This window comes from Ascaphus truei, chromosome 1 (genome assembly GCF_040206685.1).
Source record: "Ascaphus truei isolate aAscTru1 chromosome 1, aAscTru1.hap1, whole genome shotgun sequence".
Lineage (NCBI taxonomy): Eukaryota > Metazoa > Chordata > Amphibia > Anura > Ascaphidae > Ascaphus > Ascaphus truei.
In genome coordinates, this window is record NC_134483.1 from 440539532 (window position 1) to 440611620 (window position 72089).

Genomic DNA, 72089 nt, shown 5'->3' on the forward strand with positions numbered 1-72089 from the left:
CGAGGGGGTCGTAGGGGGCAAAGGGTGACCTGGCTACACTCTCCCCCTGGTGAAACACCCAACGCCCTCGCTTGGGGAACGACATAACAGGGCACAATTTCACACCCTGACAAATGGCATGGCATACCCCGTACACTTAACAGATCGGCTTTAACCTCACCAAAACATGTCACATCACACCCCATAATTCCCGAGGCTAGCTGAGACCATTTGTGGGGTGCCCCTAACTGATCATGTGGGGGTACCTCACTTTTGCGTCCATGAACCTCCCTCAGAAAATTCTCTTGAAGAGCACACTCTGGGGTGACAATCACTGGTTCAGTACTACTTCCTCCCCCTGGTGGAAGGAATAGCACAGTGTCTTTCAACCCGGTCTTTACCTGGTCATCCGCGGCAGGGATGCGGTAGACCAGGAGGCCAGGACCTTTCCCGCGGTCCACTACTTGGCGGATGGGCCGCTTCTCTTTCAGCAAAGTCTCTGTTTCACCTGGCAGGGGGTAAAGGGTAGATACCTTACCACTGCGGTGATTCACGGTGGCCAACAGGTCCTCGGGGACACTGTCAGTTCCCACCTCGGCTGTCTTGGGACCTGTCCCCAACTCTTCTGGGACAGCCCACTCACTGACTCGAACTTCGGGAGCGTTGGATCCCAGTCCTGGGACCACTTGTGTCAGAGCACACGGGCTCACACTCCGCTCAGAAGCCGCAACTCTGGCCTTCTTCACGGCCACCTCCATCGGAGCCTGTGGGGGGCAAGGGGGTTCCTTACCACTCGGCTGACTTGCGATGGGTTTCTCTTCTTCTGGCACGATAGGCAGTGGGCACTGGTCCACTCGCACCACTGGACAGCTATCTTCTAATGAGGACACCTCGCCAGGACGCAATGCAGAGGGGAGCCCTTCGCCCGGGCGACCAGAATTAAGGAGCCATCATGCTCCGCGGTCACCTGGAGGCTCACCCCCAACACCCCTGGGGCAGTCGACTCACCCTTGTTGTCTGTAGGTACTGGTCCCAAGCCTAGGACCGATGGTACCTCTGCAGTAGGTCTGACTGACCATCGAAGGGCACACGGGCCCACAGCAGGGTCCGCAACATCGGAATACACCTCTTCAGAAATCAAACAGTCTAGCACGGCGTCAACGTATGGTTGCAGATTACAGTGTTTGCTCCCCCTGGTGGAATCTGTAGGATGGGCACTTTCTACAAGGTAGTGGTTCTGGCTCTGCTCTGAGTCACTCACATCACTGGGGAGGGGCTCTGAGTTTCGCGCCAATCCCGGACAGATTGTTGCAACATCTTTCTGTGCAGGTTGGCAGTCAGCAGCACGTGCGCTCTCCTGATTTGGCGGGAAACGCCATCCTGCTTGGTCTGCGTAGACTAGGGGGTACCCTTCTGAGGGGCCCCCGGGCATGAACAGTGCGGACGGTGCCTCTGCCAGGCATATATTCTCAGTGTGGGTTACTACAAAAATAATGGTTTTCTATGTGGACGTGGGATCTTGTTCCTCATCTAAGACACATGTCCATGGCCACTCAGGAATTTTACACATATACTCCCGAACCTTCATTTTGGGTATAATTACGGGAATGCCTCCTACTGCCACTACCTGTCCAGGGTCTAGGTATTGCCTCAAAGCCCAGGCCAGGACCTCGTCTCCGGACTTCGCAAACATGGCGACAAAAATAGGGACGGGACAATTTAGAAAAATAAACAGGGCACCCCAGGTGGTATCTCAGCAGCGCCTCCAAATGTAACGGGTCTTCCACCCCACCCAATCTCATATATAGTGTGGGTGAGTAGAACATGCGGTGTTACCGGTGTGGTGCGTATACCTGCAGGCTCACAGGAAGTCTGAGCCTCCGCTAATGAGAGCCTGAGGTGAATCCTCTGGAACGAATCTTCTTTCAGCGCCTCCACCTATGTAGGATTCTAGGGAAGTGTAGAATGACCCTACATAGGAACCCAATCAGAAACCACACACACAGTGATTATATAACTAAGGACTTTACTAACGAATAATAATGATAACCTGTGTCTCTCTCACGGTGAGACACTAACAGTGACGTCTCGCAGGACGATTCCCAAACACTAGGTGATCCCACCCAGTGTCCCAAGAACCCCACCCAATGTCCCGTACTCCTACAGAGATAGTCAATGGGTGACTGCGCAGTCACTAAGAACCTCTAGGCCTGTTGGTGCACATGTGATGGTATAATACCTGCCGAGCACTCCGGTGCTCGGGTCAGCAACACTCTTCTCAAAGGGTCAGACGTGTGATGAATCCGTCTGATCCTCCAACCGAACTCCTTGCACGTGCGGACCGCTAGGGCGGTCCCACTCTGGAATCGTCTCTGTGGACCCCAACGTGGGTCCAACCGCTTCCACAGGAACAGCAGCAGCCGCTGTGTCCCTATCTATATAAGTGGTACTAAACGTGACAGGAACCCTAACTTAGGGCCTGTCCCTGTAGTACAGCAACCTGTAGTGGCTTGGGGAACTCCTAGGGCCTGCAGGGGTAATGACCTGTCCCACTCCCCTAACTACCCAAGTCCCTTCGGTAAGTGATCTGGAATGGACTAGAGTACTCTTCCATGCAGTACTTGGGCGTCTACCTACTGTTGGCTAGCCTAGTGCAGATCCTCTCCAGAATTCCTGACCTCGTTAACAGGCTATCCCTTCAGGCATCCTACCCCTAGCGCTACCTCAAGGTGACTCGAACAGCTATAGCCCTTCTCCAGACCCACTACTCTCTAACTAGTCCCCGCGCCTACCGCAGCAAGCTGTAACTCACTGGAGGCTGCAGCCAACGTGCTGCGCAACAAGGTGCCTGCCTATCAGACCTCACAGCACTGCTCGCTGTGACCCTGACAAGGCAGCACTCTAACAACACTAAGGGCAGCGTCCCTATCTTGGGCCTCCCTCAGTACTTAACCCACTACACTAGCGGGGGGTTTGGGGCCTACCTGGGGTGTGGGTACTTATGGGGTGCAGGAGCTGCTCTCGCTCCCAGCACCCTAGCTCCAACTCTCTATCACCTTCCTCAACAGTTACCCACCCAACTAGTGGGGAGTTGGGGTCTACCTGGAGTGTAGGTACCTATATGGGGCAGAAGCTGCACTCGCTCCCTACACCCTACTTCCCTAACAGCTCCCTGACTCCAACTCTCTAACTGCAGACTTCCTTCTCCCAGCTCCCACTAATGTAAGTGGCAGGGTCCCTAACCTGAGGGCTGCCCCTGGCAACACTCACCTTACTGGGGAGCTGAGCTATCCTGGACCAAGGGGGTGCTGGCCTAATACAGGGGAGTCCCTCTCTCCTGTACCCTACCTCCTTCCTTCACAGGGTCCCTCCGCTGACTGACTGGCGTGGTGCAAGCCCGCGAAATGTATCCTTTCCTCCAGCGCAATCCTGCAGCCCTATTGGCTCCTATGAGGCACCTGGTGCCTCCCTCGCTATGCTCCATGGGAGTTGTAGTCCCATAGAGCCTATCCTGGCATTGGGGCAGCGTGCGCGCCTTTCCTGCGCATGCGCGAGCTATCTAGGGCTTCCTCAATCTTTCCCTACTCTGGTCTGGCCCTCGAGCGACTTTCCCTGACTCTGGGGCTCTAACTGCGCATGCGCGATCACTGCGCATGCGCGAGTGGCTAATTAATAGCGGCGCTCTCCTCGCCGGCCGCCGGGACCTTAGAGACGCGACCGTGGCCTTAGCAACGGCCCGATCGCGTCCCCGGCAACCGGCCCGCTCGCGGAGACAGCGCACCGCTCCCTGCAACGGCCCCCACCCTTGGGATGGCCGTCGGGTCTGCCGCTGGCCTCCGGCAGTACCCAGCATTGCTTGTGCCCACGGAGGCTCCCGAGGGGGTCGTAGGGGGCAAAGGGTGACCTGGCTACACATAAGATGAAAAATTAGCAATCTTCACACAGCACACACTAATATGTTGCTGTCATGGTGGCAACAGACTGGTAGGCAAAACAAACAATGACCTAGGAAAAGCCAAGTAAAGATAACAATGGCATTATATTGTCATTGTAGATATGAATAAGCAAGATTATTAAAGTGCAAACAACACAGAAGAGGCTTATCTGGCTTATCCCGCCTTACATCTCACGCCCTAATTTCTCGCTATGCACCATCCCGACTCTTGCGTTCTTCTCAAATGTCTTCTTTCTACCCCCTTTGTATCTAAAGCCCTCTCCCGCCTTAAACCTTTCTCACTGACTGCCCCACACCTCTGGAATGCTCTTCCCCTCAATACCCGACTAGCACCCTTTCTATCCACCTTTAAGAACCACCTTAAGACACACTTGCTTAAAGAAGCATACGAATAGCACTGTGGATATTCTGAACACATGATACATAAAGCTTGGCCCCCTGCAGACGCACTTATCAGAACTCCCTCCTCCTGTCTCTGTACGTTCTCACTACCTACCAATTAGATTGTAAGCTCCTCGGGGCAGGGACTCCTCTTCCTTAATGTTACTTTTATGTCTGAAGCACTTATTCCCATGATCTGTTATTTATATTATCTGTTATTTATTTTATTACCACGTGTATTACTACTGTGAAGCGCTATGTACATTAATGGCGCTATATAAATAAAGACATACAATACAATACATCTTTCACATGACAGCATTGGTCATATCTTCTATTGGTACATTCGTTAATTATACAGCTTATGGTTATACAATACACTGAATATATTTTATACCCATGACTGTTGCACCAAACTCTCTGTCTATGCTTAGCTTCTGATCCTGGAAGTGCTTCATACTTGGTTGTGATCTTTTATTTACTTCCCTTTTGAAGTGAAACTTCTTTAGTGGCACCTATTCTGATGGAGTAAAACGGGAGAGTTGGGGGCGAAATGTGAAACGGAAGTGACGTCACGGCTCCCGCCCCTCCCCCCGCATCTACTGTGACCTGCGGCGGCGGCGGCGGCAATAGCCGCCGGCGCCGCTCCTAACAGCCACCGCTCCCCCCCACACACACCCGCTGACATGCGGCGCCGGCGGCGCTCCTAACGGCCGCCGTTACCCCCACACGTCAGCTGCCATGGGTATAGCAAGATGGCTGCCGCAGAGCTTCCGGTGCTAGAGTGAAAGGTGTAGCAAGCGCGGGGATTTTAAATCAGACTCAGTGAGCCGCAGCTCAGCCTCTCACCTCCCTCCCCTTCCCTGTGTCCCGCTGACTGAGCGCTGCCGGGGCCAGAGGAGAGGAGCCCAGGGATCATGGAGGGTAACCGAGAGGAAGCAGAGCAGTGTGTCGCTGACATGCTGAATTGCCGATGGACAGGAAGGGAGGAGGGAGGAGGGAGGAGGGAGGAGATCGGACCTGGCAACGATGTCCACATTAAAGGATATCAAAAGGAAGAATAGGCTGGGGAGAGGGACATCACATTGAAAACATCACAGTCCTAGTGATTCTGTGTGTGTGCAGTGAGTAGCAAGACAGGGCAGAAGTGGATGTGCATTCCCTGCCCTTGCAGCCAGCCGTTCAGTGCCTGTGTGTGTGTATGAATAAGGTACAGTCAGTGTCAGATGCTGCTTCTGATGGTGAGATATAGCTGCATGCAGCTCCTGGTGTCCTGTGCTCTCTGCTAATATGCACTGAAGGAACCATCCAGACTGGCATGAGCCTTCAGCAAAACAATTAAAGACTGTCAAAACAGGACACACTAAACACTGGAAATCTCAGTGCTAGTAAATACTCAGGGTTAAGGAAATAGCAAGGTATCTGTATGACAAATCTCAACTGTCAACCCAAATGAAATATAACATTCTTCTGTGTACTGGAAATATCTGATCTATACAAAGTCAGCAATATATCAGATTGTAAAATGCAGTGATCACAGTACTAATACAACCTCAGTGGTGTTGTGCTTGACTGCAAGAGAGAGCACAGTTATTTGAGCAAAGGACACTATAATAATGGTACTAATTTTACAAACATGGTGTATTCATGCAGAATATAAAGGGTGAGACTATTTGTAAAACACATCTCAGTCACACGCACACACAGTCACACGCACACAGTCACCCGCACAGTCACACGCACCCGCACACTCACGCAGTCACACTCACAGTCACCCGCACACTCACAGTCACCCGCACACTCACAGTCACCCACACACTCACCCGCACACTCACTCACCTGCACACTCACAGTCACCTGCACACTCACAGTCACCCGCACACTCACGGTCACCCGCACACTCACCCGCACACTCACAGTCACTCGCACACTCACCCGCACACGCAGTCACCCGCACACTCACCCACACACTCACCCGCACATGCAGTCACCTGCACAATCACCCGCAGTCGCAGTCACACGCAGGCGCACGCAGTCGCAGTCACACGCAGTCGCACACAGTCAACCGCACACTCAGTCACCCGCACACACGAGGAATTCACACTTAGTGCAAATAGCTAATTCAGGCGATGTGTGCAGAGCACGCGCATTCTAAGTCAAATTTATTTGCGTTTTGTCAATGAAATTGTATTTTGATTTTTAATTAAAACATCACCAACACAAATACAATTTCTGTGACAAAAGTCAAAGAAGTTTCACTTACTATGCGCGTGCACAGCACACACAGCTTTTTTTTCTTTCAGCCCTATTTCCTCCTTCAGAAGATATAATTGACTCCTGTCCTTAGCATTTTTGCTAAAAAAGGAGATAGGCCAACTCCACATAAAACATAAAAATAAAATAAAACCTATTCTAAACCCTAACTTTAACTAGAACTAACTAACTGTATTGACGCATCTCTATAGTTCCTTTCATTTAAACACTTTATCCGGGTGAATCCTTGATTATTTTATGTATGAGTTTCTAGTATTTCCTCCCAGATTTTCCTATCGATAAATTGGGTGTTTGTCAAAAACTGTTTCCAATGTTCAATCAGCAACAAACAACAGCAAATAGCGCACAGCCAGGGAGCCAGGTGGAATAAAAATTGAATGGCCTTTATTTCAGTGCATGACAGATGACAAAAATACCCCCATGGGGACAAAAACGCACCTCTTACGCGTTTCGGACCGGTAGGTCCTTTATCAAGGAGACTCCTTGATAAAGGACCTGCCGGTCCGAAACGCTTAGGAGGTGCGTTTTTGTCCCCATGGGGGTATTTTTGCCATCAGTCATGCACTGAAATAAAGGATATTCAACTTTTATTCCACCTGGCTCCCTGGCTGTGCGCTATTTGCTGTTGTTTGTTGCTGTTATTGGATTCATCTTCATGGCTGGCACGCCACTACTACCTTCCTTGGAGTATATAGGAGTGGGTAAGAGACATTATTTTTGACTGCAATAGTTGAGTACTTGGATGCTATTATTTGTCATAGTGACTCACAGGTCAATCCTTATATATACCCACTCCTTAGATCCAACATTGGAGTTATTATCTACTTAGAATAGTCCTATTGGATGGAGTGTCACTGGGTGGAGCACCCTATTTGTTTTTCTCTTATTCCAATTTTCAATCATCCTATTTTTTGGTGATAAACCTTCTAACCATGCATCCAACCTGTCCAATTTGAACAGGTCCAGCATCTTGCGCTGTACTATGTCCATAGTTGGCGGTTCTTTCTCTATCCACTTTAGAGCAATGCATCTCCTGGCGATCAACACAATTGTCTGAATAAGTCTGAGATATCTGGTTTTGTCAGCTAACTCCCCCTGTTCTGCTCCCAATAGCAGGCTTATGGGATCTCTGCTATGTTTTATTTGGTATATATGGTTTATAAAGTCAACTCGTAATAAATGCCTGGTGTATCATTTTGACTTGTGTTTCTATCCAATATGGAGACTGGGTGCTTTTAAAGATATTGTTTTAATCCCTTGATTATTATTTCGTGATTTTCTATCTCTGGAACATCTTTTTTCCACTGAGCCCATGTCCCTACCATGATAGGATCCTCTGCCTTGGGAGTTGTTAATATGTAGATCCAGGGTGGGCAACCCTGTCGCCATTCGCCACTTGTGGCGAATTGGCAGTCAAACTGTGGTGAATTGAGTAACTCAGTTTTTTCCCAAGCGCGAGTCTCCCCTCCTCTGGCAAGCGCGAGCACTCCCCCGGCATGCGTGAGTCCCTCCTCCTCTGGCAAGCGCGAGCACTCCCTCGGCATGCGCTTGTCCCCCCTCCTCTGGCAAGCGCGAGCACTCCCCCGGCATGCGCGAGTCCCCCCTCCTCTGGCAAGCGCGAGCACTCCCCCGGCATGCGCGTGTCCCCCCTCCTCTGGCAAGCGCGAGCACTCCCCCGGCATGCGCGAGCACTCCCCCGGCAAGCGCGAGCACTCCCCCGGCATGCGCGAGCACTCCCCCGGCATGCGCGAGCACTCCCCCGGCATGCGCGAGCACTCCTCCGGCATGCGCGAGCACTCCCCCGGCATGCGCGTGTCCCCCCTCCTCTGGCAAGCGCGAGCACTCCCCCGGCATGCGCGAGCACTCCCCCGGCATGCGCGAGCACTCCCCCGGCATGCGCGAGCACTCCCCCGGCATGCGCGAGCACTCCCCCGGCATGCGCGAGCACGCCAGTTTGTGAATGAAGCAGGGGCCAAGCAGCAGTCAGAGGACACCTGTGGTAGAGCATGTAGTGAGCGCGCGCCTGAGTACTCCACGTATCCCCAACCCGGAAGTGTTCCTTGTCTGCACTGATATACTTGATCCTCCACTGCGGCGCCACGCTCCTCTGATTCCTGACTCCTCTCTGGCTGTCCTCCTCCTGCTTCACTAATAGCTGGTTGCCCTGCTTCAAGTTTACAGCAAAGGTGTGCATTTTAAACTGTTCTGTAACAGTGCACTGATTTGTATTTTTGCATTTAGGTGTATTAATTCTCTTTCTAATGAATGAACATATAACCTGCTTGACTCACCGTTGCTGTGTGTGTGTGTGACTGGCTGGGTGTGTGTGTGTGACTGGCTGTGTGTGTGTGTGTGACTGGCTATGTGTGTGTGTGTGTGTGTGTGTATGTGTGTGAGTGTGTGTGTGGTTGGGTGTGTGTGTGACTGGCTGGGTGTGTGTGACTGGCTGGGTGTGTGTGACTAGCTGGGTGTGTGTGACTGGCTGGGTGTGTGTGACTGGCTGGGTGTGGCTGGGTGTGTGTGTGTGTGTGTGTGTGTGACTGGCTGGGTGTGTGTGTGTGTGTTACTGGCTTGGTGTGGCTGGCTTGGTGTGTGTGGCTGGGTGTGTGTGTGGCTGCGTGCGGGCAGCTGGCAATGGCCGCTTGTAGCTTTGTTTTGTACCCAGTCACGTCCTGGCTGTGCAAAATCATGGATTTTGGAGGGAATGAGATGAGGGGTGGTGAAATGAGATGATGGGGGGGGGGGGCACTGAGAATATATAAATAACATAGCACCCCACCGACTGTGTGTGTGTCTGGCTGTGTGTGTGGCAGTGTGTTTTCATCATTTGCGTCTGACGCAGTTGTAACGGAGTAGTCAAAGTGTTCATGTTTTCAATAAACTTGTTCAAACAATGTATGTTTTAAATTTTCGCATGCGCAACATAATACCTCAATTCTTACATGGTTTGGCTATTTTCACTTCTAATTCGCCACACCTGTGGCTAAATTGAAAAATAGGTTGCCCACCCGATGTAAATCTTGTTAATATGACATTTTTAACGTGTGGCTGCTTTTCATGATCTTCACTTAATATCACATGGGTCGGCACTCCAGGTGCCCTTATGACATTGAGGGAACGTCATGTTATTTTTCGTTTGTAGGGTGACATTGTGTTCACCATGGAGCGGTACACGATCGCAACGGACGTGCAGGACACTACTTCCATACTAGTCATCAGCAGAAAGTCCATGGCCACATGATCACTGCCTCAAGCAACTATGTTGTTGTGAGTCCTGAACTCTGGCAACGAGCTTATGGCATTGAATAAGGTTAAAAACGCTACATAGTTTTTTTTTATTTTTTTTTTTTAAACATTGCAAATCACAATATACTTACTTAGTATACTCCTCATCAATGATAAAATGCATTAATTGCAGAATAGTACATTTATTTCACCCAGTTGTTGCAGAAGAGGACATGCAGTGCATAGCAGTCCCATCTCACAGTGGGGAGATTATGTTATGTGTTTACGCTGATGCGTTCAAGGAATACATCTAAAATGTGACTAAATATAATAATTCTAATTAAAATGTCTAAAAATGGCAAAACTATAATGACATAACGGTTCTTACAAGATGCTAAAAAATGCAACCAGTACAGATACAAAGCTGACAATATAGCAAGACATCTGTCTGGAAAAAAAAAACAGTTAGGGATGAAGTTTGCCATCTACTGGTTAAAGACAAAACCTGTCTTTTTATAACACTATAAACAAAAAACTCACACAACTTCCCATTCCACCAGCTGTTTAAAAGGTTGGAAATGCCTATATTTATATTACATTAATAAAAAATGTTACCCGTTACCCTTCATTTGGTGATAATTGTTACAATTTAACTCCCAAAATACTTTGGCTGAGAATTTTGTGCATGTTTTATTTTCCTCTGATAGAACCACCGGTGTTTTCACAAACTAGAAGAGTGTGGAATACTACTTGATAGGACCTTGTGCTACTCTTCCCACAGTTTTGGTACCCCTGGTCCATGATATTGTTTTGTATTATTGTATTATCATACTCTGCATCATGCGTGGTATAGTATCTCTGCCCAGGACATACTTGAAAACGAGAGGTAACTCTCAATGTATTACTTCCTGATAAAACATTTTATAAATAAATAAAATAAATGACATTGCACAGCAGATGTGAATGCCAATTCTAGACTATGGGAATATGGTGTATGCTACAGCCCCCCCAACTCACAGTAACAAATTAGACAGCCTCTACAACTCAATATGCCGCTTTGCCCTACAATGTAATTATGAGAATTGAATGGCTATCCTTTGAGTCGTGGCGCAAAGTTCATTTTCCTGTGTTGCCTTCAAATACTTTTTGAGGAAGCTACCCTGCTATCTGAACACCCCTACCACACGCAGCACTTATCCCCTGAGGTGTAGAAGGAGAAGGAGCACAGCCTCAGCACAGCCTCAGCCCAGCCTCAGCATCCAAAGAGCAAAAAATAGACAGGGCAACTCCAAACGAAGTAAAAATATCTTTTATTGCACAATCAGCTTGGCAATGGAGGGGTAGGAAACGCACCAACGCATTATCCCCTGAGATCTGACTCCAAAATACTGTTCGCAGTCCCAAGGTTCAACAAGGAATCAACGCTCCTTCTCTTACCGTGCATCCCATGGCTGGAACAACCTACCAGAGACTCTCATAGATGCCTCCAGTATAAGTAATTTCAAGGCTTCAGCTGTCTCACATTTTAATCTTGTCTAACTGTTAAATACGCCCATAAGCATATATTATCTCCAACTGTCCATGAAATGTCTTTAAATATAATGTATAACCTCTGTTCACTTAATGTAACCATGTATTGTTATCATAACTCTGTGCCCAGGACATACTTGAAAATGAGAGGTAACTCAATGTATTACTTCGTGGTAAAACATTTTATAAATAAAATGACTTAACAAGACATTATTATGTTCTAACATGGATCTTCGAAGCTAAGTGCTGTTTTCAGCTGTAACAAGCCCTTGGTTTACTATAAAGGACATTAGTGCTAATGATATGAAAAAAAAGATGTGTTCCCTCTAACAACGCATATCCACAAAGGTCCGTTATAATTAACGCAGGGATTTAATGATGCGTTACTCGCATCCAGACCCAGAAATAGGTCGTTTATAGAGTCTGGATAAGTGTAAGACCACAGTTGGTTAAATCATACTTATATTATTTACCAGGTTCTTTGCCTCTCCTGTCTTCTCTTTTTTTTTTTTTACTTTAATTAAACACCTATTCTGGGGCTTGATGGTAGTAACGCTGCCTTTGGGTAAAACAAGATTAATGCCATGTTATTTGGAGCTAATGCAAGACATTGCTAACTTCACATGGCATTAAACCTATGCTAATGAGATCACTAATGGCCTTTGTTTTTGCAGTTTTGTGGATAACCGTCACACTGAGGAACACTAACGGACATTAACCAGATTTAACAGAGCTCGGTGTATTTAGCCCTAAAAGTGATGTGTACACTGGCTGGGGCTATACAAACACAGTATTGAATTATGGAAGTAGTGAAGTAAATTAAATAGATTAAGGAGATAGAAAGTGGTTAATTATATGTGAATTGCAGGCTTTCATGCAGCATTGGATGAAAGAGATAAGTGTTTGTATTTACACAAAACAAGATAATTATATGCAAGGTCTCTTAGTATTTTGTCATGCAACAATCAGCAATAGCAAAAATCTAAGTATTCTGTATAGCTCAAAGCAATGGATGAATTAGCACCAAAAACATCAGTTTTTGGAAGTTATGCATCAGGCTTGAGATCTTATTGCATCAATAAAAAAAAAGCTAAATATAATTACTACATATTTGTAAACACTACCAACTATGTACACTTTTCTACTTCTCTAATGGAGACCTGAAAACATAATTGCGTGACAAGAATCACAACTGCTGACCACAAAATGCAAACCTTGATGCCTTCTCAATATAGTCTATTATTGAGGCCACAAGATATGCTGAAGCAGCAGTCTACAAATAACTTAAACCACCCTCTCCTATGTAAAGACCAGTATCTAGCTAGTATGTAATGTTTAAAGAACAGTTCATGCATTCATGGAAAGGTAATGTACAGGAATTCTATAGTGTGGTGTGATCAACAAAACACACAGAGGCCAATGTTATTATATTCAATTTATTAAAAAAGCTTTTTGTACATGCCAAGTTTAAACAACCAATGTTATATTACAGTTTTCTTGCAGTGGTTTCCGATTTCCCCCTTTTTTGTTCCATAAACTAAAGTTTATACTGACTCTCTGCTGTCTATTGTGCTTCACAATGAGGAATTTTCTCTCCAAATATTTAAATTAGAAATAATCTTGGTATCATCTAACAGAAGATTACAGAGCTGAATGGAAAAATTAACATACAAAAAACCCCTATAAAAGTAAATATTCACCTTTCGCGATGTCTGACTTTAATATCTGCTTTTGTGCTTCCGAGCCTGTAACAATCTCAGCATCTGTCTGAAGCACTAAAAGAACTAAATGTAATGCTCTGCGCCACGCCTCCAGCTTTGGAATTACATTGTCATACACTGGTATAGTCCCGTGTGCTATAGGGAAACTTAAAGCATTGATGAAAATAACTTTTTTAGAGTACTCCTCAAGTATGTATGCTGAGGGAGAGGAGAAATCACTAATGTTTTGGAGTTCGTTCTGTATGAATGTCATGGCATCCAACTCCGAAGAACGTTCATCTATATTACAGAGAAGAACAGAGAGATATTTATACCAGCCCTTAGCAAGACACCTAAAAACAGACGCTTTATAATGGACAGCACTTTTAGCCAGCCACGATGACATGCAGGGAAACGATCCTACATCATTTGATATATCATGCTTTACTGCATCTTCAAGTTTCCGAAGGTGACTAAGGCATAAAAGTTCAACGGCTCCGCCTCCAAGAAACACATTTTGGTCACGTAGAGCATGATGTAGTCTATATACACAAGTCCAAAACTGGTCCTCCATGATCTGCATCTTTGAGGTTACACTACTGGTAAGCATAACAGTTAGCAGATTCATTTTGTTTGCTTTAATAGTAATAGCAATTCTTTGGTCTACTTCTATTACTGAGTTCCCTTTGGTGTACATGTTTACATAGGCGCCAGTTCCTACACAGTCCTGACTGATCTGTGTTAAATATGTCACAGGCTCTGCTCCTGTGGCCTCACTAAAAGCCTGTAGAACGTTCTGCTTTACATGAGTAATAATGAGAATATTTCTGTGAATGCACTGTGTCAGGAGTATTGGACAGACATCACCTCTTACTAAGATCAAGTCAATGTGGGCTTGGATAATTTTCATACATGCACTACTTGCCCAAATATCTTCTGATTTATTTTCCACACTGCTGGCAATATCAGACATGGTTTTAATGTTGGCAGAGTTGTTAAAGCCCAAATGGCGATATCTTTCAGTCAAGTCACCATCCACAAGAATGACCTGTAGAGGTTTGCCCTGTAGGTAGTTGGAGATGGTGGCAATCTCAGGTGATACAAAAATTGTATATCCGAATGAGGCATTAGAATACTCTTCAGACAGACCTGGTAAACAGCAAGTATCAAGTTGAGTAGCATGGAACTTGTTAATGGTAACAGATGTTTCTTCAGCATTTTCACAGAGGTGGTTAACAGCACTTTGCGCCAGATTCATAACTTGCTGATTCCCATGGCTCAAAGCCTTTGCCAAATCTCCCAAGCTGTGACTATAACAACATGTAACTGCTGTGGACCCTTTGGAATGACTCTGAAAACAACTTCTCTCAGCAACGGAAAAGTGCCTACTGTGAGATAGCACATTTCTTCGATGGTTCTGAACCTTGAAGTGTTCACCACCAGCTTGATGAAGAGGAGATTTGTATTCCCTCAGTTTAAGAAAAGACTTGGGGCATTCACAAGCAGTCCTACCAACAGCATCACATTGAGACACACAATCGTTTTCATGTTGTGATGGAATGACGTCACTATTGAGTGGATTTGTAGAGTGTATGAAATTCCTGCCCGCAGTCCTTTTATTTGTACAATCTTTGGCTTCAAATACATCATGGAGAGGTACCTGCAAAGACTGGACTTGCTCAATGCATGAGTTTAGTCCCTCCAACATTATTGAAACTATTAATGAAACAGGGACCCCTTGACGAAGGCATTCTAGTACAGCGTTACTCCATGCCCCAACAAGGAAAAACAGAGTGGTACTTCCAGTTTTATAGCTCTTATGATGTGCTTGAACTGTTTCATTAAGAAGTTGTCCGATTGCGCTAGTTAAATCTAAACTCTCCAGAAGTCGAAACGAAGAGCAAGTCAAAGTACTTTCATTGGTGCTTGGGTCGAAAATAAACTTGCATGATTTCACAGGTCCCAGGAAAGTCTTTACTGATGTCGCCAAGGTGGACAGCTGCTCCAGTCCTGTGTGGCCGCTTCCTTTTATGGCAGTAATGGCATGGTTTGCCAACATTATCTATGTTTAAATAGAAAAGAAATGCATTTAATGGGTCACAATTAATTCAATATGGTTTATAACCCGGTTTAGGAAACTACTTATACAAGATTAAAAAGGAGTTAAATAAACTAATCACTAATGCATAAAAACAATTAAAATGTGTATCAATAAACTACAGAGGATTTTTGAGGAGTGATTGACAATATTCTTTAACTAAAGAAACAAACAGAAAGCAAAATAAATAAAAATATATACATTTCAAGGGCGATTAAGACACCGATTAGTTATTTGTGGTTCTGATGCAAATTATGGACCAAATGATCAGTTTCTGTTAAGTTATGTGGCTATATGGGGCAGAATATACATGCCAAATTATTTTAAAGGAGAAATCCATGCAGTTTCTCCGCTCCCCTCTCCCCCCCATTATTTATACAGGATTGAAGTAGGGGGTCTCTGGAGCTGAACCCCGTTAATTTCAGCTCCGGGTACCCCCTGCTATTGGGGATTCATATGCCCGAAGGGGGTGTTGGCAACTCTACAGTTTAAAGCTTCTGCATCACAGGGGCCAATAAGAAACCGCAGCGGGTGATGTCACGGCTTCCTATTGGCACGCAGACCATGGGAGCTTTGAAAATCAGCCATAATGTGAACCCTAGTAGTTATCGGCACCTACTATGGAGGTACCTCTGGAAGCAGGGGGTCCCCAGAGATTAAATTAATGGGGTTCAGCTCCAGTGACCCCTGATTCAATCCTGTGTAACAAAAATGAAAAGAAATTTAAAAAACGGCTTTGATTGCTCCTTTAAAAATATCTGCTCTAGCAATGTCCATGATTGGTATAGTTGTGAGAGAGGGTTGAAAATTTCTGGATGGCTACCTGTCAAGTTTAATATAATCATGATAGAACTCTTACCGTACCATCTCATGTATTGTATGTCTTTATTTATATAGCGCCATTAATGTACATAGCGCTTCACAGTAGTAATACATGTGGTAATCAAATAAATAACAGATAATATAAATAACAGATCATGGGAATAACTGCTTTAGACATAAAAGTAACATTAAGGAAGAGGAGTCACTGCCCCGAGGAGCTTACAGTCTAATTGGTAGGTAGGGAGAACATACAGAGACAGTAGGAGGGAGTTCTGGTAAGTGCGTCTGCAGGGGGCCAAGCTTTATGTATCATGTGTTCAGAATATCCACAGTGCTATTCATATGCTTCTTAAGCAAGTGTGTCTTAAGGTGGGTCTTACAGGTGGATAGAGAGGGTGCTAGTCGGGTACTGAGGGGAAGGGCATTCCAGAGGTGTGGGGCAGTCAGTGAAAAGGGTTTAAGGCGGGAGAGGGCTCTACCGAAAGAAGACATCCTTGAGAAGAATGCAAGAGTCTGGATGGTGCATAACGAGAAATTAGGGCTGAGATGTAAGGAGGGGCAGAAGAGTGTAAAGCTTTAAAAAGAGAGGAGAAGAATGGAGTGTGAGATGCGGGATTTGATCGGAAGCCAGGAGAGGGATTTCATGAGGGGAGATGCTGAGACAAATCTAGGAAAGAGTAGAGTGATTCTGGCAGCAGTGTTTAGGATAGATTCTAGAGGAGACAGGTGAGAGGCAGGAAGGCCGGATAGCAGGAGGTTACAGTAATCAAGACGGGAGAGAATGAGGGCCTGAGTCAGAGTTTTAGCAGTCGAGCAACAGAGGAAAGGGCGTATCTTTGTAATATTGCGGAGGAAAAAGCGACAGGTTTTAGAAATGTTTTGAATGTGAGGGGCGAATGTGAGAGAGTCGTCGAGTGTGACCCCTAGGCAGCGTGCTTGGGCTACTGGGTGAATGATCGTAGTTCCAACAGTAATGTGGAAGGAAGTAGTAGGGCCAGTTTTTGGAGGAAGTATGAGGAGCTCTGTTTTAGCCATGTTGAGTTTAAGGCGGCGGAGGGCCATCCAGGATGATATAGCAGAGAGACATTCAGAAACTCATGTGCAGGGATGTTCCTGTAAATCCCAGGTTATTAGATGGGACGGTCAATGCATCATGCCGTACTCTTCCAATTTAAATTAGTAATTTAAATTACACATAATAGGCTCGTTATATTATCATTGTCCTGATGAAGACCCCAATTATTGTCCATATGTGGGGGTCAAACATTGGCACTGATCTTGAGAAAGTTGGTGTAACCTCAATATACATTTAAATTGCAAGACATTTGCCTGATGCAGCCACATTCTTGCGGTCTACCGAAGGTGCGCAGTATGTGACTGACATGAACAAGAGAAATATACCGTATATACAGTGTATAGTATTACTTTTCTGTAAGGAACTTGTGCACTTACAATTTTTCTTTCATAATGCTAAGGGAATTTTATTTTACTTTTTTTGCTAGTTTTAATTGTACTGAACAGGTAACAAATGCTTCATTGATTTAATCCTCTAGGCACGGTCACAATGTTTAGTTCACAAATCAATAGGACACATTATGCATTTATTGTAGGTACTGTACATGGCTTAAATGGAGTTTCCCTTAACAGGGTTAGCAGGCTTACATTTTTTGGGGATCAAAAGATGCAACTTTTATTAAGACTTCAATTCAAAATATAACATTTCACAAGCTAATCTGGGATGAGCGCAGCAGTTTTGTATACAGTATTTTGTTTTTATATTGGTGGGGCCCCAAAAATGTAGTTTCCTGCCCACCTAGCTATCTAGGGGACAGCATTTTAGAATGGTTGTTAAGGCGGCATTCAGATAAAGGACACCAAGTCTAAAAGCTTCTTAATAGCCCTAAGAAAAGAAAAAAAAAGGGGACATTTACTATTTAGTTTTTTTCAAGTCCTCTATGGCAGCCCAAACAGCTGGGATAACAGCTTCATAGCTCGGGTAGGACAAGAATCCTTGCCATGTATAAAAGGAGGCGTGGTCTCTATTTCTTGTGAAAGCTACTAAAGAAGAAAAGACAGACAGCACATAAAGGACAAGGGTGGGAAGTATGCTATTATAGAGGAGATGAAGAAACATCGGCAGGTAAAATGCCCCTTTTTTCCTCTTCAGCATACTCTACGGCAGGCAGATCAAACAGTTGGGATGTCCCCGAGTGATCAGTAACAGTGTGGGAGGACCCTTCTGGGCAGCCAGAACCACTGATTGAAACACTTTGCACCGGGCGAAGATTAAAAGCTCTAAGCGGTAATGCTTAACAGGGCTATTGACAAGGGGGTTGGGGGGAGGAGGTAGAGCAGCAGGTCCCTACCTTCACTGCACTGTGGGGCACTGCCTAAAATCTTAAATTCTACCCTTCTCAGGAGCTTTGAAACTTCTATGGGGGTCTGTGCATTCCACGTTCCTCCGTCTCTTGATATAGATCACAGCTGTGATGTTATCCGACAGGATCCTTAAAGGAAATCCTTCTTGCATCTTTTTTGATCCTAGAATCGCAAAGTTTACTGCTCATAATTGTAGGATGTTGATGGGCAAAACATTTTCTTTGCTATACAAATGACCCTGAGCTGCTGTGTGACCGCAACGGGCTCACCATCTGGAGAGCCATGAGCCAGTAGAGAGGATATTCAATGTTGGAGGGATCATCTGCCCTTCTGAAGGTTCTTCTACCTGCCCCACCACAGTAGACTGCTTTCCAGTTTGCAACAGCAGAATCTTGTATTTTGGATTGAGAATCTCGAGCCCTCAGAATGACAGGAAAATTCCACTGTAGCTGGCACAGATAAAAAAAAAACAAGAAAGCAGACCATGGAACAATGTCTGCTACTTTGTTCTGGAGGCCAATCAGATATATAAATTGTTTTCTATGGACTTCTGCAATCCCTATATGCTCAAACTTCCCTTATAATTTTGCCAATCTTGACTTGAGGAAGGGACACTACACTCCCCTTTGGGTGTCCAAAAGAACCCTAAGAACTGAAGTTTTGTGCTGGGGGAGCAAGCTGCTCTCCAGATTGATTATCCAACCATACTCTTCCAATCTCTTGCAGTCGATCTAGAACTGGACTCTGGCCATTTGTTCTTGAGGGGCTTTTATCAGCCAATTGTTCAGGCACAGCATGAAAATTCCTTCTTGCCTCTGAGATGCTGCCAAAATGGACAGGACATTTGTAAACGTTCTGGGTGCTGTGGCAAGTCTAGATGGCAGAGCGGAAAAATTGCAGTCTTGATCTACGAAACCTGTGATGAGTTTCCCTTATGGGGATGTCAAAGTCAGTGTCCCTTAGATCAAGTAAAGCCAAACAATCTCTCTTTTCTATGGCTGCTATAACAGGCCTCAATGATTCTCCATTGAAAAGTTGAATGTTCAAGTAGCAATTTAACCCTTTAAAATTTAGTCCTGCTCGGAGCCATTGGGTATGAATAATAGGATTAAATAGAAGCACTGGAGAGGTACTGGCTGAATGGCAGCATTGGCCATTAAATCATCAAATAGCTTTCATTATGGTAGTTGGCCTCGCTCTGCTTCATGGAAGTCATGATTCCTTGAAGTGATGTTTTGTCATGTTAAGAAATTCCAGTGTATATCTTTGGTCAATTATTTGACGGACCCGGAATCCGTTGTTGTATGGACCCAATAGTCTAGAAAAATTGCCATTATTGTCAAAGAAGACAATAACCTTTCCGTCCCTGAAATCTTGCTTATGGTGTAATCCGGGGCTTCACTAAAAAGGTAAGAGCCGCCACAAGTTAAAGACTTCAGCCTGTTTTTAGAGAAGGTGTCTTTGGCCCATGGCTTCACACACAACACCCTCCTTGCTGCTGCGGAATGAGCCTCTAATCTTGCTAACATCTGGATGATATCTATGTATCGCATCGCAGCAGCTTCTGTTGAGATACCCGACTCAATCCTTTCTTCTAAATTAGAAACCCAGGCCCTTACAGTTTTGGATACACAGTCCATTGCAGTAGCTGGCTTAAAATGGAGCATTGTTTGCGCAGAACCCCTTCCATACGATGGATAATCATTTAAGGACCCAATAGACCATCTTCTAATGCAGGGGTGTGCAAAGTGGGGGGGGGGCGCTCCACAGGGAGGGTGTGAGATTTTTCTGGGGGGGGGGGGTTAGGCGGTTGCAGGGGCCCCGCGCTCTTCCCCAAGGCATTTAAATTAAATGCCGGGGCATCGCGTGAGGCCTCTGCAACCGCAATTTACCTGACTCTGCCGGCTTCAGGACTTGTCTACATGGCAACGAGGCGTCAAATGACGCTGCGGGTCACGTGACATGAGGCCGCATCAAGATGGAGGGGGCGAGCACCAGAGGAGGCAAGACAGGGGGGCGCAGCAGCAGCACAAGTTTGCGCTCCCCTGTTCTAATGTGCCATCACAGCATCCACATTTGGTGGAGACTATCCTCTAAAATCTTCTTCATTAAAAGGGGTACAGCATAAGAAATTTCCTGGTCATTGTCACCCTTCTATCAAGAGACGCCCATTCTACTTTGATGATATTCCTAACCGACTAATGCACAGGAAAAGAGCAGTTCGACTTCCCAAGGCTCAGGAATGCCAGGCCCAATATTTTCAATTCTTCCTTGGTATCTTCGATATGCAAGGTTGCTCTAATATTTGATCAATTTGTCGGGGGAAAAAAAAAATCAAATTGAAAGGACTCAGACTCTTCTTGAACACTCCCTACTTTGGACTAAGAACATTCTCCCAATTCCAGAAAAAAATGCGTGTGTGAGATCAGATATTCCAGGATAGAGAAAGCCAAATACGAACTGCCAGACCAGGACATTTCTTACGATGTATCCCTTTAATAAAGTTCCTACTTGGATTTCTCTTTGCTGCATGTCCTTGCCTGGGAGCCCGTCTAATGGGAGTCGTCACAGCGGACCGTGAGCGGTGTCATTGTGACTTACTTCAACGTTATTGTGCTTATATCCAGGACAGTTGATTCTTACATCATTTATGTGTATATCCTAGGCTGCACAGGGGTGGTTTGACGGCGCAGGTAGTCAGTTCATGCGGGGCGCCTGCGACTGTCTTCCGCCTTCGCGAGCAGGATTCCTACATAACCACAATATATACAGACCTTCACGGTTCCACGTCTAGACGGCAAATCATTCTGGATAAACAAGTGGACTTAAATGAATGACTTCCGCTGACATATTGACAGATATAAAAAGTTTACCGTTCAAATATTTATCACCTAAACCGTATGGTTTTTGGAGCACCGGATTCAGGACTGGCTTCCAAGCCCACTTTACCAATATGACCTCATTTTCTAGATCCATTGGGATCTGAGATCTGACAATTTAAAATTCCCATGGACTCCATATTTTCAAAAGACTGAAGCAGGTCTTTAATTAGTCAATGAAGCTATCCAAGTGCAGGACTCTCTTTGTCCGCCAACTTCTTAATAAAATTGTTCCACCATTCTTTAGGGTAAGTGTCAGACCATATCACATCGCATTCAGCACAATATTTAGATTTTGAAACAGCCTTCTTAAGCTTTGAAGGCTGACATTCCTGTTGGGGGTGTTCAGCCTTCTGTTCCCCTGAAACTGCAGGAGTTGAAATCCTACCTTGAAAAGTGCCCGCAGTACCACAACCACTCCTAAAGGGAACCTGCAGCAGAATGAGGCCTGCAAAAATACTGTGCCGACAGACTGTGTACCCTCAGTGTTCTTGTCCTCACTCCCCCGCAACAGCCATCACAATCACAAACAATACAAATCAGGGGCAAATCACCAACAGCAGGACTGCACCGTTAACATCCCAGACTACACACCAAATCAAGCAGAATCCTCGGTATTATCGAAGGAACTCACATTCTGACCTACCAAACCCATGGACAAGATTGAGCTGTGCAGTGACCTGAAAGAGTTCTTCAGAAGACTGTGTCTTAAGGAGTTGTTCCAAGACAGACACGGCCAAGAGTGTGCCAACATTGCAGAAGGAGGGCTGCTGCACATGAGCAGGAAGAGGCAAAAGTCCAAGTGGATCCCACAGACTGGGCGCAACCCCAAACTGGACCGGTACATCGAAAGTTTTATACACAAAGAGCCAAATCCATCATCCTGGACAAAGAAAGGGAACAAACGTATAATCTGGCACCGATCGAGAGGAGAGCCATAGAATCTCTAAAGGCCAACCACAACATAACAATCAAACCTGCGGACAAGGGAGGAGCAGTGGTCATAATGAACACCACAGACTACCTGCAGGAAGCGCACAGACAACTCTCTGATGCAAAGTATTACACCAAACTGCAGGAGGATCCAACAAAAAAAATACATGAGAGAACTCAATATGATCATTAAAACACTCCCGATTCACACAAGAGAACAAATTCTGGACCTGATACCACGCTAACCCAGGACCTGGTATGTTCTACATGCTCCCTAAAATTCACAAAGAGTGTAACCCTGGGCGCCCTATTATCTCTGGATCTGGCACACTGACTGAGAACATTTCTGGCTGGGTAAAAGGCATTCTAAAACCACTTGTCAGGAACACACCCAGCTGCTATATCCAGGACACCACCGACCTGCTAAACAAACTTAATACCATTGGCCTCCTCCCAACAGGAACACTACTAGCAACCATGGATGTAGAATCACTTTACACAAACATCCCCCACGAAGATGGGATTTCAGCCTGAAGATATTGTCTGGGACAGCAGGATCCACTCACAGAGACAATGACTAAATGCATCGAATTTATTCTGACCCATAACTACTTCACATTTGGAAATGACACATACCTCCAGACAACCGGGACTGCTATGAGCACTCGGATGGCAACACAGTATGTCAATCTGTTCTGCGCAAAACTAGAAAAAGAAAAAAAGTGATAAACCGCTAAAGTTTAGAACACCAATGTGACAAGTTACAAATAAAAATAGGCTGCCTGGTAACACTGCCAGTACTAACAGAAAATACGTGGAAAAAAGGAAAAAAACCTGGCGCCAAAAGTTCAATGGAAAGTCCTGTACTCCTCAGGGGATCCGCACACTTGCTTGACAGGCCATGTATTGGAAAAAACACAAAAACACAAATCATAGTGCAACACTGTAGGGTTAAAACAGTTCTACACTACACACCACATATAACTCCTAGTGACAATTAAAATACTATTTATTAAAAAGAACTATGCCATAAAATGGTAAGGACTAATGTAAAAACCGCTGGTCATCCAGGATGGAAAAATTGGAGCCCTACTTACAAACAGCAGGACATAAACACGGGATGTTATATAGAGTCCTCTTGGCGCAGATGGTTCTTTGCAGAGTTGTTATCCTGCTCCGCCGCGACTCACATGCAAAACCTCCCTTCAGGAATTGCCAGGAACAGTGCCGGTGACGGAGGCCCGCTCGTGGGGCTCACAGCTCTACACCACGTGTGGCCGTTCTCCTCACTCCCTCCTCCGGTTTCACAGACTGTCTCTGCGTGCCCGCGCGCGAGTGTGCCCGTGCCCTTAAAGGGACAGTTCGTGCGTGCTGAATGCCAAAAGCTGATAAATGTAAAAAGGCTCCAAACCAAATGTCACATATAAGTCCAGTACCAAACACAAAGTGACTGTCACCTGCCCTACGTGTTTCGTGGACGTTACTCCACTTCCTCAGGTAGCCATCTGCGCCAAGAGGACTCTATATAACATCGCGTGTTTATGTCCTGCTGTTTGTAAGTAGGGCTCCAATTTTTCCATCCTGGATGACCAGCGGTTTTTACATTAGTCCTTACCATTTTATGGCATAGTTCTTTTTAATAAATAGTATTTTAATTGTCACTAGGAGTCTCACTGTTATATGTGGTGTGTAGTGTAAAACTGTTTTAACCCTACAGTGTTGCACTATGATTTGTGTTTGTTTGTGTTTTTTCCAATACATGGCCTGTCAAGCAAGTGTGCGGATCCCCTGAGGAGTACAGGACTTTCCATTGAACTTTTGGCGCCAGGTTTTTTCCTTTTTTTCGCAAAACTAGAAAGTGACTTTCTTTCCACCTGTCACTTGAAACCCCTAACATACCATTGGTACATCGATGACAGTCACCTGATTTGTACCTCTGGTGAACAGGACCTCATACAGTTCCATGAGAACTTCAATATGTTCCACCCAACCATCAACCTCAAACTCACCCATTCCCCAGACTAAGTACATTTCCTAGACACCACCATTACTATAAAGAACAATCAACTACAGACCTCTATATAAATGCAAATCTACAGACAAGCGCCAGCTATTTGAGGGACAACAGCATCCACCCCACACACACACTAAGCATGCACCCATCTACAGTCAAGCCATACGAAACAACCAGATATGCTCCAACACAGCAGACAGAGGCCAGCGGATTACAACCTTGAGACAGGATTTCATACACCGTGGATACAACCACAGAATTGTATAACAGCAAATCCACAAAGTCACCAGAAAACCAAAAAGTGATCTCCTTGAATATAGAAAGAGACAATTGACAGGGTACCTTTGGTGGTCACATATAACCTAAACCTAGAAGCCCTACGCAAGATCGCCAGGGAACTACAACCCATTCTCCTGGAAGATACAAGACTGCAATAGTTCTTCCCTGAAACACCCTTATTTTCATACAGACAACCTCAATCTCAAAGAAATGCTGGTGAGGAGTAAAGTATTCAAAAATTCAACTGAATGCGGGACAAGACCATGCCAGGACGCAAGATGCAAAACCTGCGCAATGCTCCACACAGCGGGCACAATACAAATACCACACAGGAACCTGGGAGTACAAAATCAGAGGAAGGTTCACCTGTTCCTCCAGCAATGTCGTGTGCATGAAATGCCCAGGGGGATGCTAATACATCGGTGAGACGGGACAGGGGCTAAACAAGAGAATTAACCTGCTTCACCACAGCATCACACGCGGAACAAGAGACAGTCCTGTCGGCGAACATTCAGGGACCATTTAACATCTAAAGTCATAAATCGCATACTGCACAGGGGGGAGGGATAGGTTTCAGCCACAGATAACATTCCAGGCTGTTTTAAAGTAAAACTTTTCTTGTATTATCCATTGTAACATCGCCCGAAGAAGAGATCAGTGTATCTCAAAAGCTCGCACAAATAAAAGCATTTCGTTAGCCACAGAACAGTACTGAGTATTTGTTTTTGATTATTAAGCTCGGCTAACACGGATACCTCTACAACAAAAAATAAAAATTATATATATCCCCATCTCCCTCTATATCATTGTGACCTTCATCCAGGAGTTAATCGACACCTGGATGAAAGCCTCCCCATGAGAGAGAGAGAGAAATAGAGATACTGCAGGTGCTTAGATTGTCAATATACACCAATAACCTAAACAATTTATGAGATTTAAAATATTTACCTATACTAAACGTTCCCTCTCAAATGAAAATAAGGCAGCAGGCAAAGACTAAAATCCCTTATTCTGCGCTACTCCAGAAGTGATGGAGTGATGGAATACTTATAAATAGCAAATAGGATATAATCCCCTAGTATGGCGTCTCCCAGACTTTCCAGGTCTATCTCAGATGAATGTCAGAAGATATATATGTAAAGAAGTGACATAAATATCTAGTTTAATATGTCCAAAATGTGTAATATAAAAAAAGACAAGTGTCAATTGCACTCACAAAATCTCAAAATCTCTTTGCCAGTCTCAAGGGTTGCCACCACTACCTTTGACTAACGGCGACCTCTCCGTCGCGGTCACACTCACTATGGGCACACGCGGACTGCATGTACTTGCTACGGCACTGCGTGACGTCCCAGTCGCCAGCAATATAAGTGCAGCTTTACACTCGCTATTTGTGTTGCTTCTTTACATTTATATCCTTCTGACATTGATCTGATGAGCTAAAGACCTGGAAAATCTGAGTGATGGCATACTACTTGAGGATTACATCCTATTTTTAGGCACTCCATCACTAAGTAGAGCAGGCTTGATGTATAAAATAAAAATACCACGTGAGCCTTTCCCTATTATCTAAAAGGCGGGGATTATTGTCCCTGCGCGGCCGCGTGAGAACGAGCGTGAGGCCGCGTGAGAACGAGCGCACGCCTGCTGCCCAAGTGATTTGTGAACTTGGCTGCAGGAGATCGTAGACGCGTGACGGAGCTGGTTTGCTCTCATTGGCTGAACCAACTCACGTGCGCTGACGTCACGCGGCAACCGCCTGAAAATACAAAAATTTGTTGTATTTTCAAAACGCACCCGCGTCAACGCACCTGTCCGCCTGTAGGCGCACTGGCACAGGGGGTAGGTCCCATAAGATAATAAAGCAGAGTGCTTGCCGGGTGCACGCCGTGACGCCGGCACCATAATCTGGGTTTTAGCATGCAATGCTTCTACTGCAGCCAGGGATTCTGGGTAATGACATGCAAATGAGCACTCAGTGTGTCACCTTTTGCTTCTTGTTCCTTTAATATATATTATATAACATAATTAGTGATGATATAAAATGTCATTAAACAAAGTAGGTAAACCAATTAATCATGGATACACATATACACCCACCAGGGGCGTCTACCTCTGAACAGTAATATGAACCCATGTCTTCAACCTGCCACTGAAACATCCTGTCAGTCACTTACTGACCTCTCCCCCTGCTCCTGGTGCTGCTGGCGGCTTCAGTGTCCTTCCCCGCCAGGCCCCGGCTTCCTCCAAATCTATGAAGTAACTACACAGAGGAAACACGGCGCGAGTCACAGCACGTCAAGCCTGGGGGGCGGGGACTCCAGGAGGGGCGTGGCCGTTGCTAGGGAAACGTCCTTTAATAGGGAAACGTCCTTTAATAGCGTCGGTTGTGCCAACGTTCGGTTTTAGAATGGCGCGCAGTCAGCGAGTCCATTGTTGCAGAGTGTGGGAGGGTTCCACGGTTCTGGGCGGGCTCATCCAAGACATAAGCACGAGGGATTGGGGGGAGAAGGACATGCATCGCCGCGGCCTGCAAGGCGGGGGCAGAGGAAAGAGGCCGTGTATTCCCCCCCCCGGGGCAGCAGTGTGTTAATGGTTTGTAGTGCTGTAACCTAGTAACCAACGGCTCCTGCACTCAGAACGAAGAGGGGGAGATCAGGATCACTGTGCTTATCGCAGGACTCCGCTTATCGCAGGACTCCCAAGGAAATGGTAAGCTTTACCGCGGGGTGAGAACTGACCGCCCGGCCCTCGATTGCTCATTGCAATGGTTTCCATTAAGCAGTGCGTCTGCGTGCATCTCGGCTCACTCACGTTGTCATCGGGATTGCCATTGCTGTCAAATTCACCTTGTTACATATAGCAGCACATGCTGTCATAGGGGTTTATCGGATTGTCCACTAAAATATCAGTATAATGAATGACCCATCTACGAAAATAGTTGTCCCCACTGACTCCAGTTGTAGATCTCGTAGATGTTACTCATGTGAACGGTGTATGGCTGAAGGAGCACAGAATCCCTTTAAGCAATGGGACAGGTGTAGGTGTGCTTAAACCAACATGTTCGAAGAAACCTTTGGATGTCCCCAAATCTGTACTGTACTATAGTTAACTTTGTAGGACTATTAAAAGGGATGCAGTTTCCTTAAGGACTGCACTAGAGCTTTGAACTGCAAACAGTTGTCCTATTAGATACAATTCTTTACAAAAGATGCTATGTTGATGCTGTGAGCACCGTGGTTATATAAAGAAGAGCAAGGTAAGTTTCCAGGTGGACGGGTAAGTGGTTTGTGGTGGCGTTAGATGTCCACCAGAAGGACATCAAAAGCAGTTCCTTTACACACACTGTGTATACATTGGCTGGCCAAAACAGCTATTATTCCTGTGGCAGTGAAGGTAGTTCTATATAGCAGGCAAGAACAATTATAGATTAAAGCTGCAGTTCACTCTCTTTTTTTTATTTATTTTTTTACTTCAATAGTTTCATGTGGGCAATCTCTACTTACATAAAGAACTGCATAGCTGCCGGTCAATTCGTTCTCTGTGTATTGATCGGCAAAGCTTGGCGACATCTTTAAAATTGGGGAATGTAAATGGTTGCTATAGCAACAAGCATGCTTTTAAAAATAGAATACAAGAAAATTGGTCTTTCAAACTTGTTTTTTTTTAAACAGAAAATGCTAAAAGTATTTTTTCTTACTACAGAACTGATTTATTAAAAAAAAACACACATGCAGGATATTGCCTGAATTGCAGCTTTAACAACAAATAATTGATGCTGGTGGTAAAAAAAGAACATGAACCCAACTCAAAATATTTACTTATTCTTGGTACTGGGGCTAAATGGATACAAATATGTAGAGATAACTTGGAAAAAAATAGTACCCATATAATCAGCACTCACAGGTAGAAAATCATCACATTTCAATATGTAGATTTTAATATCTATAATGCCAAAAACATACCCAGCACTTCTCCAATGAAACAATGGAATCCGAAGAATGACAGTAAATGCAATCTAACATTGTAAGAATAGAAATCTCTGCCTGGCAGAGTTTATAATCTAAGTGGCATGTTGGGAGATTTGCAGAGTTTGGAGTAAGGGGATGGTATAAATCCGAGCTCTTCAACTTGTTTTCCAATGGGGCCAGATCAGAAAAAAAATTAGGAGTAGAAGGGTCACAAACTAATTGTAATTTTGATGCCTTGACAGACTTACAAATTATGTTTCAGCATTTAGAACATTTGTTCTATACATTTCCATAAATTTCATGAGCGTTTCCATGTGAGAAATTGCACTCTGCTACTTAAGCAATGGGCATGAAATTAGCAGGAGCAGAGAGTGGGCCACATTAAGGCATTTCATGTGTAACTTTTGACCCGCGGCTGCCAGTTGAAGATCCCTGGTGTAAGTGCTGTGGATGGCAATTTCTGGCCAAGAGGTAAGTGCCACTGTGTTGTGTATGGAGAAGTAGTGAGCCAGAGATGTTAGTAATAGCCAATTGTGACTTTTTATCACTGAGTGTTGGCTAAATAGATTATTCTTCCAGTTCTCCCTCCAAACATTTTATTAATTTACTTGACTTCCTTAGAAAGATTCAATTACTCTTAAAGTACAACTTGTATTGGTTTAGTTCCAGTGAAATGTTAGTATTTACATTTGGGTCTAATAAAATCCATTCCTATCGCATCCTTAATGTGCAGCAAGTTGGCATCAGAAATATTTTACACAAAAGAAAAAAACTAGTTGGTAGACACAGTCCTCTCTCAAAAATAAATTGTCAGCATTAATTAAAGCCTCTGGTTACCATGGCAATATTGAAAGTTAAGATTGTATTTAAAATACTTTCTTACAATGGTGCCAAATCACCTAAGTTTTAACATGTCAATCTAATTTGTTCACTTTGGTCCCAGACGAGAGCGCCTCCTTTTCTGGGAGGAAAAACCCAGTACTGTACTGTAATTAAAAATAATGGTGTGTTTCATATTGCATACATACAAAGATATAAAATGTCTTGTCAATTTAATCAAATTATTCTTTATAAAAACTTGTTAAAAACCACTAAATTATTTTAGATGGGGCTGTTTTCAGAACCACCATTTTGGCTTCTTCAGAACAGACAGTTTCCCCCTCCAAATCGCTATAACACGTCAGTTAGAACAATGAATGAGTGTTCTCTGAAAAATGTGACACAACACCTCTTCCTCCCGCCCCCCTTTTCCATGCAACTGCATCGCATGGAAGAATCCTTTATTTATATTTTTATTTATTTTTCCCCCCTATCTGATGCAGGCCGATTGTGAGATGTTTTGTACTAACTGTTTTGACTTGATTTGACAGATGTTTGACAGACAACAGGGGGAAAATGCAAAATGTAGTAATCTGATTATAGTAGGTGCCCTTTGACTCCCATATTCCTCTCTGTGACTGCTGTGGATATCACACAAAGGCAGAGGAGGAGAAAAGTAACCTGATTTGAGAGATCTCTTCTTGCCCTTTCCAAAGCTTAATTTTACAAATCTGATGCTTCGTTCAGGAAATATAAGCATTTGAAATATTAAGTGTCCGGGAGGTTAAAATGAATCTCTCCCCAGAGCCCAGTGCACTCTGAGGTAACCCCAGAAGCTAGGGATTAATGAAATCATTTTTTTTTACACATTAGACTTAAAAAATTATACTAACATTAAACTCCTAGAGGCGTCAAATGCCCAGATTAGGTGCAGTTACATTGTCTTTGTCATCATCCAGCAAACCTCTAGTCTAACACATCACAGATGTTTACATGGAAAGTCCAATTCATTTGGGAAAATCGTTAAAAAAAAAAAAGCAGAGCACATTAGGCAGTTCCTGATCAACAATTAACAAGTTCCCAACTTTGTGTGTGTTTTTGTGTGTGTGTGTGTGTTTGTGTTTGTTTGAAACAAAGTTATGCATTGCTCTATTCTACTTTGTAAAAGGTCAAAACCAGAAAACCATGGTTAGGTCTTTGGACGATGTTTTCTTTCAGAATTAGTATTTTATTTTTTTATAACTTGTATTTTTTATTGTTTTTCCCAACTGAAAACAAAAGGGAAAACAAGAGAGGGGGGAGGGGTGGGGAGTGGGTACAGAAAATAAAAGGGTGTGGGGGGAAGGGGTAGTAGGGTGACATCTATCATGCGCTCCTCGCAGGAAGCGTACATACAATTGCACTTGAAAGATCCTTAATCTGAGCTAAGTCGGTTTACCCATTAATAGTTTTCTTATTTCGTCGATCCTATTGGATTCTTCCAAATGTATATCTCCACCGGATCCAGTGTTGTCAGGAAGGTGTGGTGCCGGTCATGGATCAGGCTTGTGAGTCTCTCCATTGTCATTATATAGTTTATCTTGTGTAATACCTCAGTGATAGACGGGGGGGGGGGTTGTTCTGCTTCCAGTGTTTTGGCTGCTGATAGGATCTGTGTTATCAAGTAGTCTATTTTTCTCTCTAGGCCCTCGTTAGGTTTTAGTAGGAGCACTGTTTCTATGTTCCACGGTAGGTCCAGGCCTGTTACCCCTTCTATTAGCCGCCTGATTCTCCCCCAAAAAAGGATTATCTTAGGGCAGGACCACCATATGTGCTTAAATGTACCTATTTGGCCGCAGTTACGCCAACACATAGGGGAAGTTAGTGGGAAAAAAGAGTGGAGGCGCGCTGGGGATATAGTACCATCTGTGTAGGACTTTCAGATTTGTTTCCCTGATTGTTGAGCACCGAGAAGTCCTGGCTATCCTTTCTTATATTTCTTCCCAGTCCTCTTCTTCGGGGTTCCCAATATCGCGTTCCCAGTCCGATATGTTTTTGCTTGTTTGGCCTTCATTTTGCTTCAATAGTGTCTGATAAAATTGGGCAATCGTCCCCCTGTTGTAGTGTCTGTCCCCTTTGGAACAGACTCTCAAAATATTTTTTAAATAAAAAATCCGTACCAACGTTTTATTTCCAGACAAATGATTTGTAGTAAAATAAAGCATTGTTTATTGACTATTCAGTATTGTAAGAAAAGAAAGAAGCGCCAATGCCCTATAATAGAGAATACTATATCAATGTTATCAGATTATTTATTTATAAAACATTTTACCAGGAAGTAATACATTGAGAGTTACCTCAATGGCAGATTACATACAGATACATTGGTGAAACAGTCAAGTCTTTGATAGGAATCCTGGAAGATGGAGGCCCTAGTCCTGCTGCCAGAGTCTGTACGAGGGAGTTTCCAAATCCCTCAGAAGAAACTGTGGAAAAGGTTGTATTGTAACTTGTACAGCAAAATCAAACCACTCTACTACCCATATTTCTATTACAATGTAATGTGGACTATTTTTAAGGATGTGAATAATTCATGTGTCTGTATTTTGCTAGGGAAGAGTTTTTCTGCTGTATAAATGTGTTGCTCTCTCTGGACTAGATTCCATGAAGGGTGCAAATAGGTTTTGAAAATGTAGCACTGTATTTACTGTGATACCTGTGTCAAAAAGGTAAGTTGGCGGTGCTACTTTGCTAGTGCAACACTGAGGCCTAAATTCACTGAGCTCTGTTAAATCGGGGCAAATAACATGACATTTACCTAAAACAGGAACATCTGCTGTTTTCCCTTAGTTAACTCCTTCTTCGCGTCGGCACTTGTATGCAAAACCGGCTGCGATTGAACTCTTCAGCATAGGGCTGGCATCACGTTGCTACAACATTTTGTGTTATCTTCGAATAATATAACATAGAGAGATCGGAGAGACCAATTTGTATACATCCTAATAGGTCTACGTGGTGAGATACATGTGAACACACCTAATATACCAGGAAAATCTGCAAGTTTTTATTATTTAACATTAAATACATTTAACACATTTTATATGATTTAACATCATGTTTAGTAGCCTAACGGAGCGTCGTGAATCTAGCCCTGATCATGGTAATTTTTCTGTTGAAATAGACAAGGATGTTTTACTTATACACACTCATTTGTCTATGGATATTTATTCTACTTTCGTAACACCGGTGGAATAACCGTGTTGTAATATTATGATGGCTGTAAACAGCCACTGCTGCCTGCAGAAAAGTAATATTCCATTACAAGAAATACTCTGAGCTTTATTCAAAAACAATACTAGTACTGTATGTTAAAATGGTGCAATTACATTTTGGGCTTTTTTTTTCAGGCATCTGTCCTGAGAAGACCGGGGATGAGTGTTTCCCAGCGTAAGAAAATTGGAGCGAAGCCTGAACTAACGGAGGAACAAAAACAGGAGATCCGTGAAGCATTTGATTTATTTGACACCGATGGATCTGGCACTATTGATGTTAAAGAACTAAAGGTAAGTTTGTAAATTTATAGTAGAGGTCTATACTTTCATTAGTTTACCATCAAGTTTCAACTTAGTCTAAGAATATTTGAAAGTGTCTTTCCCTCCCATCTATCCATCCCATCGGTTATAAAGCAACACTGCGGTTAAACTTGTGTAACTTTGCAACCAGCTACTTATTTCCTTTTTGAAGTGAGAAATAATAATAATTGTACTGCTGACCATGTACATACCCAAGGCCTGTCAGTATTTGTAATGCCTTCCCTTCTTTGAAAGCCAACTTTTGCGGGGAGAAAGTCTCTATTTAACAAACCAAAACCATTATTTTGCCATTTGTAGGAGTATGGAATGACAAAACTCTTTAATATTCTGACGCTGGCTTTTGATTACCATTTAATCCTGTTGGTGCTCAATATGTGGGATTTTGTTTTGCTTATATATTTTGATAAATACAGTAAATAGTATGTTTTAGTACAATACTAAATGTATTTTAATTTGGTGGTAACATCCTTAGCAAGCATTTATGTCAATAAAAAGTGTGCTTTGCTTCAAAGTGCTAAAAAAGAACCTGAAAGACCTTTGCAACACATTTTTGTTGCTATCCATTTGTGTACCCACTTGCAATAAATACACATTTATACAATTCCATGTCATAGTTCTAATTCAGAGTACACATTACCATGATGTACATTATAAATTGCTTTCTACAAGTACTGACAAGCTTCTGAGTACTTGGCTTGTGTTTAACATTCTTTCTGCATAAAGATCATTCAAGATCATTTTGTGCAGAGAATTAATACTACCATAAACCTTCATTTTTGGAGATGTGCTAATAATGGTAACAATATCATGTTTATTTGTTTTGCTTTTATTCTACACTGCGCTGGAAATCCATTTTTTTTATTTTATTTTTTTGTAAGTGCAAGGAGTAATTATGCTAAGGTGTTTTTCATTTATTTTGGGTGTCACAGATAAAGTACCTTGCCTGATCTCACAAGAATCTAGCCCTGGATCCAAACAAGTGGGTTTTAGATCAAATACAGTTCTGTTACCACGAACGTGCTCCTTCCTGGGGTATAGAGTGATTTAGCCACAAAGTCATGTTTAGAATCGGGTCATTGTGGGAAGTAGTTGTCAGGACTCATCGGGATTTCACGTGGACATGAGTTGCTGTTGTCCCATACTAATGGTTCTCTATTTAGTAAACATGGTCTCATCACTAGCAGGGATAAAAGGATGAGGTGATCTCTACATAAACTACACATAAGTGTAACTCTGTAGCAGGGATGTCCAGAGATTTCCAGTATTTATTTTTCCCCAGTTAGGGTCCGTATTCAATGTGCTAGGAACCTGGCATCTGGGGAAGAGTGTAATCTCATTCATTTGAACGGAGCTGAACATTTCTCCAGCAAACATAATATGTTAAGTTTGTGAAGTCTCTCCAATTATTTAAAAGTATTTTTGATTTCTAAAAGTACATGATCTGTGATCTTTCGTAGGTGGCCATGCGCGCTTTGGGTTTTGAGCCAAAAAAGGAGGAAATGAAAAAAATGATCGCAGACATTGACAAAGATGGTTCTGGCACCATTGACTTTGAGGACTTTTTGGCTCTTATGACTCAGAAAATGGTAAGAATATGCAGTAGTATTGTCATTTTGATAACCATGCCCTTGATTTTGAGTACTCTGCTGCTATGTCAGACTCACAACACTTGAGCTTTTAATTTTTTTTTTTTTTTTGTCAGAGCGAGAAAGATTCAAAAGAGGAAATCATGAAGGCCTTTCGCTTATTTGATGACGATGGAACCGGCAAGATATCCTTTAAAAATCTGAAAAGGGTTGCCAAGGAACTGGGAGAAAACCTTACGGATGAGGAGCTACAGGTATGTGACGGCCTTGTATGTCTTGTATAATAGTAGGAAAACAAACGACATGTTGGTAACTGCTGTGATGTGGGAAAACCGTACAAATGTCCGCTCCTTGGGATAATGACCAGGTAATGTAATCTCTGAAAAGCTATCATTATTTTGAGTTATAAAGTCCCACAGAACGAGGGGTGCTTATATATTAGCAAACACACACTTGTGTGTGTGCTGGTATAATAAGGGTCTCTATGCACTTGCCCAGGCAAGTGTGTGTTTGCTCATTTACCTCTTTTACCCCTGGCACCACTTCATAGACTGTAGCAAGAGCCCTTCCCCCTCCTCCCTCCTCCCCCTTTTAGATTTCCAGTGCTTATATATTGCAATATCAAACTAAAGCAGTGTGACTAAAAAGGAAGGTCGACACTTTAAGTTTCAAAGACAATAACAAATATTTAGCTTCTTCCCCTTATTTTTCTTAGTCAAGGATTTATTGTGCCAGTAAATACTATTTACAGTACTTTGCATATTGTCGGCGCCAGATCAGAATAAGTTTACTCTCTGTGACGTCCTGATCTAATGGCAACACAGTCCCACACCTAATTAGAGCAATTAATTAAATATACCTCTATATGAGTGTTAAGAATGGGCACTAATGGAAGCACGTATTGATGTATGCCTCAATACAAATACAGTACAGCGTTGTCACTAAGGGAATGAGTGGTCCCTGTGCTTTGGGACACGAATATAAGACAGTTGTATTACATATATAGATATATATCTATCTCAGTGGGCACACAAGTGCTATGATTTGGCATGTATAGGCAAGTGCACACTTCATACTAGACATGGTCATACATTACCCAAAGCAAGCTCCAGAGCAAATGAAGAGAGCACATCGAAGGTAATTGAAGTAAGAAAAGGTAGCAAAAAACAACGTTTCGGTCCCTTACAACGGGACCTTCATCAGAGCTTCATCAGGACCCTGATGAAGACCCCATTAAAAGGGTCTGAAACTTGTTTCCCCCCCACTACCTTTTTACATAAACACTTGTCTTCAATCTCCTGCAATGTGCAGTGTATTATGTTCCAGGGAACGTAGGATGTTAAAGAGACTTTCTCAAGGTCAGACAGCCGACATTAGAAATTGAACTGTTAGCTAAAGAAAAACCTTCTAAGATGTTATTTCTTTATTAAGTGCCACTGAAAATTGTCTTTCTTTACTGAGAGTTTAGCGGTTACTTCCCGGCTACCCATAGACGGCTCTCTAGGGCAGGCAAAAAGTGTCAGACTTGATAAGATAAAAAAAATGTAATTATCTCTGTTTAATGCCAATCTTCTTTATCGACCTATTCACTATAAGGGGCTTCTTACCATAGCAATATTTTTTCGCCATATGTAAATGAGTAGTTCGTGCCAAATTACTTCTTCACAGACTACTCACTAAACTCTGGTATCTGGCGATAACGTACTACTGCTAATAACGTGTGTGTGTGTGTCCAAGTCGCCTGCCATTCATGGTCCAAAATGACTAGCTGGCCACTTAAGATAGTTAAAGGTTAATATTTGATAATATAGATGTTTATGCATTTTGTGTTTTTTTTAGATTATTTATGTTGTATGTTCACACCTTTTTGTGTCAGAAAACAATTCCTTGCATTGCCTCCGGTATCAAAGGGGTTAAATAATTTTCTGTCGTAAGCATTAATAAGACATCCCATTACCCCATGGTAGAAAAGTGTTATCTCTACCACCAGACCATTTCAAAATAAGATGAATAGCGGAACAAATTTATGAATAAATATTAGAGAATACAGCAGCAACTCTAAAAATTAGCCCTACAATCCCTTTTTTTTAATTTATTTATTTATTTTTTTTAATGTCCATGCAAATACATCGACTTTTAGAGAATTTAGGTCAAGGTTTGTAATTTTAAGAAGCAATGCAAGTGACATGGTAATTTTTTTTTTTTTTTTTAAATATAGATTTGAAGCAGGGAGCCTCCAGAGATGAATCGTGTTGATTTTCAGCTCTGGGGCCCCCTGCTTTCCGAGATACTTACCTCAGAAGGGGAGGCTGGTAGCATCTGGCTGGGCTTGTTGGGGATATCGAAATGGCGGTTTAAATGTTACACGGGCCAATAAGAAGCCGTGACGTCATCCCTTGTGTCTTCCTATTGGCCGTGTGACCAGGACCTTTAAATTACATACTGGCAACCCCTACGGAGTTCCCAGGGGACCACCGGAGCTGAAATAAACACATTCACAATCCCTACTTTGTAGACGTGAGCATATGGCGTCTATAAATATTTAATATCAGGATTGTAAGAATGCCCCAGGGTGGACAGCAGTCTAACGCTAAAACACAGGCAACACAAAAGGTTGTTTTTATTGCTTATGTTGGCTGTTTTAGATGAATTAAAGAGACATAACCATTAACTGCTTGTGTATATTAAACCATTATTTTGAATCGAATACTATCACATGCACTTTACTCACACTGGCTCCTATTCAGCCTGCTGCAATGTTGTTATTGCATCATTCGCTAATTGGGTTATGACTATAAAGAATATTGAATTGGTTCCATTATGTAGGTTTTGTTCTGCACAACCTTCGGGGGACTAATTTTTGATGGAGGGGCTCACGCTGTGCCAGAATCGGTCTTAAATGTCTACAGCAGAGTGCATCTTCACGCAGGGTGAAAGAGACGTCCTATTGGTGAATCACAGAGTTCCCAAATGGCATGGGGCAGTGATGGCCAACTCCAGTCCTCAAGGGCCACCAACAGATCGGGCTTCGACAGAGCCACTGATTGAGCCACCTGTGGTGGAGCAGAGATATCTTGAAAACCTAACCTGTTGATGGCCCTTGAGGACTGGAGTTGGCTACCCCATGCATAGTGCTGGCAAAATGTTACATACAGAAGTATGAACGATTTGTAGCTATAGTTCCATTTTTTTTGCCTTCTCAGTTGTTGACTTCCCCCCCCCCCCCCCACTTTTTGTAGGAAATGATTGATGAAGCTGACCGGGATGGAGATGGTGAGATTAATGAGCAAGAGTTTCTTCGAATCATGCAGAAGACCAGCCTTTACTAATAAAGGATCTGCTCTTCAGCACTTGTTTTGATTACATTGTTGCTCTATAAAAAAACACAACCATATGGAAATCCTTGTTTTTTTTTTTTTATTTAACTGTTTGGTTGCATCAAAACAAATGCCTGACACTTTGGCACATTAGGACCATACAACAAACAGTCAGAACCATATGTGGCTGTTTCAATGTGGGGCACCTGTACTATTTGCTACATTAGTATATTTCACATTTTCTGTTCTCTAGTCCAGTGGTTCCTAACTCCAGTCCTCAAGGACTGAATCACTTTGCATGAATCACCGGTGCTCAAGCAGGTGTTATACTTTAAAACCTTGGCTGTTGGCGGTCCTTAAGGACTGGAGTTGGGAACCATAGCGTCTATTCTATATACTCCGTACATGACAACCAAACAAGAAATATGGCACAACCCAAGGACCCAAAGTGCACTGGAACATTGGGTAAATGTCCACTATAACATACCCATTATGTTGCCATTATATATTGTTGGTGATTCATTTATTATGTCAGGCATGTTAATTGCAGGATTTATTCATTCTATTTTCTTGATGTGATTTTTGGCCTTACTTAAAGGCAAGATACACAGATTGTTTCTGGGCGCACTCTATTATATGTGTTCTGTACTTCTGGTGATTGCGTTAACCTTCCGGTAGCATTTTTATGCTATGCGAGCCTGGTACTGAATATCGTGCTTACATTGGAATTATCTCATATCTTTGTATGTTGCTCTGTTACATTGTACAGAGCGTGGTTATATTTTCCAGTCTCTTTATTGCCATGTTATTTGGCCCATGCATTATATATTCTGACATGAGTGGTTTATGTAAATTTATCCTGTCTTGCCGAAATCTCTGACTACTTTGATATGATGCATTTTAATACGGTCATGGTTTAAACCTTATTTTGTAATAAACATTGGTATTTTTTAATTTGTGTGAAACTTTTTTGGAGTACTTTGAATGTACCACTGTTCTTGTTTGGGTGTTTATGTATAAATGGTCAAATGCCTGCCTACTAATGTGCTCTCTGTGGCATCTACAAGTGATATAATGCAGCATTTAGGGGCTTGTTATATGCGATTGGCTGAACACCCCCCTCCCTCCCATTGAGTTGAATGGGAGATTATTATTTATTGATTTATTTTGCCGATGTCACTGCGATCCGCCATTTCGGACTTAAACCTAAAGTACTAAAAGGCATCTTTAATTTGCTACAAGTGGGAATGTATACGATGCTAAAACCTGAAAAATAAAAATGTTCTTGCTTTCTTATGTTTAAATATAGAATCTCTCAAAAATTGGGGAGCAGTAGATGTTTGTCCAAATGTGCGGGAGAAAAGTAAACAAGAAAAACCAATTGCACAATATCGTCACACTCTGTATGTGGTCTGTGGATACATCTGTAGTGTTTACTCACATGTTGCATGAATTTAACAGGCAAATCCCATACTGTGGCAAACTGGATCAATCTGTAAGCTGCAGTTGATCTCGGGAAAACTGAGAAAAAACACAATAGTGCAGATGGTATACCACAAGTTTTATCTGGACATAATTAAAAAATACACACTCGCATGTAAAAAGGGAGCCGGAGCAGGCGTGTTCCAATTGGATAGCCAGGAAGGAGCCGGCTGCCCAATAGGTACACTCCTACTCTGATCACATGTTTTCCCGGCTCCCACTGGCATCAGCTCTGTGCTCTGCTCCCGCTGGCTGAACATGGATTTCTGCTGTTTCCACCACCACCACCAGGACGTCTGCTGCTGTTCACAGATGTCGCCGCGGTCTTCCTCACCAGCTGCAGGTAAGTGTTGACGTATTTTAAAGCATTTGTGGAGGATAATTCTCCAAAGTAGCTGCCTCGCCACGATCTCACCGCCTCTCGCCACTTCGTATGACCAGTAGCTCAGCACTTCCGATTTGGACCGTCCGGGAAACACAGGCGCGCCTCCACCTTGGTTTTAAATATGCAACTTCTTTTTCCCCAAAACATATCTTCCTGAATTTATACAGGAATGTAAATAAGAGAACTACACAAGGGTATAGTTTGCTCGCGATCTCACACTTGCCAAAAATGATCTAATGTAACTGGTACTGATACCCACTTGGATTCCTAGTGATGGGGAAGTGCAACTCAATAGGTGAAAATAATGAGGACAAGGTACTAAGAGAATGGAAAGCACCTATTTGTAGAGATGGGCTTAGGATTTATTTATTAAAAATTTTTTACCATGAAGTAATACATTGAGAGTAACCACTCGTTTTCAAGTATGTCCTGGGATGCATACAGGAAAATTAAATAGTCCATAAAACTTGACTTTTAATACACAACTTAAAATAGAGAGATGTAAGTGATAATTATAAACCGTAAGAGACAGCCTCACAGCAATCCTATGAGAAGGCTGCTTGGTATGGAGGGGATTAATAGTATGAGGGGTTAAATGCCAATAATAGGCACTAAGGGAGCGATATCAGATAAGGATCCACTAGGGGTAGGCAGTAATGTTGTACCGGGTCATATATTTTTCTAAAACCGGGTACCCGGGCAAAATCATTTTACCCCGACAGGAACCCGGTTACCCGAAAGGCACTTACCTGCAGGGTGAGGAAGACCACTGTGTGTGAGGAAGACCGCGGCGGCATCTGTGTGCAGCAGCAGACATCCTGGTGGCGGTGGCAGCAGCCGTAGTCCTTGTTGAGCTGACGGGAGCAGCAAACAGCTGATGCCTGTGGGAGCCGGAGCAGGCGTGTTCCAATTGGACAGCTAGGAAGGAGCCGGCTGTCCAATAGATACACTCCTGCTCCGATCACATGGTTCCCCGGCTCCCACTGGCATCAGCTCTGTGCTCTGTTCCTGCTGCTCCCGCTGGCTGAACATGGATTTCTGCTGCTTCCACCGCCACCAGGAAGTCTGCTGCTGCTCACAGATGTGGCCGCGGTCTTCCTCACCACCTTCCGTCGCCAGCTGCAGGTAAGTGTTGAAGTATTTTCAGCTACTCTGAAATTACCTGGTGCCGGTTCTGACCCGGCGCCGGTCCCAGCCCCCTGCTGCAGGGTCCGGGTAGCTAAAAAAAAAAGTGCAGTGTAACGTGTAATTTCCCAGGTACTCTGTACTCATCACTAGTAGGGAGTATTGGGCTGGGTGAGCTCTACCTCTGTGGGCTGTAACAAGTGAACTCCCCCTGAACTGGTAAGTGTGGAGTTAAACAACCTGTCTTTCCCTTAAGTGATCCAGGTAAAATTGAAAGGCTGTAGTATCACCCTGTATCCGATTAAGCTACCAACATTAGCTGTTGCCTTAAAATTAGTTCTAGTGGTGCTTACTGGTATGTTGGAGCCCTGCTCCCCTGAGTAAATGGCTACCTAAAGTGCTCACGTGTGCTAGAGCCCAGTAGGTAAACAGTTTATTTATTTATAAAATGTTTTACCAGGAAGTAATACATTGAGAGTTACCTCTCGTTTTCAAGTCTGTCCTGAGCATAGAGTTATGATGACAAATAATACATGGTTACATAAGTGAGTAGGGTATACATTATATACAAGACATTGCATGCACCGTTAGAGATAATATATATTATAGGCGTATGTAACAGTTACAGACCAGATTAACATGTGAGACAGCTTTATTTTTTAAAGAACTTAGACTGATGGTGGCTGGGCGACTCTCCGTAAATTGTTCCAGTTTTGGGGTGCACAGTATGAGGAGCAGCGGCCGGATACTTTGTTGAATCTTGGGACCATGAACAGTCTTTTGGAGTCAGATCTCAGATGGTAAGTGCTGCATGTGGTAGGGGTGAGGAGCTTGTTCCGATAGAGTGGTAGCTTACCCAGAAAGTATTTGAAGGAAAGAGGAACTTTGCGCCTAGACTCAAGTGATGACCAATCTAGTTCTTTGAGCATTTCGCAGTGATGTGTGTTGTAATTGCATTGGAGAACAAAACGGCATATTGAATTGTAGAGGGTGTCAAGTTTGCTAAGGTGGGTTTGGGTGCCGAGCCATATACTATGTCTCCATAGTCGATAATTGGCATTAGCATCTGCTGTGCGATACGCTTTCTGACCAGCACACTTAGGGAGGATTTGTTCCTATAAGGTACAGGGAGGGGGTATTTGTGCGTGCTGTCCCTCCAGTTGCTCTCCCTCGGCTAATCCAGTCTCCCCAGCAGCTCCTAATCTCCCGTGATCAGCTGAGCATACTCAGCACATACAGGCACAAAAATAGGAGCGCATGAAAAGGAGAACTAGAAAACCGAAATTAATACATATATCTTTATAATATAAAACACAAGTACCACAAAAAATTGTATCACAATGAGAGTCATAAGACACTACATTCAAAACGATCCAATCGATCGAAGGAGGCCCGTGACACCCACCAAGGATAGGGTACTGACACCCAAAAAATAAATAAAAATAAAGGAGAACCCCCCAGATGGTATAAAGAAAAGGGAGCACTAGGTGGCCCAGTTGGTATGTTACAGACCTAGTAACTCCAGGGGAACTCATAGTAACGTCCTCGTGGTGTCCTGGGGCAGCAGCGCGGAAGTCCGTCGCTGCGTATGATGTCACCACCTACGCGTTTCGTGTCAGATGACACTTCTTCAGGGCATGGTCATGTGATCGCATGGTGATGCTTAAATACCTCCGTAGGTTAATGCATCAACCAATGCCAAACACTTCCTATATCAGGTGGTTCAACCTTCCAATCAGTTCCCTATGTAACTAACGACAAACAATACTAACAATACTAAAGACCTACATACAGAAAAACAAACTCATTTAACAAAAAAAACATATGACAAAATAAAACCTTTGCAATTCATAAGAGAAGGGATTAGTACCCTTTACATAAATCCCTTAAGTATAATATTTAAAAAATCCATTATTTAGATGACATATTATTTAAATAAAAGTATTTTAGTAGAGATATTAACAAGATGGTAGATAAAAGTACATCCAACCCATCGCAGCTTGCATATACAATTGCAAGTGTCAATTTTCAAGTCTCAAAAAGTCAGATTGAAGTACGTGTTCAAGGTCTGAGAGGCTAGGGCTGTGTATACTGTATAAGATTGTGTCATCTGCATGCATGTGTATTGAAGCTCCCTTACAAGCTGTAGGAAGATCGTTGATGAACACTGAGAAGATTAGGTGCCCCAGAACAGAGTCTTGTGGGACACCGCAGGTGATATCCAGGGGGTTGGAGTTAGAGCCTGAGATAGACACATGTTGGCATCTACCTGATAGGTAGGAATGAATACAAGAGAAGGTAAGGCGGAGCATGTGCCCGATGAGGAAGAGAGCAGACCGGGATCACTTAAATCACTGCAAACGCTTTATTGGCATAAAAAGCAACATAGACTCACGCTTACGCGTTTCGCACGGCTAACCGCACTTTATCAAATCTTTGAGGTCGTGACTCACCTGAAACCTACACACAATATCCGTGCCCTTGACTGACTGCCACACTGTAAGCCTTCAATTGTGATCTATAGAGTTTTTATAAATGTTTGTATAATTGCCATTGACTGGATTCTTGCTACAATACTACTACTCAAGTGCGAGTAGCCATTTTGGAGCCCCTTTTTTAATTTCCACTTTTCACTGTTTAAGCAATATTGCCCTATTATTTGTTTTTTCTTCTATGGCTTTAAACACCACTCCCCTGGGATTTGGAGGAGAATGTATGTGACAGGACTCTGAGACAGTCTTGACCAAGGGTTGAGAAGACGGTTGTTGGCCTATTATTACTTTTACACTAGCACATGGTGGTGTGTGGTTTTTGCACTATATATATATTCACGTTTATTGATTTATATTTATATACTCACCGTTTATTATTGGTTTATATATTTACACTATTATATATTATATTTTATATATGTTCACTGTTCACTTTGGGTTTTATCTATTTTGTCAAAACACCGAGTAAGAGTGTTTGAGCGCCATCCAGTATTTTTCCAAATGCTGCTGCTTGCAGGTTTTTACAAAACTACGCAGGGAAGTGTCCATTTCCCCATCTTTTAAAAGTTTTGTGAAATGCTTTATGTGGGATCTAGAATGGATGGACTCTCTGCTGATTGATACTGGCAATGCCCTCTCCAGCTAGGCAAGTTCCAGGTGGTGCCTTAGGCCCGAAGCCTATCACGCAGCTTTGCATCCTGAAGCTTGTCTTTCTCATTCAGCGTCACACTCAGAAGCTTGTCTTTCTCTTTCAGACTCATGCTCTTGGAACTGGGTGGTGAGCTGCAATCCTATGTCATGATCTACGGGTCCCAGGTGTTTCAGAGCCGTTTGCATGTACACATCTGGGGCACTGGCAGGGTGAGAACAGCCCTGGGTCGTTGGACCCGTTAGCCGTTTCCAGAGATAAGCCACGCTCTGTGCCACGCTTTGGTCGTCCGGGCCCAGAATAGCGTCTTGCTCTCTATTGTTTTATAGCAAGATTTGTATCAGCTCCTCTTTATTTGTACCAAGACTTGGGAGATCTCGCTCCTCAGTATCTTTCGTCTGTTGTGTGCAATATGTTATCTCTAGTCGCGATGTGGAACTTAACGTGACCATTAATAACTTGTATATTGCGCATTATGATCGCATTACTGATATTTCGATTACAGGTTTCTATAATATACATTATTACAGAGTCATATGGTAGACATTACATTAACCTCTTTGATATCTGTGTCTACCATGATATATCACAGGCATCAAAGGGGTAAATATACAAAGAAACTACACTACCTACCCCTGTTGGCTACTGTAGTGGCTAGTAAAGCATTGCCATGCAATGCTTTACTAACCACCAAGTCAAACAAAGGTTAAACCCTCCCACCACCCTCCCCAGGCAACTACCCTGTGACCCCCCACCCCCAACTAACCTAACCCCACCTCTCTAGACTAATAGCCAATAGTCCATTTAACTTTTGGTCATTCCAAAACCCCCAAAAAGACATGTATTAAACAAAAAAAATTACAAATAAAACAAAAAAATACTTTTAAAACATAAACCCATTCATTGTTTCTGATGCTACCTAGCCTTTCTCAATGGGGGCCTAGATAGCCATATTGGCAATCAATGGTAATCTGTAATAAAAATGGGGTTACTTACCCCACCCTGGATGAAAGCTGTCCTCCTCTTCAGGGCTCAAGACCCACAGAACCAATTCAATAAAGTGCTGATGCCCAACCATTAAAAAAAAGCCATATTACCAATCCAAAACCTGATGGCCACCAACAAAATAAATAGATGAAATGCCTTAAAAGATAATCCAGGGATCGATGGCCTAAAAAAAAAAAACCCAAAAACGGAAGCCATTAAAAATAATCCAAAACCCAATATCATAAACAGAAACCGAACGCTAAAAAATTATCCAAGGCCCAATGGTCTATTTGTAATCCATGCCATCCATGGCCTGCGATGTAGGATCTTCAACTTGTACTGAAGCCCTCGATCCTCTGTTGCGTGAATAATCTTATTGCTTGAGTATTTTTTCTGTTTTTCTTTCTTTTCTTCTTAAAAGTTTTCTTCTTTCTTCATTTGTATTTTTCACCACCAGATGGTGCCCCATTGAAAAATTCCTGTCTTCTGCGAGAGCCCAGGCTTTTTTGTAGGGATACAGTGAAGGTAATGTGGTGCTCAAGCATGAAATCCCATCAGGTTGTAATGTGAGAGGAACACTTCTGGGACATGAATACTATATTAAACCTATGAAAGGGCTCCAGTTACCCTGAAGGCAGGGGTAGATGCACAAAAACACCCCCCCTAACCTCATTGGGCTGGCCCCAGGTAAGTACTCACGAATGAATGTCACCAGGGCTCCTCTCAGTCTGCGTGCTGTTGCCAATGGGGAGAAATCCAGTGCAATGTAGGTTGGTGCAACGCACAGCAAAAAAGGTGATGGCAGGTCTGGCAAAATATTTCTTTATTGCAGGGACATTAAAAAACGGAAGGCTGCAACCTTCTACGCGTTTCGTGCAGGTAAATTGCATTTTATCAAGAAGTATGTTAACATGGTATACATCACCCTATATATAGGGACTGTCTGCCGATCTGGCGCCCAAATCACTAATTGGTAACCTCATGTTAATTAAGGATATAACATATAGCTGTGTGAGCATCATATAAAAGCGGCTGAATACCTGTTCACACTGCGAGAAAAGAGCCTCCAAACCTACCTGCTCGGTGACACGCACCGCAGGGCAATGGAGGGCAAAATCTCGCGAGATGCGCCTCAAGCAAGCCACGTTTTTCTGCGCATGCGCAGATCGATATTTCTCAATAAACACTCAGATCCCGCGGATTGATGCCACTAAGGTCCTAAGTACTCGCGCATGCGCCAACATGCTCTAAGTGAATCTTGAACATATTGAAAATAAGGTGTGACCACCCACACAACGGGGATGTCCATGGGAATGCCTCATAAACCTATACAGACACCCATTGACATGCCCCACTGAGGGGGGGGGGGGGGGCGGGCCATCAGCCCTGAAGATGAGTGCAACCTTCATCAAAGGTGGGTCAAGTAACCCCATTTTTATTACAGGTCACCATTGAAAGCCAATGGGACTATCTAGGCCCCCGTTGAGTGGCCCTAGGTAGCCAAAGTGACAATCAATGGGTTTATGTTTTAAATATAATTTTTTATTATTTGTCATTTATTATTTTATTTTTTTGGAATGGCCAAAATCCCTTTTAGCCACATTTGGCTAATAGGGCTATTGGTCATTAGTTTATCTAGAGGGTTGTTAGGTATTTTGGGGGAGATGGAGTACGGGGAGCGGGTGATGGGTGTAGTTTCCTCAAAGAGGGTGGTAAGGCCTCCGGGGGTGGTGGCAGGGGTTGATCGCTTGTTTGCCTTAGAGGTTAGTAAAGCATTGCATGGCCCTGCTGCCCATTTAATCACAAATTACAATTATGTATAGTGATGAGAGTATTATCCTTTATCATTTTGGTTTCACCATTGTAAGTGATGCAAAATTGGGGATGTTCCCTAATTATTTGCTGTGATAGTTATCTCAATAAAAAAGCCCACTTACACCAGTGAAGAAGAAATTAAAATACATTAAAACATTAAACATTATGTCACAGAACACATCTCTGACTCATCAAGCTGAAGATTTGTTTCTGAAAGCATCAAGAATTCACTTTCCAGTTTCTGCAGTGGATTTGCGTGGGTGGACATATTACCAGAAATCCCTACCCCTACACACAATCTTTTTAGTGTTTTGCAGAAATGATGAGCCATTGGAAATATTTCAAGCAAAAAAGGAAGGGACTTTATTTCTGTCAATAAAGGTTATCCTTAGGCAATGCAATCAATGCACCATTGTAACATTGCCTCCCTCCCCCAATAGCAAAACAGAAAATGATTACCCAAATTTACTCATGTATCCAATGTATCATCAAACTAATGCTGTCAAGTTGTTGCAGTCTAATTCTCAGCCTTATTTTAGTTCCAATGCTTTCTCTGCTGATGATTGGGTAACAATTATAGAACAAGACTACATCCCTATTACATCATTATGGGACCAATATTCTGTATGGACCAAAACATCCTGCTTGCAATTGTTAATGGGGAGGTGATTTTCCAACCTCATTAAAATGTTGTTCTCAAGAGATGTTCTGCTTTTTGAAACCTATCAACAAATAGCTACTTCCACTCACCAAATCCTTTGAGAGGAAAAACACAAAGTCACACTTGACATTCATTTTCCTGTACATTATTTTATAGATTGGGCAATAGGGGAAATTATTGATGTGATATATTTCTGTTTTAGAAATGAATGTAATTTACATTGATTGCTTATTTACATTTTGGTTACTGTTCCATGTGAAGAAAACAGCCACTGGTTTGGGGCAGAATGTCAACATAATAGTTAAATAAAACTAACAGGCGCATCTATTAACAAAGCAGTAAAGTCACTTCTGTTTTTTTTTTTTTTTTTTTTTACTGGAGTACAAATCTGGTTATCTTGCATTGTTTAAAGACAGAATAATAACCCATATGCAGGTATCTCTAGCAGCCAAGTATTAAACAGACAGCATCATTCAGACCAATGCAACGTCATTAATTACAGTAATTGAATGATAGCAGCTGCATATTAGGGCGGAAGGACTTAAATATTAAATATCAATTAAGGTTTGGAAGTTGGATCACTACTCTACAGCAATGCTTTTTTAAGTTCTTGTAACCGTTTATTTTTTTTTTGTGTCTGGTAAAAAAAGATATTTGTAAGCTCTTATATGTACCTATAAGCAAGTAATCAATGTGGCAAGGTCAAATCTTGTGATACAGTACAACGAAGAAGAAGAAGGAGAAGAAGAAGAGATGGAGACAAAATAGGGAGCAGTATATAGAGTGCAGTATTGAAAGTATATCCTTTTTACATTATTAAACATTAAAAACGTTGCTCTACAGTATGTGGGAAATACAGTAACATATCAGTATGTGTGTTGCATCACACAGATGAAAAATATACAAAGATGTCTCTAGGCAGCATTTGCCCACACTGATGTGTGTTTGAATTGCAACAGAGAGTCAACCTGGCCACCTGTTTGCTGTTTTCTTCCACAAGGAAACCCCTTCAGGGAGCTGTGCCTTTGGATTGCCTAGAAAATGCACACCCCAATGAACTCAGCTCATTACATACATGTACAGTATCTGCGTTTCTTTCTGTCAAATAAATGATTACGTGCGACACAGAAATATGCTGCTGCATTATCGCTCCGGTCTGCGGTCTCCTTCCTCATGTGCCTTTTGAGGGTGTAGTACAGAGCAGAAATATCGGAACCAGGCGTTCCTGACTTGTGCCGCACAGTGGCAGCGAACTCCAGAGAACATATCTCTCCCAATATTAAATATGATATCAGTATCAGATTATGAATTAGTTCAGAGTCCTAATTTGGGAATGGGAATGGGTGCAGCATAGGTAAATTTTCTTTGTAACTGAAGGTAAAGTGTCCCTCTGAGAATAGGATAATGTCTATGCACAATTTCTAGCACCATTATTGCTCCTGTCTGTTGTCTCCTTCCTCTTGTGCCTTTTGAGGGCGTAGTACAGAGCAACTTACCTCTGGATTTGGACCTCAAGTCAACTTTCTTGGCTCTGGGAACAGCTTCCTTCTGATTGTAAGCTCTTCAGGGCAGGGTCTCGCTGTGCCTTGTGTTGTCAGTCACTTGCTGCTCTTATTCTCATTGTACTTTATTTTCCCTGTATTATAAATTTGGAAAGTGCTGAGCACACTCTTGGTGCTATATAAAAACAATTATGCATACATAATGATGCATCTCATCTCTATAGCTCAGAATTGAACTAAAGCATGTGCCTATTTGCCTGGACACTCTCAGTTCACATAAATGCTAATTAACCTTAGTTTAGCAGTGGAATAAAGATCCAGTCTTGGTTTTGTAAGGCGGGGGGGGGGGTGAAAGGCAGGGCCGGAGTGGGGGTGAAAGGCAGGGCCAGGGGGGGAAGGGGGGTGAAAGGCAGGGCCAGGGGGGGGATGGGGGGTGAAAGGCAGGGACGAGTGAAAGATCCCTTCCCCTGCGTTTCCTCACCTCGCACCCGGCCGCGCTCCTCCTCTTCCACCGGGTACCGGCCGCCCTCCTCCTCCTCCACCTCGGGTTCCTCAGCGGTGTCCGTTACCCCCTGCGAGGCGGAGCTGAGACGCTCAGGTGAGGAGGTGGTGTGGGCTGCCGGCCCGTACAGCTCCCGACTGAGAGAGCCGGAGGAGTGCTCTCGGGGATGGTGAGCTGTGGGAGCGGTCAGTGGGAGGTGAGTGCCGGAGACAGCGTGCTCTGGGGGGGGGGGGGGGGGATAGTGGGAACGGTCTGTGGGAGGGAGAGCCGGGGAAGGTTTAGAGTGCCGGGGGAAGAGGGAGAGCGCCGGGGGAGCGCCGGGGGAGAGGGTGAGCGGGCTCAAAGGCATGGAGTGTGGGAGGCTGAGGGTATGCGGTGTGAGCAGCGGCCACTGAGAGCCGTGGAGGGGTGGGACACAGGGGGGAAAGACACACCGGCCAACGAGAGCCGTGGGAGGGCGGGCGGACCGACGGACCAATCAAATGGTCTCGAGAGACTCACAACCAAGATTTTCAATTATATAGATAGAATAAGGTCTTAAGAAAGATTGGCCTGGATCATTACAAAAATATTAACCTGGAGATATTTGGAAGATGATGACCTGTATATGAAAAAGTAATTGCATAGCCCAGATCTACGAAACAGCTTCTTGACATCCTTCATGGTTACAACAAAGACAGAAAAACCTAAAGCTACATCTAATATGACAAAAATACACAGTGAAATACCTATATATTCTCTTGAAAAGGGGTCATTTAGTAAACCCTGTGGCCAAAGCATTATAAGCCTGCAAGCCACATCAAGGCATGACCAAATTTGCAGGTCCTAACACTATCTGATTAAAATTCTCATTTACCCCATATTTGGAGGGAGAATGATCACATTTGATTTGTCCAAACCCAGCAGCATGAACAAGACCTGCTAACTTGGATGGTGGGGAGGGGCCACTAACCTCCAAACAGCTGAGACCAGCTTGAAAAAGTTAATAAACACACAATTTAATAGACCTTGATAGGGAAAAGTAGAGCTGACAGGCTCAAAACTGACTGCTGGCAGGAATGACCAAGATAGAGGAGAAATATAAATGGTAAAATACCTCTATGGTCCTGCTCGATGTCACAGTCTGTTCCCGTCTCGTCGTGGCCTCAGCGTGACACACAAAGTGCGTGGTATCCAGCGCCGTCTTTCAGAGCTGTTTGTAGTGAAGTCTGCAAATCTTTGATCCTGTACTGCTGCTGCGGGTCCGTCCAATCGGGAGAGGAAGCCAAGAACACTGTGGAGGATTGGCGGACAGCACGGCCAAGCCAAAAGCACCCACAACTCACCAGGTTTGGCCGAATTAAAAATGTTTATAAATACTACATAAAAAACATAATGGGGACACAAAACAAAAAGGGGTTCTCCCACGCGTTTCACGCTGTCATAGCGCTTTCTCAAGGAGTATGTACAGAGGGTAACTTGACTAGTTTATATAGCCCCTCCTTTTGACAAACTCAGCTGATTGAAATTAAGTTCAATCTTGTCTTAGTGTTGTTTATCTTTAAAACAGATTTTATACTTATTTTCTATCTGTACTGGCGCATGACACATATCACAAAGAGTACTGACTCTATTGCTTTAGGTATTGGAGTCCGCTGTGAGACTAACAACACACTGAATTAACAACTGATTTCAAACATTTACCATTGCACGTAATTGCACATTACCAGTGACGTCAGCACGCGCAAGTCTGGATAGCGCGAAACACACGCGACCAGAGGCAGGAGCTGACAGAGACTGGGGTGTGTTGTGGGACAGCCGGGTCGGGCGTTTGAATTATTTTTAAACTCACGGAACTTGTGAGTATATTTGTGCAGCTAGCTAGGATGCGTCATTAAAGTTTTTTTACTGTATTGCGCAATCCTCTGTCTTTTGTATACCCCTATGCTGGAGGCACATACAGGAGAGCAGCACAGAAGGAGAAAGCACTTTCCTGAGACGGAGTTTCTTCAAGGATCCAGGAGAGACAGAATCAACACGTGGGGTTTGGGTTAACCTGTGAACGTCTGGATTTGAAGAAACAAGGATACAGATTCTCTCAACTGCATGAGACCCACTTTATATCTAGTAAGTGGGCATTTCATTTAGAGGCATACAAGGGAGAACTTCATTTGCTGTTAAGTCAATACTGCGCAATGTGGTGTCTCTGTTCTTGTCTCAATCAATAGGAATACAACTTGCTGCAGGAGAGTGACTTTATTCTACCCAAGTCAAGGACAGAGTCCATTTCACCTATAGACTTTGAAAAGATTTCACTTCACTGATATATCCTTTATAATATAATATATTTTTTATTATTAATATTATATATTGTTAAGATTATCACTATTTGTATGCGCCAGGTATTCATTCCACTTTTGTATTATTATATTGTTTTTAGGGTTCACTTGAGATTGCACCCATAGTAGAATCACCAGGCAGCTTCATCACACGTTTATATGCACTACACATATACACATTTGGTCTAGCGCTAATTTAAGTTATCTTTGTTAACACTATTTACCATTGCACGCAACACTAAGACAAGATTGAACTTAATTTCAATCAGCTGAGTTTGCCAAAAGGAGGGGCTATATAAACTAGTCAAGTTACCCTCTGTACATAATCCTTGAGAAAGCGCTATGACAGCGTGAAACGCGTGGGAGAACCCCTTTTTATTTTGTGTCCCCATTATGTTTTTTATGTAGTATTAATAAATATTTTTCATTCATCCCAACCCGGTGAGTTGTGAGTGCTTTTGGCTTGCCCGTGCTGTCCGCCAATCCTCTACAGTGTTCTTACCTGTGAGTGTGGTGCACTACCTGTTTGGATCAGGAGATCTGAGCTGTCTGCGTTGTAATGGAGACCAGGACAGGCTTAGGTTCTTGTTCTGCAGTTCTTTCTCTGGTGCTCAGCACCTCCAGCCGTAGTGGGTTCCAGGGGTTCCAGAAATCAGCCCCCACTACTGCATTCTTCTCTCTCCTGCTCAAGGACTGATACTCAGACCGGAGGGTATAGTAGAACAAGGGTCTTTATTGGCATACATTCTCCCTACAGTGGTGCAGAGTCTTAGAGATCCCAGACCTCTAGATGATGCAGTCCCTGGTCTTACAGGCCTCAGTGGCTGAGCCTGATGTTCCCTCAGTACAAAGACTGAGGGTGAGCACGCTCATCCCGCCATGGCAGAGACTCATAGCTCTCTCTTCCTCTCTTCACTGGAGCAGGAAGCAGACTGACTAACTTTTCTACACCCACTTGGAGACTCAAGAAGGGGTGGGCTCATGGACTATACCTATCCCTGATAGGCTTACACAAGCCATGAGTCACCACCTTACTTTCATCAATCACAAGAGGGGCATAAGGGGGGGTCAAGATCCCTTAGATTTAACCTGTTACTGCATGTAGCTAACAGGACTTACATAACAGAGATAACAGGAGGAAAGAAAGGTAATATGGGACATACCCTGTATGTATATATATATATAAAATGTGGTATGTTTTGGGGCTTCTGGTGCTTGCTGGGATTCTGTGTGCATCCTTCATGGTGTCGGCTTCTGGGCCAAATACTGTACATGACCTCACTAGCTCCTATTCTTACTTACTCAGGCATGCTAACTACTAATGGTGTTTTATGGTATAACAATTGTAATTGTTCTCACAGGCTCAGATTCACTATAGACTTTTATTCTCATTCATTTGAATTAGAATTGGCGCATGCTAAAGCTTTAGTGAATCTGCTCCACAGTCTTTTTCTTAATCAAGATCTTCAACATTCATTCTGCTTACATTAATCGTGGGTGGACGAAGCAGGTAAGGACAATTCTGGGTTCACATAACAAGCAAGAATAGTGGTCCATGGGTCCACTTTCCATCATACTTAAGGGTGTATTTATATTCACGTGAGATGATTTATTTTGGGTGTATTGTGTGGTTTTGTATGCACTGGGAAATTAGGCAGATGTGAGGAAGGGTTTATCCACCTGTGCAAGTTGTGATTTGTGCACATACTACAAGGTATCTGATGTTGATGAAGGATATCCAGCTTTGAGAAGGTGCAGTAGCCAACCTATTTCACAGAAAAGATCTCCATCTATTAAGCCTTTTTATAATGCTGACTTTACATGGTCAACAAATACGTTTTTTTTCCTTGCCTAGGCTTGCAGAACAATTGTGTTTTATTGGTAATGGTGACTGGCAATGTTCTCAGGTACCCAGGGGGTGTCTACCTCTCCGTGCCAAGGGTACTGCACCCTACGCTGGGTGGGGGGGCCTTCTCGTGTGCAGCTTCAGAGGACTGGAACTCGCTACCACCAGAGCTCAGGTGTACATCTACCTTATCACTATTTTGGGCTCGGTGTAAGACTTACCTCTTCCTTCTGGCTTTCCCTGTCTAACAAAACAATTGTGTATAATTTAAATTTATTTAACTGTATATTATTGCGATGCCCCCTTAAGTGGAGGCATGTTTTTACTCAGAAAATAAATGATGATGATGATGGGACAGGGGAAAGAACAAACATTATCTTCCCTCCTCTGCTTCAACCCAAATAATAAGCTTGGTGCAGGAGCAGCAGCTCAAACGTATGCTGTGGCAGTGGAGCTACGTATGGGATGAATAGTTTCACGCTCTTTCTTGTGTGACAGAAAACTACATGTTATGGGGTACATGGACTACAGCCCATATTTACTAAGCAGTACTATGTGTAGCCCCTATACCCCCACCCTAAGTGAGATTAGGTCTGTTACTCCATATTAGTGGTGGTGTGGTGCGTACATGTGAGGTAACCGGAGGGCTGAGTTGCTCCGTGTTTGTGTGGGGAGAATCGGGACAGGCTTTCCGGGTTCTTCACTCCTTGTCAGCGCCTCTAGCCAGCATGGATCCTGTTTTTGCAGGATTGTCCATACTGACACTATGTTCTGGTCCAGTCAGTAACCACAATGGATTATAGTGCAACTGGTTCTTTATTCAGTACAGCAAAAGTCAGACTGCACAGCCCCCCTTTAGGGATAAGGCCTTGCAAGCCCCATCCAGATTTTTATCCCTGTTAGTGCTCAGGATAACACACACACCCTCCCACTCCTCAGGGGGAGGGGAGACAGACTCTCACTTCTGGAAAGTGTCAGTATTTATACCTACTGTTGTGTTTTTAACCCTGCCAGAACAGGTCTGGATACTGATAGGTCATCACATGCAGCATGTGACCCAATCAGTATCCTTCCCTCAGGCTGACACTTTCTGGCTGTTGCTAGGCCGGCCCTTAGATACAGCAAATGCATCTAAGGCTGCAAAAGCACACAAGGCCTTTCTGAAGGAATTGACCCATCCACCGCCTGCACCTAACAGGACTTACACTGGTAGGGCCCAGGAAAAGAAGTAGCTGCTGGGGGACTGTGCTACATATGTAAGGCCCAATGGGATTATTCAAATGCATAACTTCTATTAGCGAGCAAAACCAGCTGCTGTATAGCTTCACTGCCACAGCATACTTGTGAGCTCTATGTGCCTGCTGCTTACACCGGCTGCCATTCATGGACACTGCCCCTGGCTTCCTTTAAACGCAGACCACTTCTACTTACCAGTTGCCAGATCAATGTGGTTTTGCCGTTTGCATCCAGCCTTGCTATCTGGGAATATCCAATACGTCTGACCTGCTTGCTGCCTGACTACGTTCATGACCTCTGCCTGCCCGGACCAGCGGCCTGTCTGACTATGCTGTTGCTTTCCAGCTGCCCAGACCCTGGCCTTTTTAAACCTTTATCCTGCCTGCTGCCTGCCCTGACCTCAGCCTGCCTGACCGTCGCTTCTGCTTTGTCCATTGTACTACATTTTGATTGTCGATACAGTATGACACCTACCCTTTACCAACTCTGTGATGCACAGCTCGTCTCTACAGCCAAACTCTGGGCTCCATCCAGTTCTGGCTTCTTCAGCCATCGGGATTTGGTCCCTTTCGTTGAGCCCACCATCATCGGCGCTTTACATGCTATACCATAAGACACCTTGAAGTGCTGAAAGTCCAGTAGCACTCCGGTGTTGAATTGTTGATGGGCCTCCGGCACTGAAAAGATTTATCTCGTGCTCTGAAAGACATGTTTTCAATTGTCTTGTTGTTGAAAAGTTCCCTCTGTACTGGCTGTTGCAGTTGCAATGTAATAAATAGACAACATGGCCAATTTGCCAGTTAATACAGGACTTCATCTTATAGCTCTTGTTAGTCGTCGTACTAATGACCTTATTGCCAGATTTCCAATATTTGCTAAATTTACAGCACCCACAGGGATAACTCCCCAACCCAGGACGCACCTTGGGTAATTTATTCCTTTGAAATATACTTGGTGACAATAAACTAACCAAGTTTCATACCATCCATGATCACATCCGAAAGATTCTGATACAGTACGAAGACATTGGACTGAAGGTGCCGCTTGCCTTAGCAAGCGAAAAAGACCCCTATACAACTAACACTCAAGGACAGAACAATATAGTAAAATGAATGATAACTTTAATTAATGTATACAGAAAAGAGTGAAAAGTACTCTGAAATAAACACACAACGCTAAAGTTTAATGATTAAAAAAAGTATTAAATCGAATAATGAATTAATATAAACCACCTCCAAAATATTGGGGGTGGAAGATAGGAACTATAGGGCACTGGCACCATGCAATGAATGATGGTATTACAAATGGTGCCTCAGTATTGCAATTCAATATTGCAAACGCACCCTGGACATGGCCCAAAACATTTCTGCGACCTGGCATTAGGTGGGAGAACTTAACGGCAGGTTTACAGTAGCTATGGCCTAAAAAAAGATTGTGTTATTTTCCACACTAACTTTAATACCCTACTGTTATGCGTCAAGGTTTTCCACTCCTCTTTTGCATATCATTAACACTAATGGATGTTAAAGTTATTGCAAGGAAGAAGGAACAGAGGGCACAACGGGTGGTAGCAAATGAAAACTCATTTATTGAGCCAACACAACAATAAATGAGTTTTCATTTGCTAAAACCCGTTGTGCCCTCTGTTCCTTCTTCCATGTACCCAGGACTGACTGCAGGCTGTCGTTCTAAACTTTGGAGCACTGGTAATTGTATCATTTTTTCTTTTGAGGTGTGCAGCACTCCTCTCTATTATCTGGAAAGTTATTGCAAGCCCATCTTATCAATAGACAGGTCCTAATACAAATTTGGGAAGCTTTCAAGATACCCCTTTGCACTTAATGCATTACTTTCAGTTAGCGCATCGTTAAGTAAATAACAGAGTTATTTACCTGAGTCTATATACCACAGTTTACTAGTAACTAGTTACAGTACTTAAAGTTTGTTAATACTGTTAAGTAACTTTTACTATTATCAATACCACCGTTCAGTGTGCACACACCACCCCACCCAGTTAATATCCCAGTAGTGTATTGTATTGTATTGTATTGTATGTCTTTATTTATATAGCGCCATTAATGTACATAGCGCTTCACAGTAGTAATACATGTGGTAATCGAATAAATAACAGATAATATAAATAACATATCATGGGAATAAGTGCTTTAGACAAACATAACATTAAAGAAGAGGAGTCCCTGCCCCGAGGAGCTTACAATCTAATTGGTAGGTAGTGAGAACGTACAGAGACAGTAGGAGGGAGTTCTGGTAAGTGCGTCTGCAGGGGGCCAAGCTTTATGTATCATGTGTTCAGAATAGCCACAGTGCTATTCATATGCTTCTTTAAGCAAGTGTGTCTTAAGGTGGGTCTTAAAGGTGGATAGAGAGGGTGCTAGTCGGGTACTGAGGGGAAGGGCATTTCAGAGGTGTGGGGCAGTCAGTGAAAAAGGTTTAAGGCGGGAGAGGGCTTTAGATACAAAGGGGGTAGAAAGAAGACATCCTTGAGAAGAACGCAAGAGTCTGGATGGTGCATAACGAGAAATTAGGGCTGAGATGTAACGAGGGGCAGAAGAGTGTAAAGCTTTAAAAGTGAGGAGAAGAATGGAGTGTGAGATGCGGGATTTGATCGGAAGCCAGGAGAGGGATTTCATGAGGGGAGATGCTGAGATAGATCTAGGAAAGAGTAGAGTGATTCTGGCAGCAGCATTTAGGATAGATTGTAGGGGAAACAGGTGAGAGGCAGGAAGGCCGGACAGCAGGAGGTTACAGTAATCAAGACGGGAGAGAATGAGGGCCTGAGTCAGAGTTTTAGCAGTCGAGCAACAGAGGAAAGGGCGTATCTTTGTTATATTGCGGAGGAAAAAGCGTCAGGTTTTAGAAATGTTTTGAATGTGAGGGGCCAATGTGAGAGAGGAGTCGAGTGTGACCCCAAGGCTGCGTGCTTGGGCTACTGGGTGAATGATCGTAGTTCCAACAGTAATGTGGAAGGAGGTAGTAGGGCCAGGTTTGGGAGGAAGTATGAGGAGCTCTGTTTTAGCCATGTTGAGTTTAAGGCGGCGGAGGGCCATCCAGGATGATATAGCAGAGAGACATTCAGAAACTTTGGTTTGTACCGCAGGTGTAAGGTCGGGTGTTGAGAAATATATTTGTGTGTCGTCAGCATAGAGGTGATAATTAAACCCAAAAGATGTTATTAGGTCACCTAGAGAGAGTGTATACAGAGAAAAGAGAAGAGGTCCCAGGACAGAGCCCTGGGGTACCCCCACAGAGAGATCAATAGAGGAGGAGGAGGTGTTAGCAGAAGAGACACTGAAAGTACGATGGGAGAGGTAGGATGAGATCCAGGATAGAGCTTTGTTCCGAATGCCAAGAGTATGGAGATTGTGAAGGAGAAGAGGGTGGTCCACGGTGTCAAATGCTGCAGAGAGGTCGAGTAATATGAGCAGAGTGTAATGACCTCTGTCTTTGGCAGCATGGAGGTCGTCAGTTATTTTAGTGAGGACTGTTTCCGTGGAGTGAGCAATGCGGAAGCCAGATTGTAGAGGGTCTAGGTGAGAATAGGTGTTGAGAAAATGGAGCAAGCGAGAGAATACAAGACGTTCAAGGAGTTTAGAGGCAAAAGGCAGGAGGGAAACAGGTCGATAGTTAGAAAGACAGGTAGGGTCAAGCTTGCTGTTTTTAACTAGCTTATTCCTTCATATTTCTATACCTTGTTATTGGTGCAGAAAAGAAAAAGCACAACGTTTCGGGAGGGCAAACTCTCCCTTCGTCTTGTGCACCAACAATGTGAATAAATATGCAGCTCTAAGCTAGTTAAGGGGCAAAAACCCTACAGTGCGGCTGTCTTTCTCCCCTCATCACTCTGATACTTTTCGGGCAGGGTAACAGGACACCCACGACTGACCAGCACAGAGAAACCGGTATGGTAACCCTAACCTACAGTGAACGTCACAAGAGATAGATTCTGCGGGTGTGCCGAAAAGAATTCACATGCGCATATTCAGTGCACAGAAGTGACATGATGCCACCATTATACCATGTCTGAGAGTGCAGTAAAAATACACGGAAACATAATTTTAAGTTTATAATTTAGCAGTGAGTGAGGCTTGGTTCTGAGGCAGTAAATGAAAAGGACGGGGATTACAAGGAGGGAAAGATGGGCAAAGCGAGTAAGAAAAAAAGGAAGGAAGGAAGGAGGGAGGGAGGGAGGGAAGGAGGGAGAGAGAGAGAGAGGAGGAGAGGGGGGGGAGAGAGAATATTTACCAAATGTTCTAAAAAAAGAAAAAAATGCCAATATTAATCTGTCAAGAGATTTTCAAATGACATTCATGTTGTGATTGTGAGAAGCAGTTGGTCATATTTAGTAATGTTCCTATCAAAGGTTATACCCTACTATTGTAATTAAACACTAGCTCCACCTTCTGGTTTCTGCTGAAATACAGAGAAAACAAGTCCACAGAACGTTTCTGTCAACTCCAACACCTAGGCTGCTGTATACTATACCTATAGTCTGGCTATATATCAGTATCGTTCTATCTAGGTCATAAAATCAAAGTAACATATAAATAATGATGTCTAACTGAATAAATATTGTGTCGTTTTTCAGTAAAGAGTAATATAATCCTAATATGTTAATTTTTTTCTAGTCTTATTGCTCAATAGCAACCGAATTAATAGTTACATTATGTTTACTAAGGAATTCTTTATTTTGCAGATCCACCTATAACAGCCTTCTAAGGCCCAACCCCACAAAGCTCCGTTAAGTTAGGGCTTATAAAGTTCCATTACCTAAATCAAGAACCCACGTTAGGTTCCCAGAGTTAACATTGTATCGTCAAAGTTAAATATATGCAAAATCAATGGCCATTCAACATCCCATTAGCATAGGCTTAATGTCATGTTATTGTAGCATTAATGGAACATTGCGTTATCATTCAGCAACGTGACATTAAGTCCTTTTTAGCATGACTCCAATCAAGGACCTGAGATAGGTCCTTAACTCAAGTTCAGAAAGAGAAAAAAGGGGAATAACACTGGGAAATAACGCAATGTTAATTAAATCGTACCTACTGCTACACCCATCCAGACCCTGTAAAAGCTCTATTTCATTGTCTGAACATGAGTAACCACATGTACTGTATAGGTGTAGCAGTGTTTCCCCGTGACTCTACTGGATCTGCTGTCCTGTGCAGCTCCGCTGGCTCTGCCTCCCTCCAAATCGAGTCCTCCGGCAATCTAAGTGGTTAGAGGTTAGTTCCACCTCCAGGCTACTCGTCCGAATCAACCTCCTTTTCAAGAGTTGTGAGTGGCTGTGATAATTATGGGCTAAAAGCAGCAACCCTAAGCGTTTCTTCAGCTAAACGCCGATTTCATCAGGGGATGGCGCTACCCAGTCCAGATTACACTTAAATAGTCCCATTGTCCAATAGGAAAGAGTATAGCACAAATTTGATGATAGATGTTAAATACCAATCAAATATATCCTAGACCATGTGAAGTGATTATATGTAGAGTAGAATAACATATTAAAGGGTGCAGAATACCATTACAATGTAGCCCCCTTTCCCTATGCTTAAAGGAAAACCCGCGGGCAACTACACGTGCTGCTGTACCTGTATGCTCACAGGAGGCCTGAGCCTCTGCTTCTGGGAGCCTGGGGTGAGCTCTCTGTCTCTCTCCGAGCAGCGCCTCCACCTATGAGGGATCCCAGCTTCGGACTCTTCATAGGGCACAATACCCTTCATAATAACAACATACACCACACAATCAATATATATATATATATATATATATATATATATATATATATATATATATATATATATATATATATATATATATAACTGATCTTTACTATACACAACATAGTGAAATAATAGCATACACACCCTGGTTTAGCTAGCCCCAAATAACCCGAGGTGCTTGCGCACCTCTATACCGGTGTCCTGCACACTACCTCCCACAAATATGTGTCCCAGGGCAGCGCTACCCTCCATTAGCCAGATGGTGTACGTTGGGTACCTTCCTGGGTACTCCAGTACCCAGGTGCAGCTTGCTGATTTGTGTTGAAGCAGGTTCCATGCAGTGGAGCCTCCGACAGTAATGTCCCCTCTCGCCTAAGGTCCCATACCTCCACATGTTGTGAGCTCCAGCCGGAGTGTCTCACACATGTAGCCCTGTTTCCCCCTAAACAAAGAGGCTACTGGTGCTGCCTTTACCTGTTGGCTCACAGAAAGCCTAAGCCTCCGCCACGGAGAGCTCGGGTAATATAATAGTAGTATTGGTGCAGCGCCTCCACCTGAGAGGAATCCCAGCATAGTGGGAGGAGCCCCTCACAGGACCCAATGACTATAATCACTCGCAGTGTAAAATAGCAATACCTTTTCTGGCAACATATATATCTTAATGTACTACTAATGGCTAACCAGATACAGCTACCAGCCAAGCCTCGCACAGTCGTAACCCCACCACCGTGTACCCCACACCGTGTCCCAATAGTCCCACACCCAACCCCAATGTGTGAGACAGCGCTGCCCACTAAATAATGTCAAACAATGGTTGGTGCACTTGGTGTATACGTAGGTACCAGCCGGGGGCACTGGCACCCGGACGCGCCGACTGCCAGACAGTATCCGCTGATCCAGCGATGGAATCTGCCTCCGCGTGGGTGGCATCCAGCTGGAGTGTCTCACATGAAGATAGTCTCTTTGATGAGGGTGTCTGGTCTCACAGGAGATAATATGCTTACTTTGGGAGGGGGGGAAGGGGGAAGGGAGGGGAGGGGGGAGGGGGAAGAGGGGGATGGGGGGAGGGGGATGGGGAAGGGGGAAGGGGGAGGAGGAAGAGGTAAATGGCGAAGGGCAATAAACATAGCATTGCAATTCTAAACAGCCACAGTAACTTTTGTAACATGCAAATTGAAAGATTGGATCCAGAGAGCAAACTTAATTCTATATGGTGCTTTCCCTGAGCATTTTCAGCTGCAGGGTCATCTTGGGAGAACCGGGCCTAAACGATCGGGGACGTATCGCAAAGGGTCTCCACCAAATCTATAGTGAGTGGTGTACGGCCGTAAATGCCCGTACCCCTTGGCTTGGGGACTCGTATGGCCTTGCGGCTCTCTTTTACTGCGGTTTAAGGAGCTTGGGTTGGGCGGCTGCAGGGTCCCCGTAGTCCTTGTATGGGGCAGCTGAGTCAGTGAGGTTCGCAGTGCACCGCGGGAGGGGGTAAGGAGGGAGAGACACGGGTTACGGGCACTAGGCATGTAGCTCTCTCTGCTGTGGTGCGAGCGATTTCCAACCGCCCCCCCGTCCCGCAAATGAAACACCCCACAAACCGCTCGTAGAGACTGTCGATCATCAGCACGGCATGTTCCTCCGATGCTCCATCCAGAGGGGTCTGCCATGGAGGGATCAAACCTCCGGAGCCAAGCCAAAACCAACCAGCCCACCCTCCTCCCCCTCCAAAATCGCCGGACAGGTAAGCGGCATGAGCAACCTCTCAGCCTTAACTTCCTCCACTGTGGGTGGTCGCATTCCTCGGCAGGGACACTTCTCAGAGTCGCAGTGTGGTGTAGATCAGCAGGGTTCTCTTCAGGGGGACTTCTGTCTGCGCGGATTAGGATTTTCACTCCTGGATCTTGGCGGTATTTTTCCATAACAGTTCTTCAAGGAGAAAGAGTTCGGCAACGGCCAATCTTGTGGGGTCAGACAGTGTGATCTTGATCACTTGTGTTTGGCTTGTTGGAGCGCAGCGATTCTCTCCGAAGCTCTAGCAGGGCCACTGTCAGACTCTTCATCTCGTGCATCTGGCGGGGTCTCTATCCAGGTAGGTGGGGCGTTAGGCCCAGTGCTCTCGCAAACGGGCCATGTCTTCAGGGCTTCTCAGCGTTAGAAACTTTCCTCATTTGTTTGCGGTCAACTTAAAGGGAAATCCCCACCGGTATTTTACTCCGTTGTCGCGGAGGAGGGCAGTCAGCGGTTTCATCTCCCATCAGCGATTTATTGTTATCCGCTATAAGTCATTAAACAGCTGGGGAGTTTCCTCTTGGAAAATCAGGGGCTATATCTCACGTAGGTTGGTATTTGAGCGGAGCGCTGTGTGTCTCGTGAATATGAAAGAAAAAGATATATATAATGGTGCAGATAGTATAAACAAATGAAGTCTCAAGATAACTCTGCAATGGTGTTACTCACAATTGACAATGTCAATATAAGGCGTATCAGAGACACTTCTCTCTCTGATAGGAGCCCTTTAATGGATACCCCCTCAGAGTGGTGTCTTGATGACGTGTCAGGAAGCTTGTTGGTGGTCAGGGTTTTACTCCCAAGGTTTGTATAAAAAAGAGAGAGAGAACGCACAATAGTATAGTATGGTCTAAAATAGTGTATTAGCAGCAATGAATAGACATATGCATGATGCACTCACATTTCCAAAATGTTTTACGTTCGAGGGAGAGTACTGCTGGTTGTAGAGAGTGCCGGTGTCTTCAGGAGCGGCAGAGCACTTCCGCGTGTGTCACATGTGTCCGCGTCACGTCCTGTGACGTCTCGGGTTGGGGCGGAAGAAGCTGCCCTGCGTGTCCGTCTCCGTGCCAGCACCTAGCTCCAATGATCTCTCCAGCTCAGTCACCTCCCACAGTAGATCGATTCTACGCGTTTCGCTGTGGCTTCTTCAGGAATCGGATTTGGTCTGTGCTTATACACAGTCCTGTATCACCTTAGTCCCTTGTGTACCACTGTGCCAGGGCACTTAACCTCTTAGTGTCCACCAGTTAGAAAGTCAGTGTAAGTGTGAGGGACAGCGCTTCCCTGTGTTGGGGCCCTTTGGTGCACTTAAATATAATACCTTGCTGGTTAAGATCCTAACCAGGAGAATCCTTGCTGACTCTGCAACACCGCCACGTGATCCCACGCTGCACTGCACTGCTCTTTGCAGAAATGGATGCACACGCTGACTCCACAGGGGAGGGATCCCCAGCCGGATGATCCTCTGCACACTATCTCTGCTATGGAGTCAGATACTCTGCCAGCCCTCAGGCTGCACTGGCAATCAGGAAATGTCCTGCAGCATAACCTCTCTCAAGGTATGTGAAAAGGTCCCTGCAATAAGGCTTTCCCTATACAGCACTCTCAGCACCTCTACAGTGACTCAGGGAACTAACTGGGCCCTGGGGTTTTGACCTCTGCCCTAGTCCCTGGAGCACTGCTCCTGCTCGTAACCTGCAACTTCAGGCTCCTGGTCTTTACTCACTGCTTCCTCTTCCAGCATGCAGTAGTCTTTCCTGCTATTCCAGCAGAATCCTGCAGCCCTACTGGCTCCCTGGTGTCAGGTGGTGTTACTGCCCCTGAGCCTCATGGGGCTTGTAGTTCTATCTGCAGCCTTTAACATAGGGAGCCTCATGCTCTCCCTCTAATGGCTGCCGCTCTGCAGCGTGCACTCGTGCGCCCCCTGAAATGGCCGCCGTGTAGTTGCCCTGCTCATGCGCAACCTCTCAGCACTCGGGCAGCTCCTCGCCACTTCTGCCCATGCGCAACTCTCGTCGCACGTGCGCGCGCATACACCAACATGGCGGCGCTCTGCGGAAGGAACCGCCAGCGACTCCATCACCCTGCCGCACATCTCTGATGGTAAGGAGAGGGGGGGAAAACCGGGAGCACGGGGAGAACGGAGGGTACCTGGCTACATCCACTATTATACGGGCGGGTCCGGAGAGCTCTTTCCCTACCCGACCATACTCGATGACGTCACCGGAAAACCCCATTATTTGGGACTTTTAAGGGAAAGCCCATTATTCCCGTACACCTGATCTATTTAGTCTTTGTTTTTTCTAAATTGTATATCAACATACAGTAGTGCTGTGTGCCCCTTCTTGTTTTAGAATTCTTAGTTGTGGTCTCCTTATTCTTTGAGTTTCGTGGGAGTAGATTAGAAGTACAGTACGTCCACACCTACAGTATATAATAATGTAATAAATGTTTTCTTTCATCCCATTTTTCCTTAACTCTTTAATTAGCTTTTCTGATTCTTCTGACACACGTCCAGTCCAATGCACCCTGGGATTGACTTCTGTTTGCATGATTTCATCAGTGACATCACACACAGGTCACATTGCAAGGGTTGTTTATTCCATGCTTCTTGTCCAGTAGGTGGCAGACTTGTCCTGGAAATTGTTGTACCCCAATCCACTCCAAGGGTATCTATTTCTTATATAACATGAGTTATCTTTATTGTTTATTTTGTGTTCAAGTAGAGTTCAAACTCTCTCATCATGTATTCCCATTTAAAATGGGATATATCTATTTAATAAAACCGTGTTCCTAGCACAAACCTGTCCCCACATGTGTTATATATATATATATATATATATATAGCAACTGTAAATATTACTGTATGTTCATTTGCATGTCTTAGGTTGCAGACCTGTCTAAGACATGCAAATGAACATACAGTAATATTTACAGTTGCTATATATATATATATATTAACACACACACCCAGCAAGCTCAAACACCCACACCCACCTAATCTTGACTATATGTAATGCCACATAGAGTGCAACTGGGCTTTTGTTGCACATGAATACAACAAACACAGGGGGTGCCCAGTGCTACGTCCAAATGACAAAACATACATGGTAATAATTACAATATATATATATATATATTTGTATTCTTGTACAATTTCATCCCTTTATGATAAGTGCACAGGCTTTTATTGTTGATCAGTTATCTTGTTTGAGTGTGACGATTCGCTTCTTCCCAATCATAAACTTCCCAATCCCTTCATCTTCTTTAAACATGTGTTATCTTTGAAAGTTATATTTCTTACATATTCAATTCTATGCTTGCATATCGTCTTGTTCTTGCATTTTAAGATCATTTAATTACATGTTGTTTTCTCGGTAATTGTTTTGTCCCATCTGATTTTTTTTTCTTATGTCCTTTGTTAGTAATTTTTCCATTTTTCCCCCCTCGCTTTCAATGACAATCAGCAGAAGTTCTCAGAATTGTTTTGTTAAAGTGTCCCAATGTATTTTGTTGTCAGACGAATAAACTTTTCAGTTCTGGTTCAAATATTCTGCTGTTATTCTTGAGTTTCTTGATATTGATTATTTGTAATCAGTTTTCTTTCCATCTTCACATTCCCATGTAATTTGCAGCGAACCAATCAGTAATCACTCCTTGTGTCAAAATGGTTAAGGACTGTGCAGTCTTAAATCACGTCTTTTCTGTTAGCTAGGATGTAGTCCATTTGTTGGTTTCTATTTGTTCTTAGTCAACTTTCATTTTTAATGTTATTTTGATTATTGTTATTAATTTGGCACTCCCCTCTAATAAATATCTTTATTATATTTACCCTATTTTGCCTTGGTTCCTCATTTTAATAGTTTCTAATCATTCTGGAAAAAAACTTACATGACCTAAAATAGTGAATGTCTCATATTATAGAAGAAGATATGAGGAACAAACCCCAAATACTGATGCTGCAACCGTAGTTAGATAAAAGTGTAGGACAATCTTTTATTCCATAGATCACTGAGATTGGAACAGCGTGGACATGAGCAATATAACTGGATATCCAATTAAATTAATCCAAAATGCGTTGGGCTCACTCAGGGAGGGGGGCTAGTATGCGGGGTGCAGGATAGAGATACGAAAAGACAAGCTGAAATAACGTGTCTCAGGGTAAATCATTGAAACCAGCAGCTGCTGCCCTCACCAATATCTTGTGTCCCACACAAAATGATCAGCTGGCAAGTACTCACAGTATGATCCCATAGACTGCCGGGTGATGCTGATGTATATACCGCGATGCTCTAATGCCACGTTGTGTTGGTGTGCTCCTGCCGGTTTGATTGTTATCAGAGAAAAAAAGTAGTTTCTGACGGTCACAGCTCTCAATGAACCAAGCGCAATTAGTTACAGTAGAAAAATATTTATTTCATCAAAAGCAGACATCTGCAAAGGTGCAAAAAAAAAAACTCTGACGCGTTTCGTCTTGACGGAAGGGCTTTATCAAAGAGTAAAAAATCCTACACACAGGTGATCTCTATATAGGTGCAACCGTGATCTGATTGGATGAAGCACAGTAGGTGGATACTGTATATACCACATATGGTGATTAATGAGCTTCATTAGAGTATATAAACATAATGCTACCAAACCATATCGGATACATCCACATAGAGACTCACTGTGCGTAATAGACAAAAAACATATATTGCGCACATATTTAACAAACACAAGTGTGAAATAATAACAATGTATAAAAATAAAGTAATAAACATAAATAAAGTATTAATAATCATAATAGTTAGATAAAAGTGTAGGACAATCTTTTATTCCATAGATCACTGAGATTGGAACAGCGTGGACATTTTATATATATACTTTAATATATTATAAATGAACAATAACACAAATAACTATTGAATATATTAGATGTGTAATTCATAAAAAACACACAATGGAGGAGAGAGACCCGCAAAAGACTACCACAGACTCTTGTATATAATACACCTTAGATATCTCTCATGGGAACACTTAAACCATCAGAAAGTGTTTGAGCTCCCAATCAATATTGATACCCAGGGGATGAAGGGTATCCAAGGTGTATATCCAGAACATTTCCTGTTTATTTAATTTATTCTCTCTTTCACCCCCCCTAGGATTAATAGGTATATGCTCAATGGCTGAGTATGAGAAATTCTCTATTCCTCCCCTGGGCACTTAGAGAAATGTCTGGCCACTGGCTTTAACGGATCTCATATTAGTGACATAGTAGACGAGGTTGAAAAAAGACATACGTCCATCAACTTCAACCTATGTTAAATTTAGGCGACAAATAGTTGTCCTATATTTGTATTTACAGTATATTGATCCAGAGGAAAGCAAACAAAAAAAAAACAAAAGAAATATCATCTAATGCTGTCTCATAAGGGGAAAATAAATTCCTTCCTGACTCCAAATAATCAGATTACTCCCTGGATCAACAGGCTTTCAATGTTTACATATTTTGTATATCTCTGTATACATTTATTTTCTAAAATTATGTCCAACCCTTTTTTGAAGACATCTGTTGTATCTGCCATCACAGTCTGCATGGGCAATGAATTCCACATTTTAACTGCCCTTACTGTAAAGAACCCTTTCCTTTGTTGCTGGTGAAATCTCCTTTCCTCTAAACTTAAGGCATGACTCCATGTCGTTTGTATTGCCCTTGGGATGAATAGTTCTTTTGAAAACTCCTTGTATTGTCCCCAAATATATTTATATATCCCCTCTTAGGCCTCGTTCAGGGTGCTGGCTTCGGGGGCAGGGCGTGCTGACGTGCGTGCTGCCGTGAGCAACAAAGTATTCAATTTGAATACTTGTTGTCAGGGTAGCAACTGCCCTGCCTCCGAAGCCAGGAGTTGAAGCTGACGACAGCTTCAGTAAACGAAAATTTCGTTTCTTGGAGCTGAAGCAGCGTCACAGGGACCAAGGCAGCCAATGAAATCATTCTTCAGAATGATTTCATGACTGCAGCTTGGATACTTTACCCTGCCGTCTGTAGCCCCGCCCCCTCCCCAACGCTGAAAAGTCTGCTGGGGATAATCACATGTCGCCCAGCAAACTCCCAGCACTGCCTGCCTCCCGCCCTCCCTCCGAGTCCTCAGCTGGCAGCCTGAACGAGCCATTAGATGCCTCTCTCCCAATGTAAACAAATCTAAATGAGCTAGCCTCTCCTCATAAGTCATACCTTCCATACCCTTTATTCATTTGGAAGTACGATTATTCAATCTCTTGGTCCCGATATTTCTCCTTTTTGGTGTTGCCATGATCAAACATACCCGCAAAAGATGGGTGCAGTGACCAACAACCTCTTTTGCTGCCTGCACGCGTGGGTGTTCTAATAAAGCAATATAACATTGACAAATTATGCCGTATAGAATTCTTCCAACCGTGTGGGTTCGGTGAATTTGTGATGTATTCATACTTAATGATATAGTGATATATCTCAGATACAGTCGCCTTCTTATCTGTCTCATCATTAATAACAGAAAATATCATGTATGTGAAACAGCATTGGGGTCTACTAAAAGGAGTTGACATCGTACTGTTCTGTATATCCCATGCAACAGTCGGCAGTGAAGTGAAAGTTAAATAAAATAAAAATAAATAAATAAAATAAAGTATTGAATATTCTGTTTTGTAATAAAATGTGAAACGCCTAAAAAGTTGATAACGTTTTGACTGACCAAGGTCATTTAACAATGGATTACTGAAATGTCAATACTTTCTATCTGGCCTTAAAGACACCTGTTTTCAGACATTGAGTATATACAGTATATACTGTAGCATCCAATGCCCCCCATAGGCAAAGACATTCACTATGCCATCTGCCGGACACGCCCTAAACGGCAACCACACAAATCAGAATTCAGTCTGACATCTACAGGTAAATACAGGTGTGCTTGACAACTCGACAACTTGTCGCGAGTTAGAGGGAATGTAGATTGAATATGTTACCTGCGAAACACGAGAAATGGCCACGCTTTTTCCCCTTGATGCAGTAGAGAACAGGCAGTTACATGTGTACTTATCTTATTGTCTGTCCCGTATACATCTCTATTGGGGATGTTGTTGTGATTTTCCTGAGTAGTGTCCAGCTTGGAGAAATGGAAATAGGTTTGTGAAAAGCGTGAATAAAGAAACACATCTGAGGATTATTGCAGAATAACAAATGAGTTTATTTAGTGTACATGTGCACACATAGAAGGAAGTTTCAAAATAAAACTTCCCCAACGACATATTGGCCTACAAGCCATATTTATACCAAAATACTAAGCTCACGCCCCCTACATGAGGTGGCATGTGCGTCATTACATAAGCGTATAAGATAAACAAAATATGAATATGAACATTGAGTTAATAACGTAACTGTAAGATTCATACTATTATTCAAGCCAGTGACCTTTTCCCTAATATACGTGATTTCTGAGAAAGGGTGTATGTGACCATGAGAACCTCCCCCTGAATGTGAGATGTGACTGTTATCTATGTTTTATTTTCATAACAGTGAGCATTTCTCCCATCTCCAAGGTCTTGTGGTTAGCTGAAAGGCTTATTATCACTTAAAACTAAGAAGCAGAAAAAAATGAGTTCCTTTTCAAACTTCCATTCTCATTCCACTTTCATGCAGACAATAAACAAAATGGATGACAATATCAGGCTAAGATGGATGCTGACGTAAAATGGCTGCTCAAATCCCAGTGCTGTGTACGTCAGACACCCTCCCCCCCCATCCCCCATAATGTACTTTTTTCTCAACTTTGTCAGGTTTTTATTTGGGATATTACATTTGTCTTTTAATTTTTGATACAACTTGAGTTGGCCATTTTGTAAATGTATTATCTTTAATCGTTTTTATGCCTATGATTTTCCATACTCTAAATCTTGCACTTGCACCAAAAAAACCTTATGCACGTACCCACTAATAATCTAACGCAGAGAGTGTAAAGTAGTGATTAAATTAACAACACTACTTGTTATAAGTTTTCTTATAATTATAAATGGTACAAGTTTTCTTATAATTATAAATGGTACAGTTAGTAATTATACACAGCCCATATCCAAGTGGCCCATTATAAGTGGCATGACTACTGAACAACTGAAGTTTAAAAGGAAGGAACTCTTACCCTAATGGATCTTATCCTTCTTCTCTCCTCAGGTAAAAACCATCTCTAAATCATCATTGAAGCCTTTGCTGTGTGTATTATATAGTATATGCAAGTGATCCAATGCTAGGTAAAAAACATATTTGAATGCTGTTTTCTGTCTACCCCTAATCAAATTAAGTGTTGCCACCTAGGAAGGGAACACCCTGTGTAGAAAACCATTTGTTTGAATGTGCCTCAGATGTGCTAATTAAGCAGACAGAACCACACTGTCAGGTGACTTTTTAGGCCTATAAAAACACAGTCAGAACAGCTAGTCTGCTTGCAGCCCATATCCAAGTGACCCATTATAAGTGGCATGACTACTGAACAACTGAAGTTTAAAAGGAAGGTCAAAAGAAGTGAGGAAGAAGTGGACACCCCAACTGGCCGTGATTCCTGCATTTGAACTACGCTGGAAAGGAGGATATCATCAATACCAGACTGCATCATTACTGCTGTGATGCTGCCTTTACCATTTATATTTGCAGTGGCTTCACTTCTTCTCAAATTATGCACTTCTTTTTACCAGCCTCATTATGTCTCTAACTCTGTCCATATATCTCCATCTCTCCTTCCTTCCCCACTTCTCAGTTCACATGAACTCCTTTCTTACCTGCGTCCTCTGACACCACACAGCTATATTCCCTGCACTAAAACACACCCCTACAAATCCTCCTCACACATTCTCTTTCTATCCATGCTTCTCCTCCTTGCTTCTGGGGATATCTCTCCCAATCCTGGTCAATGTCTTATTCCTACATGCGCTCGTCCTCGCCTGCCAACTGCAACCTCTACTCCTTCTGGTGTCAACCCCTCCAACCTCATACCCATCCCCTGCCACCCTCCCTCCACTCTCCCTTTCTCTGTGCCCTTTGGAATGCTCGCTACCTCTCTAACAAGTTCCTCTCTGTGCATGACTTCTTTCTCTCTCACTCCCTGCTTCTCTTTGCTATAACTGAGACCTGTCTCACTCAGTCTGACTCTGCTCTGGAAGCTGCCCTCTCCTACAGTGGCCTTTCCTTCTCCCACACTCCGCGCACTGATGGCAGGGGTGGAGGCGTGGGGCTCCTGCTCTCCTCTCTCTGTCGTTACCGAACCCTTCCTATTCCTCCCTCTCTTGCTTTTCCCTCCTTTGAGGCTCACACTGTCCAGATTTTCTCTCATCTCCCTGTTCATGTGGCGGTCATCTATCGCCCACCTACCTCTACTCATCCCCCTTCTGCCTTTCTCTCTCACTTTGAAACCTGGCTCTCTTTCTTCCTCTCCTCAGACTCCCCTGTTCTTCTCCTTGGGGACTTCAATTGCCACATTGATGACCCCTCTCTCCCTTGGGCTTCCCGCTTTCTTTCTCTAACCTCTTCTTTTGGCCTTCAACAGTGGACTGCAGCCAGCACCCACAAGGATGGCCACTACTTAGACCTGGTTTTCACTAAGAACTTCTCTCTCTCCAATTTCTCCATTTCCCCTTTTCCTCTCTCTGACCATCATCTCATCTCATTCTCTCTATCTCGCTTCTCCCCTTCTCCACCTCCATCTACACCCCGGTTCTGCAGAAACCTGCGCTCTATTCGCTTACCTGACTTTGAGTCCACTTTACGCTCCTCCCTCTCCTCTCTCAGCTCTGCTACAGACCCCAACAACCTGGTCAGGAACTACAACTCTGTCTTGTCCTC

The 72089-nt window shown here is 43.5% G+C and overlaps 2 protein-coding genes across 5 annotated transcripts; one reads left to right on the top strand and one right to left on the bottom strand.

Annotated features, from left to right (window-relative positions):
* Positions 1–12773: 12773 nt before the first annotated feature.
* On the bottom strand, positions 12774–26910 carry BBS12 (Bardet-Biedl syndrome 12). 4 transcript variants are annotated; one of them, XM_075615697.1, is made up of 3 exons: positions 26630–26907; positions 15762–15840; positions 12774–15106 (listed from the first exon to the last, which is right to left on the bottom strand). In XM_075615697.1, exon 3 carries the CDS (start codon positions 15101–15103, stop codon positions 13025–13027), a length of 2079 nt encoding a protein of 692 aa, XP_075471812.1. In that variant the 5' UTR covers positions 15104–15106; positions 15762–15840; positions 26630–26907; the 3' UTR covers positions 12774–13024. The 4 variants fall into 4 exon arrangements, 3 of the variants coding, with proteins under 3 accessions (XP_075471812.1, XP_075471801.1, XP_075471791.1); XM_075615686.1 differs by lacking the exon at positions 15762–15840 and adding an exon at positions 20945–21092; XR_012804028.1 differs by lacking the exons at positions 12774–15106; positions 15762–15840 and adding exons at positions 17502–18022; positions 20945–21092 and having other exon boundaries at positions 26630–26910.
* LOC142503477 (uncharacterized) lies at positions 26903–38667 on the top strand. The gene is made up of 5 exons (XM_075615718.1): positions 26903–27160; positions 32625–32780; positions 34268–34396; positions 34513–34650; positions 37636–38667. The coding sequence occupies exons 1-5, from the start codon at positions 27158–27160 to the stop codon at positions 37723–37725; spliced, it is 516 nt and encodes a 171-aa protein (XP_075471833.1). The 5' UTR covers positions 26903–27157; the 3' UTR covers positions 37726–38667.
* Positions 38668–72089: the final 33422 nt, after the last annotated feature.

Coding starts and splice junctions, on each gene's coding strand:
- BBS12 (XM_075615676.1), bottom strand. CDS start 15,103: ATGTTGGCAAACCATGCCATTACTGCCATAAAAGGAAGCGGCCACACA.
- LOC142503477 (XM_075615718.1), top strand. Junction 32,781..34,267: donor TTGATGTTAAAGAACTAAAG/GTAAGTTTGTAA, acceptor GATCTTTCGTAG/GTGGCCATGCGCGCTTTGGG. Junction 34,651..37,635: donor TTACGGATGAGGAGCTACAG/GTATGTGACGGC, acceptor CACTTTTTGTAG/GAAATGATTGATGAAGCTGA.